The sequence below is a fragment of the Frieseomelitta varia genome, unplaced genomic scaffold (genome assembly GCF_011392965.1).
Source record: "Frieseomelitta varia isolate USP_RPSP 00005682 unplaced genomic scaffold, Fvar_1.2 scaffold_323, whole genome shotgun sequence".
Taxonomy (NCBI): domain Eukaryota; kingdom Metazoa; phylum Arthropoda; class Insecta; order Hymenoptera; family Apidae; genus Frieseomelitta; species Frieseomelitta varia.
The window spans coordinates 16,142-88,230 of NW_025110061.1; the positions used below are offsets into that span (position 1 = coordinate 16,142).

General features: G+C 37.8%; 3 protein-coding genes and 1 long non-coding RNA gene across 6 annotated transcripts in view; 2 read left to right on the plus strand and 2 right to left on the minus strand.

Annotated features, from left to right (window-relative positions):
- The first annotated feature begins 21,740 nt into the window (after positions 1-21,740).
- On the plus strand, positions 21,741-32,933 carry LOC122530043. The gene is made up of 4 exons (XM_043656673.1): positions 21,741-22,056; positions 23,006-23,217; positions 28,617-28,957; positions 31,806-32,933. Exons 1-4 carry the CDS (start codon positions 21,741-21,743, stop codon positions 31,933-31,935), a joined length of 999 nt encoding a protein of 332 aa, XP_043512608.1. The 3' UTR covers positions 31,936-32,933.
- An 11,638-nt stretch (positions 32,934-44,571) lies between these two features.
- Positions 44,572-45,899, minus strand: LOC122530047. Of its 2 annotated transcripts, XR_006306903.1 has the most exons (3): positions 45,515-45,899; positions 45,275-45,361; positions 44,572-44,632 (listed from the first exon to the last, which is right to left on the minus strand). It is a non-coding gene; the product is annotated as an uncharacterized LOC122530047 (long non-coding RNA). The 2 variants fall into 2 exon arrangements; XR_006306902.1 differs by lacking the exon at positions 44,572-44,632 and having other exon boundaries at positions 44,809-45,361.
- Positions 45,900-47,213: 1,314 nt separating this feature from the next.
- Positions 47,214-50,213, minus strand: LOC122530044 (cytochrome B5-like protein). Of its 2 annotated transcripts, none has more exons than XM_043656674.1 (2): positions 50,078-50,213; positions 47,214-49,129 (listed from the first exon to the last, which is right to left on the minus strand). In XM_043656674.1, exons 1-2 carry the CDS (start codon positions 50,104-50,106, stop codon positions 48,634-48,636), a joined length of 525 nt encoding a protein of 174 aa, XP_043512609.1. In that variant the 5' UTR covers positions 50,107-50,213; the 3' UTR covers positions 47,214-48,633. The 2 variants fall into 2 exon arrangements, with proteins under 2 accessions (XP_043512609.1, XP_043512610.1); XM_043656675.1 differs by lacking the exon at positions 50,078-50,213 and adding an exon at positions 49,998-50,067.
- Positions 50,214-61,527: 11,314 nt separating this feature from the next.
- LOC122530042 (junctophilin-1-like) overlaps positions 61,528-72,089 on the plus strand; it is a 55,810-nt gene continuing 45,248 nt past the window's right edge. Inside the window, exon 1 of the mRNA XM_043656672.1 lies at positions 61,528-63,256. Coding sequence (XP_043512607.1) covers positions 62,967-63,256 — 290 coding nt within the window. The 5' untranslated portion in view covers positions 61,528-62,966. The remainder of the gene's footprint in view (positions 63,257-72,089) is intronic.

A 72,089-nucleotide genomic window follows, 5' to 3' on the forward strand; every position in this document is an offset into this window, starting at 1 on the left:
ATGGTAATGGCCGATGTTGAAGGCGTGAAAATTAAAGTTGGGGGTGTGAAACATATTTTGTCAAATATCTCGGAAATTATTCAAGATACCGTTTCTGTGTGAATTGATGAAATTCGTATTTTTTAACGACAAATTCAATGGTATATACCGTTTTGCAAGAAAACCTTTTTTTTAAACAATATATTTAAAAAACCGTATTTTTGATAAGTTTTTCCAAGTGTATGTTCTTGAATATTTATTTATGAATACTATATATTCAAACACAAATTTTTGCATTATAAAAACAATTCATTATTATCAAGTATTTCTTACTGGTGTACTGCAGTTGCTCTCTGTTCGTAAATGCGTAATTTTAAAATGTTAAATGTCAATATTTGACTTTTTCAGACATCGACGAATTGTTAAAATTTCTAAATTAATTTACATTTATTTCAAACTTAAATTGGTTTAATTGCGTTGTTTCTACTTGCATCGTTGTTGGATTGAACCTCTTGCGCTGAAATGAAGTGCCACGCACGTCAAGAATTCTTTTTTTTTTTTTTTGAAAATTGCGAAAATATTTCTCAGTTTCATGTATATTTAAATATAATCCCAGGCAAAACAAATGATAAGTTGATTCAACTTCTTAATAGTTTCTATCCGGTGATATCATACCGATGAGTTCAAAAGGAAACGAAAGCGACTTTACAATTATTGTATTCGGTTCGGTCACTCGTTATGGTCCGCGAACCAGTTGCCAGCGCAAGGGGTTAAGTGTCTTGGCCTAGGCCAGACATACTCTTTCAACTTTCGACACACTCGCCAACAGCTTTCGGTTTTCAAATAGCCAGCAGGATACACTTTTCAATGCATTTTGTTAGTTCTTGTTCAATTGCAGCTTCCCTCGGTTAATAAACCGGCTTATGATCGTGTTACATTTTAATCGCATTAACCACGCGGTACGAGAGCAAACGGAGTTCCGAGCTGCTTTAAATAAATGGCCAACACCGGGTCAGAAAACAGCAGAGGACACAACAGGAACCTCGACGTCAAAGTGCAGTCTAATTTTGTGGGGCTTCTGCGGGGGAATTCGTAAGAACAGGTGAATCGATATCACGCGAACTAATTATGCTTCGCCCTTTGCCTCAACGATGAGAGAGAATCGAAACGAGTTGCCATTTCCATGCGAAGAAATGATGTTTCCCTCTGTGTTTTGTATTTCGCAGGCAGATGATTTCTGAACATGATATCCTGTCAGGAATGATACGTTTCCATTTCATTTTGAAACACGTGGTTGGTGCTTCTAGCGCTTTATGGGAGCACGCCGGGATTTATTGATTAATATGACTAGACAGCGGATGTTTGTGTATATTTATGGAAAATTTGATGGTGCAAAAGAGACTGTACGCGTCATTTGTTGCCGTTATTGCGCAGCGTTTCTCTTAGATTACGACGTTAGAGTACGAGCAAAATAAAAGATCACCTGGCAACAATTATGATCTGTAAGTCAATCAGTCGATCCTTCTATGGCCTTTGTGCGTGAAATCAATCGTGCAACGTCGGTGGTGACGTTCGAATGCACAAGAAAAAAAGAGAGCGTTAGCGACACATTAAGCGACGAGGCTTAATTGGCAGGTGCCGGACGAGAAATTAATTAATTGATAGCGACTTGATGATGCCTGTAGTTTGGCTAAGTTGCCGTGAAGTTGGGCGTGGCAGTTTCAACGAGCATCTGCTCGTTAGGAAATACAAATTGCAATCAAAAGAGGCTACCTTCGAAAATGGATACACGTGCTTCCTGAAGTTCGAGATATTCTTCCTAAAAAAAGAAACTTCTCCCCTTTTGTCACGTTGAAATGATTCGATTCAGAGTATTTCAAGCGGAGAAATTACTTTCAACAATTTAAAATTAAAGTCGTGCTTCAATCGCGATAACGCGAAAATGTTTGACAGCGATGCGATAATTTCTTAATTTTCACGAGCAACGAATTTTCGCGTAAAGTCAAAGTATATAGTCTTATTAAATATAATAGTCTATATATAGTCTTATTAAATATAATAAATAATAAATATTCAGTGCATTTAATGATCTTATCAATTGTATAATCCAATGTGTATATTTAAATGTATATTTAATAATCTTATTAATTTTAATAGGACATATCTTAATAAATAGAATAAATAGTAAATACTTACTTTTTTCCTAACTTCAAAACAGTTTTCTCGTTTCAAGAAATGATGATGTATTGAGACAAACGGATATAAATGTACTACGTGGTTCGTCGATCGATCTATTTTAAGAGGAAACTCTTGCCGATCTTATTCCTCTCGATTAATTCGAATCGTTAGCGTGTCAGTAATTATCGGCGGCTTGATCAAATAATCAGCATCCACAACTGCACCATCGCGGGCGCGTTCTGGCCCTGGTATAATTAATCCAGTCATGCGCTGCTGGATTGCTCGAAGAAAATCCTTGAACCGCGCCTTCGAATTTTCGAGAAATTAATCCTCCTTGGTAAAGTCGTTGCCCACCCCGCGATTCCGCTAGGTTGCCCTCGCTTCTTCAATTCATCCGCTGCGCGTTGCTTCACCAGCGTGGAAAATTTCCTTGCATTCGATGGCATTCGTTGCGAAACAGAAGAATTTTCAACGGAGAACTGTTCATAAAAGTGGTCGGATTGATGTTTTAAACGGAAAAATTGTTAAATAAAAAATTATAAGATATAAAATTAATTTTTTATTCGTCGAATTATTTACTGGGGAGAGCAGAGCCTTCCGATATTCAATACGTAGCGAAGAAAGAAGAGAGAGAGAGAGAAAAATAGAATTCGTTACGTCTCCGTAGCTGGTCTATTAATTTTGAAAAGGACGTATACATATTTTAGAAACTTGTGCTACTCTCAAGGAGTTCTAACGTTGCGACGGCGCGCGGGGATCTTCCGAGTCACACTGCGTTTTAAACTTTTAAAGATTTCCGAACAGATTCATTGGATTCATTGGAAGAAAAAAAAAGACGAAGTGTTGCGTTTGAAAATGAAAATACCTTATCTTTCAATGAATTTCAAACAACAGTTGTGCCTTAACTTTGAAGGAAACGCTTGATATTTTCATTACTTTTATTTAATACCATCGACGATTGGCAACTGTAAGTGGATTTAGCCGGCAGAGATGGATCTGCTGCTGATGAATCGAGCGAAATTTTCAGAGGAGCTTCATTGATGCTCGAGAGATGAAAAGGGAAATCGTCGTCGCTGGTTATGGAAGGGTGTGGTCCTCGCTTCTCTTTAGAATCCACTTAATTCGAGTTTCATCGCAAGGACGGCGGCTTTAAATCGCAAAGCGTAATACTCGGCGCTGTAATAACTTTTTACTCTGCCTGGCACAAACGCCAATATTGTTCCCCATCCACGAGACACGAGATTGAAGGAATATCACAATTGCGTTTCACTCTCTACGTCGTGTAACTTCGACGAACTTGTTCGGTCGTTGGTATTTGTTAATCGCCTATCGTTCGCAAACGATACGTGTTCTTTTCGCCGTGAAGTTAGAACAACCTCGGCCATATTTACGCTCGAACGCGTCGAAATACAAATTCTCCACAGCACGTACTACACGTATTATATTTCCTGTAATAACATCAGGCAGTTTACTCGCGGCATCCCCTATTACACGAGATAAAAGTCAGAAGTTCGCGATTTTATTAAATTCGCAGTTAGTAAATTGACTCGACGTGCTTCGCGCGTTGGTTTCCTCCAAAGATATTGCGAGACGTAATTGGAAATTATAGTACAACAGTAGTGATTTAATTATTAATTAAAACTTTCTGAAACTCTCATTTTCAAAAATTCCTTCTCTGCATTGTTATTATTATTTTTTTTTTTTTTGTGTGTCTTCGTTTTCTAAGATCATCTCGACTTGGAGATTTTTTACGCCAATTCGCGTGTACTTTGGATCCTGATTTAGTTTACTTCGAACGACATTCAGGCACGTTGATGTAGATTTAATTGTACAAGAGCAAAAAGGTACTAAATATTCTGCAAACTCAAGATTCAAGACTCTTCCCCTCGTCTCCCTGGACACTAACTTCTAGCTGCTAACTGCTAATCTCCGAATTCAATTAACTAATTCGTTTACCCAGTTATTTCAACCATTTATGTTTACGAGTACACATTCTGTTTCTATCAACTGCGTTCGTCCAAGACTTTGAATGGTCACGTAGTTTCCGTCCTGACCGTCGCAAACATTATACATAGTTGGTTTAAACACTTTTCTTTTACGTGCCTGTAACTTTCCAGTTGATCTACATCAGTTTAAGTTAAATTTTGAATATCCTCTGCTAACCAAAATTAGACGAGCTTAGTTTAAACCTGAGTAACTTAATTTAATTATTAATTAGTTATAGAGTTTAAATTATAGAGTAACTTAATATAATTATTATAAATATATAAATATAGAGTACTAAATATAATTATATAAAATATAAATTTTATAAATTATATAAATAATATTATATAAAATATTTTTATTATATAAATTAAATAACTTAATATAATTATATAAATATATAAATATAGAGTAACTTAATATAATTAATATAAATTATTAATTAACCTGAGTAACTTAATATAATTATCTGTACGATCCGGTAATACCAATTTCACAGTATTAAAATATCGCTTGTCTTGATAGTTCTATCTTCAGCTTGTCAACTTATGTCAAGTCTTCAAAAAAACTTACGTCTTTGATTTTCAATTACACACAGAATGTCTACTTTGTTAGTAGATTCTGTAGAAATAAAAGAAAAGTATCGTGTAAGCATGCATTCAACATTTTTTTGTAAGAAGGTGTGACGAAAATTCGGAATAAGAGTTGACGATGTTCAATTCGATTGAATTCAAAGTATCATCCATTTTTATGAGCACAGGCTTTACATCTGTCAAAAATTTCGAACTTCCAGTTGATTTCTTTTCGTTTCATTAAACGAGTTACACGTATTAACTTTCGCGCGGTGAACGTTTTAATACTCCCAGTAAGTAAAAATCCAATGGCGCGAAGTCTAGTGACCTTGAGGGCCAAGGAATTGGTCCTCCTCGACCTATCCATTTTTGTGAATAATGCTGATTTAACCGTGTCCAAGCGAAATCTTACTATTTACCTTAATTATTTCGTATCTTCGTTATAGTTGTTTAACGAAGAACTCCTATTTTTACTCGTGGAATTTACTGGCAAAGTTATACAAGAAAAAGTAGGGACACCCTACATCTAAACATTATACATTGCAAATATCGTTGTGGAATTTCGAAAAATTTCGATGACTTCTCGATGATTAAAACATAAATATTCTTTATTGTATCGTGAATTTTCTTTCTCGCTTCTTATACTTGAAATCTTCCATAACTTATAGTGATAGCTGTTGAAGTTAAACAAGATCAGAAAAATCGAGAAAAATCGTGTTCCATCTTCAAATACGTAGAAAACGACGGAGATGTTTAAAAATTGCAAGCAGAAGGGAGGTTAACGCGCAGTCGATGCACCCTTTCCCTCCCCTTCGAGGAATCATCGAGCCAGCGAACGTGGCTGCGCGTTATGCATGCTTCGCCAGCATCGTTATTAGTATATGGAAATCCACGTGGTAAAAGTGGGGCATCGCGTCGATGTGTTCGCGTTTCCCACGCTTTGTTACCTGCTTTTCATTATGGATCGGGTTTCCGGCCGGAGGAATAATGCGCGGCCTCGCTGCATCGCGATAGGACGTCGCCTTTGGCCGGATCACGTGTAATTGGTAAACCGCGATCGGTGCTGATCGAAAAATTGGGTCGGGCCAGTTCAGCACTCGGTGTCGGTAGTGTTTCTTTTCTTTTCTTTTTTTTTTTTTTTTATCAGCCGATACAACAGGCGCTGATCGATCGCGCTCAAGAATCGGAAGCCATTGTATGCACGGCCACTCTATCTCGAAAGTCTTGAAACAGTGTTGTTGAAGGATAAAGGAGAGTTTCCCGAGAACTCATATTTTCGAGAGAGTGTAATTAGAAAAGCAGAAGCTCAATTGAAAATTATTTTATGCATTAAATGTCGTAGAAAGTACCATACTTTTTTTTTTTGGATACCTTATGTACATATAAATCACGCAATTTTCTCCTAAACTATTCTCTATAGAGAAAAATATTTTGAATATGTAACTCACGTTGTTTCGAGGGGGATATCTATAGTGGCCACGAATCTCGTGTAGATGATTATGCTCCCGAGATTTCTAGGTGACTTTTTTTAACAAAACTGTATATTTTTGAGTTCATAATCTCGTAGCTTGTTTCGCTTTCGTGTAAAAAAAAACAGAAGTCATAGACAAGATATTCCTCCCGAAACAACACAAGTTTTATTCGATTAAACATTTTTCTCCATAGCGAGCAGTTTAAAAAGAAAATTGCGCGATTGTTTTCATACGGGACACCCTGCATTGTTTCTCACTTTAAAATTTCCAGTCAACGAAAGATCCGCGGTTCTAGTTATTATGTTTCGCCTCAGTTTAAACATAGAACATCGTCCAACTCGATATCTTACAGAATAAAATGATGGAGATCAACCGTCCTCTCTTGACATGAGAAGCGTCCAACTGCATTAGATACGGTTATTAGATTATGTTAGCGCAGCGACAGAAAATTATCCTCATGCAAATGAGCAGCGTCCTCGTTCCAGTTGGTATACGTTTGATTAATAGAGGGAATTTGTCTCGATCGAAGGAAAAATGAAGTGGATTATATCCGAAGGATAAAAAGCTGGAAGAGCGGGCGACCCAGATGGGAAAGAACGACCGACCTAGAAAATTCCATCGATCTAAGATCTTCATCTAGACAGTGCACGTAAGCGTAAACGTTGGAGCGCAACGGTTCCTGAAGAACCGTAGCGGTTGTAATTTGCTTTTCGAATTCTACGTTGTCCCGGAGCTATTTGTCCGACTATGCACAGTTACTTCTCCTAGCCAGCGCGATTGTATCCAGTCTATTTGACTTACCTAATCATCCTTTGCCGGCTTCTACCGAGAAGCCTGTACCAAGCAATTCTACCGTAGTGATTTCACAGCGTTTATCTAACTTTCCTAACTAATTTATCTATCTGCTGCAGCAGCGACAAATGGAAATATCCGCCGAGAGATAGAGAAAGGAACTCGAGATAGAGAGTCGTATACTTAATTTCAGAGGAAGACGCGTCTCTGCGATGGAGTCATTTTTATTATCGCGATATTTCCTCCGAATTTATACCGTTGTTGTTGTGAAAGAACAGCGATACCGACACCGGTGGAACAGCTATTTCTCGGCGAATAACGAAAACTAATTTCATTTCGCCGTACTTTTAATTGAACGGCAAGAAAAATGTTTCACGACCCGAGGAGCAAGAAATTGGCTTCATATCAGTGATGGGGAACGATAGTTTTCACTTGTTTTTTTTTTGAAAGAGTTATTAGACATAATCGATGTCTAAAAATATATTATACGAAAAGTATGTGTGTATATCTGAAAGTAGATACATATAAGTTTGCAGAAAATTGAAAAATAATCATAGATTTGTAAAATAGAAGAAATGACACTTTAGGACAATGATTTTGGAAAAATCTGTCCTAAAAATATTCTGTAAAATATAAGAAATGACACTTTAGGACAAAGATTAGGAAAATGACATTTTTTAAATGACCATGTAATTTAGTTTGACCCAGGTAAAAAATACATATTTTGAGCTCGATTTTTAGTTTATTATTATTATATTATGTTTATAGTTTATTATATTATTATAATAAATTTATTATAATAACTGTATTTTAGTTTATTATATTATTATAATATTATATTATATTATTCAACTGTGGGCCTGTTTCAATCACAGTAAATATATTTCTCCGTTTATGAGAGTTTCTCGTAAAGTTTGCTCCAACAGTTGAAAACATAAATTCCTACCTCGAGACAAAGAAATTTTCAAGAAATTTACTGGAGATCTGGATGGTGTTTTAAAAACATCCAGCTAATTCTTTTTCCTTATTAAATTTATGATTTATCTCCAAGTTTTCAACCAAATTAAATGCAATGGATCTTACTTGCTGTGAAATCGTACTTTGGAACTTTTTAATTATGAATTTGAAGTTTCTCCTCATTTTAGCAATAAAGATGGTCTTAAAGTTTTTTTTTTTTTTTTGAGTAATCATTATTTTTCATTCGTATCTTTAACATAGGAATTGGAATGCCAAAAATTCTTGATTCCCCATTTTGCCATTTTGAACTGTCTCTACAGTATTCTTCATTTATTCATAATCCACTATTGTTACATTGTTTCTAGATTCTCTAGAAAAATATTATAACTGTTACATACATAATTTCATAGTCAATTCTTTCCTTAAAAAAGCCATCTAAATCGATAGTTTGGAAACGATGACTCACTTGTTTTTAATTTTACAATGATAGGACAATATCTCATTATAAAAGTTATAACCATAACCTCTAAACACTGTACTAATATACTGTATTACGAAAAAAGTCGTCACTTTTCGGCAAAATGTTGGTAAATAATCGTTTAAAGGATAGAAGAGACAGAAAATTTTTTTTGGGACTGTTCAATTATTGTTCAAATGAAACGAACGAGAATCCATTTCACCAGAGCGTACAACTTGAACGTTAGTTTCGACGAAAAATTTTATTCCGTTGATATCGTCCAGTCACTGAGAGACGGTAACACATTTTTCACGCGATTTAATTTCATTTGCTAGATTCTATCACGAAGGTGAACGTGAAGTGCAAAATAAAGTGAGAACACCGTAAATTTTAACGATTTAACAGATCATCGGTTATTACAGCCACGTACAGCCTAACGATACGCCATTTGAAAATTAAAATCCCGTTTCCCCAATGTGACACGTAAATTTATTCGTTGAACTATTTCCATCAATAGCTCGTACGCATCGTTGCAATTAAATCTTCGTTGCGCAAATCGAAGTCCCTTTTGGGGAATAGAAGATCTGATAACTAATTCTTCGTTTAAATCTACATTCATCTTCCTCCTCCTCCTCCCGAAGCGGATCGGTGGGCGGAGGTGGGAGTGGGAGGGAGACTTTTACTCCAACTTAATTTACTTTCCCATCGTCGTCGTTCGTCCTCGTTCGTCGTTAATACCCTTAATACCCTCGTGAACTTCTCCTCTTTCCTTTTCGTGTATCCGATACCGCGGTTATAATCCCGCTGGCAATTAACTTATGCAAAATCTCAGCCGGCCGAATAACGACTCTGTCGATTTTCGGATCGAATGGTCCGCCGTGTGTTTAATAAAGCTCCGCCAGGGAGCGTTTCACGAATGCTAGTGAGCGACAGCGATCGACAGAGAGATAAAGAGAGAGAAAGAGAGAGATACGGAGAGAGAAAGAGAGACAAAGGATAAAAAAAGCACAACAGCTTCGAGCTTAGAGACAGCTCGTTGATTCATCGAGATGATAACGAACACGCCTCGAGCGCTTCCTAATTAAATTCGACTGTTAATTAGCCGTGTAATTATCTGGAGTTTCGAGATGCTCGGAGCCGGTCGATCCACCGGAAGCGTTTTCGTGTTCCTTCGGCGATGAGAAAAGAAGAGCCGGCTAACTTGTCGGAAAGGAATTTGTCCCGTTAACACGTTTGCTCCGTACCGATTTTTTTGGCTACCTTCTAAGTGTGTCTTAGAATTTTTATAATAGTGCAAAATCGAAAATTAACGAGAAAAGTGTCTAGGGTTTGACATTATTGTAACGTTACGGAGAACAAAGTAATAAATTTAATTGTAAGGTGTCATTTTAACAAACAAATTCTTAATGATGTCGAAATTAATTTAAGAATGAAACATTTTGTTCCAAATATTTTCAGTATTATTATTTGTAGTAAGAGTTTATTGTATAAATTGTGTGATACTACTGTACTTATTATATAGAGTATATAATACTACGCAATGATACTAAATACTAATAAATACTAACATTATTTCAACATTTTAACTTTGTTATTTTGATAACAAACTTTATAAACGTCTTCTTAACCGATCTTATGTAAATTATATAATACTACACTTAGAATACTTATTATATAGATTATATACTACGCAATGATACTAAATACTAAGAAACAATATTTACTTTAACGTTACTTTAACTTTTTAACTTTGTTATTTTCATAACAAATTTTACAACGCCCTCTTATCGAATTTATAATAGTTGATCTTAATCTCTCACGCTGGAATTGCAATGTTTTTTCTAAATAGTTTTAAATATATTTAAATGTATTATAATCCAGGCAAAACGAACGATAAGTTTGTTACCTCTTAATATAATTTCTATCCAGTGATATCATACCGACGAGTTCGAAAAGGAAAAGAAAGTAACTGGTTATTGTATACGGTTCGGTCACTCGTTATGGTCCGCGAATCAAATTGCCAGCGCAAAGGGTTAAACAGATAGTCGGAGAAAATAATCGTCACGCCGCGTGGGATGTGTATATAATAATAATAAATATAATACAATAATTATATTTTTAATTAATAATTAAATATAATTATTAGTAATAAAATATTATTTAATAATTAAATATAATAAAATATAAATAAAAACACTATTATAAAATAAAATATTATTATAATAATTAAATATAATAAAATATAAATAAAAATATTATTTAATAATTAAATATACGTGGCGCAGAACGTGTTAATAAATTGCACCTTGGTGATCTTGTCAGCGGCGTTGTTCGGAGAGAAGCACGATTATTTCACAAAGATGTTCGCGACAGATCTTCTCCATTAACCTCGACGATCGGTTGATCCTTTGCACGCAGCAGTTCGTCCAGCTATTCGTACTTGCGACACCGATAATCCGTTGTTGACAACTTTTGTGATTCCTCTGTGGTTTAACGGCGAGTGCGGTAGTTACAGTGACGTATACGACCACACTCGGCAATTAAATTACGATTAAAGTGGAAAATTTCGAAAGTGCACGTCCGTTGTAGTTAACAGAGAACGTCGCTGCTCGCTCTACGATATTAACCACTCGGACCAATATTTCCAACCAACCGGTTGCAAGTATTTAGAAATAATAAAGCGAGATGTTGGTTACGTTGGAATGTCGATGTGAGTCACTAATGTTTGCAACAATGAATAAAAACAAACACCGCGAAAGTTAACATAATATGACGAAAATTTTGGAGAAAAGAGATTGATAAAGTATAGAACCGTATTTAGTTGAGATACTTAAATCGCAGGGCGGCATTACGTTTGCGTAATACGAAACAAATTGCCGCGAAACTTGCTACGAAGCTACTAAATTCGCCCAAATTAATTATCATCCGGGCTTAATTAGCTCTCGCCGTACACAATAACTCAACGTACGAAGCTGCAATTTTACAAATTGAGCGGAAGCTACGATTTATTAAAATTACGGAACGCCGCGGCGATGATGCATGCTTCGAATTCATTGTAAAAAAAATCGTGGATCGCCGGTGTCGGCGTGAGAGGGATGTAATTTATAGCGGACCGCGTAACCACGTCTTAATCGTTAACCTTTTTTTGGTGAAAAGAAAGGCTCCGACTAAAAGGGGAAACTCGCGACTGTTAGATACCTCCCCTAAGAAACTTCCCGGGGGATTTCTTCAGTCGGGAAATCCCCGAAGGCTTAAAGCGACTCTCGAACAAAGCACCGCGGCGATTCGGCTTAATCTCTCGGGCACGTACAAGCGGCGATGTGTTTTCCTAGATATTGTGTATTTTTACCGAGTAACCGGAACAAATGATAAGCAGGGACGTGCGGATATTCGAGACGATATCGAGCCGATATTTCAGTAATATTATCAGAGATGTGTAAGAACTGAAGAGCACAAAGGTGGAAATTATCTTTTCGATTTTCGAATTTTATTGAAACTCAAAACACGTTTCAATACCGCTTAAAATTAGAAAAAAAAAAAAAAAAAAAAAACAACGACAGTTGTGCCATACTTCTCATAGTATCATTACTTCGTACCATTTCAAAAAATGTGAAACCAGTCTGGAGATTCTCAAGAATTCTGATATTTTCGAGTTTTTAGGACTTTCTTGAGAAAAAAAGAAAAACGTTCTCGACGACGAGCCAAAAAAATTCGACGATTTCCTCGTTCTCGCGTACTTTTAATAACACGCCGGCTGCCACGATATATATCCCCGAAAATTCGTTGGCTCGTTCAAAGTCGCTGAGGTGGCGGAAGGAATTTCGCGGCGACCGGAAGCTGGCTGTAAAGCCCTCCGGTAGAACGAGGATGAATAATAACGGAGCTTGTCGCGTTTGTAGTTTGTCGTTGGCACTAACTAAGGTCTCCCGCAGCTCATTTCGCAGCCTACCGCGTAATTTAATTTCCGCATAGCGATTTCTCCTCGTCCTGTGCACGTGTCCCGCGGCCGTGCACGCGCAACCGTGCAGGTATTTTCGCTTTGCTCGATATTATAATACGTCGTCGCCTCGCTCGTCGTATCCAGGTGGAAAATTAATTTCATCGATTCGTCTCGTGCAAACTGCTTCCGTTTGATCGCGCAAACGTTTCTCAAATTTTTGTACCTCGCAATGTGTATACGTGCACGGTTTTTTCTGACTTTTCATGGAAGAGAAATTGTTTAAAATTAAACAAATCGATTGTACATACGATACGAAGCTATTTTGTCATTTTATTTTCTGATGAAGCACGCGACTTCGTCATCGCGCTTTCACAAAATTAATTTATCAAGTAAATTTGAACTTGACTAATTCCAGTACCAGTACAATTAGATTAATTATTTCGTAATTGCAACGTCTTTTAGAGATTTGAACTATACAAAATATACATTTGTACAAAATACAAATTTATATATATATATACAAAATATATAGAGCATCTGGCGATTTTAAGCGAAAAGAAAGAAGAAAACTTCTTCATTAAAGCTTCTGTTTCGAGTTTTAAAATTCATCAAAGTATATTTGTACCTTTATACTGTATATTATGTTCCAAAGAAGAGAAATTTACTTCTTTCTTTTTTTTCATACGAAGCATTTTCGATTGCATAGTACAAATGTGTGACGAACAGATACGAGAAATAAGCAGAAAGAAAAAGACAAAATTTTGTTTATTAAAGTCTTCGTTTTCAACAAAATGGAGATTGAAAATTTGAATTCAGTTGATTTCGTACTGGACAGGAGCGATTTTAGTCTCTCTTTTCGGCTCATTTTTTTCACGTTGATTCATTCGATTGTTATCCTGTACATCATTGTATTCTTTTAAACTCTTTCTTGTACCTTGCATTTCGTTCTGATAGAAATTTTATAGTTTATTTTAGTCGTCAATAGAAAAATTACTAGAAAAGTTTCAATCAATGTTTCCCCTTTTTGTTTATGTAAAGTAATCGAGAAATTTACGAGAAGTAGCTACAATCCACTTAGCTTTCGATAGGCTCGTTTCTGTATGCACGTTAATAATCGAAGTTCGATGCCCAATAGTCGACGTATGTACATGAATTATCACGCTTTGAAACATCTCTAATTGGGTATAGAATTACGATCTATAGTCCACGTATTTGAATGCCCCATGCTTGAGATAATCTATAATTGGCTGTGGATCTATAATCTATAGCCGATACGTTTGAATTCCCACAATTCGTATAATCTGTAATTGGCTGTATATCAACCAGACGCAGTCGATCCTTTAGAATCTACCAAATGGCGATTGCTTTGGGTATCCATCAAACGCGCACTTTGCACAAACGTTAGCAAATATTCGCGGATATTTGTCATTATTCAAGATGAAATTGTTTTCATTTTCGAACGCAGAATGTGTGTCGGAGTCAAAGAGGTTATCGATTCCCCAATAATCGAGTTTAACCGCTTGTTCGGTTAAAGGTACGAGTGAAATTTAGAGACGAGAATTTCTTTTCCGCGAAATGACCACTGTCTCTTTCAGCTGGGACAAAATATCTATTATCGATAGTAAAATACAATTCTTACGATTACGTATTCGTCGAGAGAGTCAACGTCACGATACAAAAATTGAAATTATCGACGGCGGATCATCCGACTCTAAAATACAGTAAAAGATACAACAAATTAATATCCTTCCTCCATGATGATTCGAAAGATGAAATGATCTGTGAATTTTCGAAGGTTACAGAATTCTATTATAAATTACCAATCGCTGTCAAATTACTTTATAAATCAATATGAATTAATAAATATAAATATAAGTAAGTATAAATATATATTAATATAAATAATATAAATATAAATTATAAAAGTATTATAAAAGTAAATATGAATTAATATAAATATTATAAATTAATATTGTAGTAAATATAAATTAATATAAGTTAATAAATATAAATATAAGTAAGTATAGATATATATTAATATAAATAATAAATATAAATTATAAAAGTATTATAAAAGTAAATATAAATTAATATAAATATTATAAATTAATATTGTAGTAAATATAAATTAATATAAATATTATAAATTAATATTGTAGTAAATATAAATTAATATAAATATTATAAATTAATATTATAGTAAATATAAATTAATATAAATTAATATAGCGTTCATGTTTTGCATACGGTAATAATTTTGCAGTTGACGCGATATTGAATGCTAATTAAAAGGGAAAAGAATTCGTAAAAATTGATAGAGGATTAATCTGGTTAATACGTTTTTATTCTGTCTTATATTCGTCACTCTTTCGATGAATAATTTTACAAACGGAAGCACTTATGATGTAATTCAGTGTTGGATATATTGCACATTCGAGTTTGGGTTAGTTGTTGCTATTTTATCGTAGGGGGGGAGGGGTGTCGCTTTTAGAGAGGTTTGTTCGTATATAGTTGGCTAATGGCTATTGTTTCGGATAGCTCTCACAACCAGGGTAACCTAATGGTCCTCGCGTGATGTCGATTATATAATCCCAATTTTCCACTATTTCGCAGCTACGAAACGTATTGTGATCGACAATACGAAGTAATTGCGGTCAATCCCTGATTTCATCGATCGCGAAAGCTAAATTTCGATATGTTTAGAACGCTGTCAACGGTTGTTACAGAAAAATGATTCATCTAACTGAATATAAAAGCATTCTAATACGTGAGACATCAAGTAACGATTATTCAACGTTGTAAATTACATTTTTTCATATAAATGGAATTAAATTTAGATCTTTGAATCTAGGTCTTGACTATGTGTGTGTGTGTGTGTGTGTGTGTGTATATATATTGACGATAATCATTGCTAAACATAGTCAAGACCTAGATTCAAGGACCTAAATTTAATTCCATTTATATAAAAAAGTGTAATTTACAACGTTGAATAATCGTTTCCTAATATCTCACGTATTAGAATATACATATATGATAAAATACAAATTTTATGTAAAATTTGAGCGTCGAGGAAATTTCTCAGATCGAAAGATCTCGAACGAAGGAAAAAAAATCATTTGACTCTCAATTAATTAGCTGCTCGCGTATTGTTCAATTATCGTGGTTCCGTGACCTCGAGGAATTCAGTCCATTCGTCGTGCACGTGCCCTCGATAAAAATTATGAATCTTCGCCGAGCGACATAAAGAGGAGAGGGCGCGGACAAGAACAAAGCGTGTCGAATATTACAAAAGCTACAGTATAAAGCGATGAAAGACGAAGGTACTCGCCGGACGAGTTTGAAATCCAGTTTCCTGCGGAAATGGGCTAAGAAACGAGGGCTGAGAATGCCTGGGGGGCGTGTGGCCCGTGTAACTTCTTCCAAATCTCTCGGGAGAACAGTGAAAAAAAGGTATGTGATACAAGGTACGAGAAAGAAAGGTGTGTGTCCCTTTCGAATCGACGACGATACGAAAATTGGATTGTGCCATTGGCGAAGGATGCTGCTAGAGACCGAAACGTTCTCTCGCTGACGAGTAACGACCCCTATAAACCAGAGACGAAAAAGAAATGAAATTTACGCGAGAGAAAGCGAAACAGGGCAAATATTTCAGAGCCTTTTTTCAAAGGTTGTCTAAGATTGTTCACGACGATTAAAGGTCTCCGCTTCGTAGCGCACGATTTATCAACGTTGCACGTGCTCCGGGGATTAAGTGACACGTGGATTCTTCTGGTATACTTTATTTTATTTCTATTTCATTTCTATTTGTTTGGTATAATATTTTATAAAATTTGGATTCTTCTGGTATACTTTATTTTATTTATATTTTATTTCTGTTTCAAGTTTGTTCGGTATGATATTTTATAAAATTTGGATTCTTCTGGTATACTTTATTTTATTTCTATTTCAAGTTTGTTTGGTATAATACTTTATAAAATTTTCTTCGATACTTATTCTGTAAATCTAAAAACGTCAGTAAATCTAATAAACGTCAGTCTCTAGAGAATATGATGATACATTTTTATTGTTATTATATGTATACAGTTGCTCGTATTAACATTCAGACATTAAATATTTAAAATGTCGTAAACAAAAATCGTATGATGATAAACTTTGGTTCGTTTCGAAGCTTGAGGTCTCTACTTTTAAAATGCGTCGTTCAGTTTATTCTAAGATGTTTTTATGTCACGTAGAGGGTGGAAAAATGAAGACATTTTCCTCCTCGAAAATAAATTGACACTTTTCCTCTCGTTATAAATTTTCATAGTATATAAAAGCAGTGAAAAATCGTTTTCATGACTGAATCTACAATGGATTCGAAGATTGAAATCTCCCCTTTACCAAAACCTGGACGGACAATCTTTTTTCGCCATTTTATTGGATTTTGAATATCAGTGGAAAACGAGTGAAAATGTCACTGAATTTCAAAAGTTCAATAAAGTGAATATCAGTGTGAACAACTCTGCACTAAATATCTCTGTTTAATGTCTTAGAAAACTAATATTCTGTAAATATTAATTTCCACAACACATTCCTAGAGTTACACTTGTTACAAATTACAAAATTAATATTCCATCAACATTCTAATTAATATTTATTCCATAATATAAACATTCTACATGTAATATTAGATTTTCCAATGTACGAATTTACTGTCTAGCGTTCTTTCTCGTAAAAGTGGTAGATACTATGAAAAAATGAAAGAGGACAAAATTGAACACTATTTTTTTGTACATATATATATATATATATATATATATATATATATATATGGAATTTCATAGGTAAAATAAATATGAATGCAAATAGTCAAATTTCATATTAATAAAAGATATATACAGAATTTTATACGTGAATTAAACAGATATTAGTCAGATATCATAGTAATAAAAAATATGTACAAAATTTCTTAAATTAAATATGAATACAAGTAGTCAGACTATAATATCACTATACTATACTATATCTATAGAATATAATATCAGTATACTATACTATATTTATAGAATATACTATCCTATATCTGTAGAATATTATCATATTTATTTTACCTATGAAATTCCATATATATATATATATATATATACAGTTGCTTTGAAATGAATCAAAGTTTATCATCGATTTTGATTTGCGACATTTTAAATATCTATGTCTGAATATTTATACAACTGTATATGTATAATAATATAAAATACAATAAATATGTATTATACGTATACAATAAAAATGTATTATAATATAAAAATAAAAATGCATCATTATATTCTCTAAAGATTAACATTTATTGAACAATTTACAGAATAAGTATCGAACAAAATTTTATAAAATATTATACCAAACAAACTGTTTTGCAAAACATAAACTAAAAAGTGTAATATATATACATATATACACACACAAAAACATCATGGTACCAACAAAGCATGCATCCACATATGCATGGATACGTAGGACAGTGAACGTGCTAAGACAGTGGAGAGACGACAGAGAGAGAAAGAGAGAGACAAAGTTCTACACTTTCTGGCTGACTCGTTTCATCGGTTCGGCCGGCGAACACGGAAATATTTCCCGACGAGGGTCGCACAGAGGCCTGGAAAACGCGCGATAACGCTTCGACGCGGCGACGAATCCTTCGTTCAAAGACAAATTAACGAAAAAGGGAGGAGGGCCCGGAGCGTTGTAAAAGGATCGGGGCCATTGTTCCGGCGAGGCAGCGCGGACAAAGGCTGGAAGGAAGAAAGAAAGAAAGCGACTCCTTTTCGGAGTCCCCAGTAAATCACGCCTTTAAATCTCTGTGGATCAAAGCGCCCGATTTTCCAACGAACGTCGAGCCTCTCTCTCTCTCTCTCTCTCTCTCTCTTTCTCTCGGGTCCCTTTCGTACGTCACAGCCGAGAAACGGAGAACTCAGGCTTTCACGAGTATCGAATAATTAACTGAACAAGACAGACGTTCTCAACCCTCTCGGCGAGTACGATTATCGATTCATTATATCGCCGAGAACTACTACGAGCAACTCGAAAACGATTACCTCGGTGGACGTCGAATAGGATCGAGTTTATGGCTTACTGGACAGTCTGTCCCGTTTCACGAAGTTTCAATCGAAGTTAGGCTTAAATTTTCGTACGTCTGTATAGGCGATACCGTCTCCGATCTTTGGAAAAATTTCGTACCTCGATGTATGTTAGGATTTCGATGGATTTTATTATACAAGCAGTTTTCACAATGGCGCGATACGGATTGCGAAATTATTCGTTTCAAGTTGACGAACCTAAAGACAAGAAGCTTTTTAACGTTTCATCGCGAATAACTGTAATGATCACAGATGATGGAATCATTGTAGATACTCTCGTCTATCATCTTGCAACCGAATCACATCTGAATGTGAGTATTTGCAAGATGGTCAAGAGATTGTCAAGAGATTGATTTCTATCTTTGCCAGTTTCTCGCTTTTTCAAAGTGCTGTGAAAAGAACACAAGATTGCTTGCAAATATTTATTTCGATAAATTTATTCTCACGTCTCTAAACGAAAGTCTGGGTTTCGTCTCAGATCTGACAACGTGGCAAGGTATTTCCACGAATCAACCATCTCAAAGAGAGAATTTTCGCGAATTGCACAATCTTCCACGAATACCATTAGAAAAAGCTATTGGTTGGCTCGATACAACGCTCGAGGAAAATCATTCCAATGGCCCCTTGTCGTAAATTCTACTCGCAGTTTCTCTTTTTCCTTGTTCACAGATCCCCATCGAAAAACTATTTGGAAAAAGCCATTGATTGACGGTGAATTTAAAAAATCGTTGCAGATCACTTGTAAGTTCTACCGCGGCTTCCCTTTGTACAATTATCTCCCTTTTCCTTATTGTGCCGCGCACAATTCACGATGACCCAGCCACCGGCTGAGCAGCCTCGCGGCGATCTTTCCACGAGGGAATCGGTTTTTTCCACCGGCGAGTTCGCCTAATCGGGTTCACAGGCGTCAAGAGCGAACAGTCAAGAGCGCAGCAACTTCAATTAGGGTTTATTATCAGTCTGTTATTAATGGCGTCCGGAATAAGCGCGGTCCCGCCTAATAACGTGTGTCGTGTTATTCCGGCTGATTATTATACCCGAAACACGGACCTGACCGAAGCCGAGGTGAAGTATCGATGTCAAGCATTCGTTGAACGATATCGCTTCCGGTGAAATGCCGTTCAATTTGGCCAATTCGCGATCCGACTCCGCTGCCACTCGTGGTTCCGATTAATTCCGGCAGTAATCTCGAAAGAGGAGGGGCAAAGGGAGGGGGGATTTCGGATGCTTGGGTCATGCTATTTTCCGTGATTAACACTGGCAAATTGTTCCGATAAGTGGATCGGAGCCTCGCGAGTTGGCTTTTAAGCGAAGCTGCAGCCGATTGTACGATCGACTCAGACTTCTGACGTCGCCGGCTGATCAATTTAAGCCCTCGAAATATTTAAAAATACGTCGTTCATTTCGTAGCGTAAGTAAGTCGATTATATTTAACGATATAAATTATTGAATGAATATTTATCGAGGCAAGTCTTTAATGATAGTGAATATTTAATTAGACGAAAGCTGGTTGATTGTTAGGAAACTGTGTCAGAAAGAAACACGTTCTTTTATTTCATTATTTCACCTATATAATATAAAAAATACTAATTTTTATATTAGTATTTATTTACTGCTGTTTTTAATACTAATAAAAAATACTAATTTTACTTAAAAATACTATTTTTAACTCAATGTCATACTTTATTTATACTTTGCTGTTTCTATGATAAATATTATATACTTTCCATGGTAAATATTATATACTTTCTATGATAAATATTATATATTTTACTTATATTTTATTTCTATCGTTTATACTATTATTTACTGTTTATGCACACGATAAGATTCAGCTACGTAATGTGTATTACGTTTGCGAAATGCAACGAACGTATTACGTGGTCTATGTAGTTTACGTAGATAGGCCAGGAAATTTAATGGCACAAAATGGTCTCCAGAAAATACAGACGAAAGAGTTTCTCCTTTTTATGGGAGAATAAAAGTTTTCCAGTTCGACGTGAAATATTCTTGTTGCAAATTCTCGTGATACCATAATGGTAGCGACGAGAAATTTGAAATTTCGAGACTGCAGATTTTTTGCAGTCCGTTTCGTTTACGATCGAATTACGACGCTCTTTAACCTTTTCGTAGAAGATGAAAATAATTATCATTGGCAGAGTAATTATTATTGGAAGGTCTGTCGGTAATTAAAGCCGCGACGCGAAGACATATTTTCGTTTCAGATACGTGCCACTGTATACAGGGTGTTTATCCCGTAAAATGGAAATATTTGAGGCAAGGAATTGAATTGTTCCTGAAGAAATTGGTTAATATAAACACATTATGTATAGTATTAATGACGTTTTTCTTTGCATGGAGTGGTGAAACAGAAGATTCCTTCCTTTTTCGATGCGATAAGCTTTAAAAGATTAAAGTGAAAATATCTCCTAAGCCAACGATTCTTCAACATAAATAAATTAATATAGTCGAAATTATACGAGTCCATCTAAAAAAATCAACTTGACGTTGAAATATTCTCCATCAGTCGTGAAAATACCATTAGTATCGCATAATGTGCCGCTTTATAGAAACTTTTACAGGAATGTTTCTTTTTCTACAACGTTAATCCTTTACGAGATTTCCATTTGGCGAGATAAACAGAACACCCAGTACAGAGAAGAATCGAAAACGTAATGTTGAATTTTATTAAAAGTTAATTTGATGAAATATGTTCAGCGTGGGTGGTGAAAACCTTGCACCCATTGGCCTTATTTATAGCGGAAATGTAAGTTGATTTTATTGACGTTCGTAAATATATATTCTATTTATTGCGATTTACATTAAAATACTAAAGTATGTTCTTTTTTTTTCAAGCGAATTTACGATACAAGCACAAAGGGATAAGGGCATTTTTTTCACTGTTAATTCGCGTCAGATAAACGTGAAAATTTCATACTTCGTTGCAAATACACAATGACAGGTCTTTCGTTTTAAAATTCAATACATTATCAATTACCTTCGTATTCACACATTTTTAGAATGCTAATCGTCTCAACATTATTTCTAAAAGTTAGTATGCTATAATTTTCCTACTCCTTCAGTCAATAAGTGTTACAACTAAATTTTAGATATTTACGTTTATTTGACAGAAGATTAAAAGACACAAGAATACAAATAATATAAAGTGTATGGAAAGATAAATTCTTTTTTTCTGAACCAATTCGTTGGTTACAAACGTCCGCAATTTAGGTAAAATACCGTAGAGCGACGATCGGAAATATTCGATTCCGAATTTTTCGTTTCTCTTCTTACAGAATGCCTAACGAAAACGCGCCAGTGTGCGGGTGCGGAGTTGTGGTGGATCTGCCAAAATCACGGAATGGCGCCCTGTCCTCGAGGAAGCTCACGATCAGAATACCAAAGTCGAAGGGCGGCAAGTCGGACGGGCGGGCTGCCAAGAAACAACAAGACGACGCCCGTGGGAAGAGCAGAAGTTCCGAAACAGGAAGCTGCAGCTCGGTGACAGAACAAGCAAGACCGGTTACGAAAAGTAGCAAACACGAGAAGCGATTGAATCACTCGAGGAGGACCCGAAGCGCAGACAGAGCGGAGTCCCACTACACTTACATAGGTTGGTGCAAGCCAAAATTTCTAATTTCATCAATCAGTAATCTAATTTAATCAATTTATGGAACCACTCTCGAACTATGCGTCTCCTCGACACAGTTTTTTTGTATAATTCCTACACGATTTATTTGTTCACGTATGGATCCGTGACAGTCTCGCAATTTCAAGATCGTTTTTTTCGTTTGTATTTTCGAGGTTTTCTGGCCAAATCTTTACGTCTCGCTTTCAATTTTTATAACGTAAATTTTAATGAATGTTTTATGAAATTTAGATCGTAGAATTTGTTTCGACGGTTTAGAGCGTTCGTACGTGAATTTATGATTGTTTCAAAGTTTTCAAGATTCAACGTTGAAGAACGTTACCGTTGTTCTGAATGGAACAAGCCATTGTACCTACAATTTGACACTACAATGATCAAACTCACTGATGCGATGAATTTCAAATTTCACAATTGTTTCATAATTGTTGAAAAGATACAGATATTTTTTGTAAGAATCACGCTCCGCACAATTCCGCGCAATTTTCAGAACGTTCCGCGTATAAATTTGAATGAATATTTCGCGAAATTTAAATCGTAGAATCTAGAACGACTTTCGGGTTTCAAGCTTTTCAATACGAACGTATTAATCCGCGAGTTTTCGCGGAAAAGTGATTTCTCTCCCCGTTTCTCTCTCGCTTCTACCTGAAAATCTCGTTAGGAAAATTCGTCGGAAAAATATTTTCATTCTAATTGCGTGTTTCGCAGAGTGGAATATTTCTTTTCTTTTTGTCAAAATGGGAATCGTCTCTGAGTCACGCGATAGTGAGAAACATTTCTGACATTCGACACCAACGATCGACGATCGTCTGACACGATACTCTTTTCTTCTTTCAAACGTGAAATTCTTTTCTCTGTGTTCTTTTTTTTCTTCTTCTTCTTCTTTTCTTTTTAATCGTTTGACGTTTCGTTGCAGACTCTGGCTCGAGCATACTCGGCGGCGGGATTCGAGAGAACACTATACCAGAGGCGCTGTACGCCACCATTCCAGACACGCCGAACGCGAGCGCCAACGAAACCGGAAATAGTCAATTAAACGCGCAAAGTAGATCGCAACCCGTTTACGCCATTCCTTCTATGGTGTCGCCGCCGCCCACCTATGACGTGGCGATCTCGAAAACGTGGCAGGTAAGTGATTATTATCAGTCTCCCTCCCCGTAGGAAATGGATTTTCTCTAACAGGGGAAACACGACCAACGTGATTATGCTTTTTTTAAGAGGGCAGGATAGTGTGACGGGTCTAAAAATTACGTATACTTTGGAGTGAAAGAAACCTACATGTCTGATTGACATGAGCTTTTGTGGTGAACTATAAGAAGCAACATTAGAAGAGGAAACAATTATTTCAAATATTTATTTCGAACTACTATTTAAAACAAAACGAAAAGAATCGATTTTTTGAAAATTTCACACTGTCTTGACCCCTTAACGAAGTTCCTCGTGAATAACAACTGTTTCGTTCTCCGATAAATTTGCGTTCGTTTAAACGCAAAACACCGTGCCTCCTTTTTTTTTTTTTTTGCGTTTCACAGTTACGTTGCCACTGGTAAATTAATCTGTATCAGAAAACTCTGGACACGTTAGAGCTCATGTGTGGAACAGGTGAAATTAAACTCGGCTCGACCGTATACATTCCTTTTGTTCCTTGCGTTACTGAAAATAATTTTTCACCGAAATAAAATAACAGAGAGTGCATTTATAAGTCACGAAGTTGAATGATCGTAGTTCAATGAACGTTGTTCTATAATAATTCAACGTTTGAAAATTTGGATGAGAAGGTGGACAGAGAGACGGCCTTGAAGGAGAAAATTTGCAAATGAGCATTAGAAAAGGCGAGCACGCGGGTTAATCGAATTCGAAAATCAATCGAAGTGCAAAATTTGGAAGATTTGGTCGCAAAAGTTTTGGATAGAAGCGGAGTATTTAATATTTCGTCTGTAACTCTATAATAATATATTATATACACGATGATTGTTGAATTACTCGATTTATTCGCTACGATTTAATATTGATTATTAAATATTCATTCGTACGAAGTCGCCAGTAACGAATGTCACCGCCAAGTCCTTTGTCACTCGAGCCATTCGACATTACAGGGTATATTGTCGTCGAAGCTCCATTGTTAGGCAAATAAATCATGCATTTCTCAAATAAAATGCCGGATAAACGAAAGCCTTCGTTGTTAATCAAATTCCAAACAACGAAACAATGCTCGGTCCGTTTACTCGCGTGTTCATTGTCCCGAAATTCAGATCTTAACGATACTTCGTCGAAAGCACGTGTATATTTTAATTTTCATCAAAATGGTTGTCACCAGTTGTGTTCGATGACGCTGTCGCCGTGAAGGAACGCAACACGAAGGTTCGAAATTGCCAACCGAACGGATGTATCGACGACACGACGATGAAATTAGAAACCGCCTTGCATTCACCTGCAATTTAAGGAGGTATTCTAGTGTGAACTTTTGAAAAAATCGATTTCTTTTTGCATGTTCTTAAAGGACATAGTTTCAAAAATAAATTTCTATAACCTTACAAGTGAACTTCTAAAATTAACGAAGTTATGGTTGTTTGAAGGACCAGCGTCATTGTTACCGCAATACTAAACTTTGAAGATAATTTTCTGGAAACTACGTTTTTCAAAACGGTATCCATGATATCTCAAAATCTACTTGACCAATTGACTCAAAATTTTAAGTACGCGTTTAGTACATGTGTGACTATAGCCCCTATCAGACTCAACCAAAAAATTTTATTTTTTATATTTTTTTAGGCTTCCGAAGTTTAACAAAAACATGCAAAAATCGATAATCGAATAAACTTCAAAGTATCGCCACTTTTTTAATTACCGACTTTTTCTTTCGTTTTGGTACCTGCTATAGCCAAACTTGTACTAATTGAGGAACATTCACGTTTTTTTATTTCCGACAAGCAGAATGGTCGGAATCATGTACACCGTGGGACGACCTTTTTTAAAAGCGACCATGTTTGAGAGTATGCAGTGCCACTAATTTCAACTGTTTTTGTCCCAAAAAATTTTAAAACGTCGTCGAAATACGTACAAATAAACTTTGCCAATTTGACTGCAAAAGGTATAATAGTTTCTTTGCAGAAAAATTACTTAACAAAGTTAAAAGAACATGCACTTCACGCTAGAATATCCCCTTAACTGTTGAGTAGTAACGACGCGCTCTAGTCAGACAATGGGCACAGAATCGCCACAGTAGACCGCAAAGTAGTAAAACTCGCTGCTGGTCAGACACGTATCTGCAATCGACCGCTCGATTCCTCCCTTAAATCCCCGTTAACACTAGAACTACCATAGCGGCCAAAATGACCGATTTATAATTTTTTTAGAGTAATTTTGTGGATTTACAATGTTACATTTTTTTAGAAATTCGAGTGGCTTTTGTAAAATATACGAATAAAAGTTCGTGTTCATTATCGTATTATAAATCTTTTCCTACTCCTTGCATTCTAATTTCTTCGACTTAATTTTTATACTTTAGTTCTTGATAGTTCCAGTGTTAAATGCGCGTTCGAGTTGTCAATTAGACATCGGAGAGGAGAACCGAGCTGAGGAAATTTCATTTTCTTCACGGAAGGAAGGGAATGTCTTCTATTTCTTTTCTTTTCTCTTCTCTCTCAGCGTGTCGTTTAATCGACGATCAACGAAATTCAAGAAAACCAGGCCATCGTTCTCGACGGAGGCTCGGCGTACAGTTCGGGAATTAAAACAACCGCAGGTGCAATCCGTAAAATCGATGCTCCGGCTATCTCGAAGCCGCCCTAATTCCTCGATGATTGCAACCGAATATATATGTATACAAATGTTCATATATATATTTTAAATAATCTCTCGATTCGTCCGCCCTTCGCAATCATTCATCTGTTATTAAAAAAAGGAATTCGAGGCTGGAACGAGCCTGGTGATTTACGTTTCCGTCGGATTCGAGAACGAGCTTCGAATCGGAAAGGCACGAATTTGAATTTCGCTCGGAGATGGTGTGTGACTGGTCGGTGCGCGAGTAATCCAGCGGCGGGATGAAATTAATGCTTGAATATTCAAAACGCCCGATCCACTCTGCTGGCTCGAGTCTTGTTTACTGAATATTCGATTATTCGAATAATCAGCCGTCTCGGCTCGTTTTCAACGAGAGCGAAGCTGGACTCCACGAACGGTCGGAGGGGAAGATGGTCGCTCGAATTCTCGGTAGATCGCTCACTCCGTTACGTTCTTTAAAATACTAGGACTACCAAAAATGATCAATATTTTAATCTCTGATGGCGTGACAGTGTGTTTTTGAAGATTTAAATAATTTTTTCTAAAATAACGGGGATCATATCGTTTCATTCAGATTCAATAAACATTGCCATCTAGTGACGATAATTTTGTACAGTATCAACAAAACGACATTTATAAATTTACTTTATTTTTTGAAATTCGATGTCTCCGATGGGAATCTTGTGCTTTGATCAATAATTTTAGTGTTAAAGTAGCAGGAAGAGAGAAAGGGGGAGAGGGAGGGAAGGAGGGGGGAGGGGGTGGAAGGAACAAAAGAGGCAAAGGCAAATTCTTCGAGCTGCTCCTCGACTGGAGGACCGTTCAGCTTTCTGGCCAGCCATTTCGACCGCATAGTTCCGCGGCGCCGGGCGATACATAAATTTTCGTGCCACGTCGCGGCCACCCACCGCGAAAAAACACCGCCACCCTCGATGGCGACCCACTTGAAAGTCTCGGTAACGACGCCAGGACACTTGGAGTCCTCCCGAGCCCGTTGCCACACTGTCCTTAGTTGCCATTTTATCGATTCGACTTCCTTCCCCCCCCCCCCTCTCTCTCTTCCTTTGTTTTGCATCCACCGAATTAATCGGATAACTCGGAAATCGAATTCGTGGATTTGCAATTTTTGTGATTTGGAGCAAGGAAGTATTTCCGAGTAGAAGAAGGTCGTAGGAATGGCACGTGTATTTTTTGGGAAATGAAGTAGAATTAACTTTGTTGAATCTGTGTAACCATCAATGTTATCAATATTATTAAATACATGGGATATTATTAATCAACAGTTCTGTCTGTGATTTTTAATAATTCGTTCTATGATTGGTGAGAAGTGAAACAGTATTCACTTCGTCGAAGTTGATCTATGTAACCTTACATCATCAATGTTAATATTTTAAATACATGCAATATTGCTGTATACACAATATCGTTCATCAATAATTCTATCAATAATTCTGTTTATGATTTTTAAAAAGTAAAGTAGAATAATTTTACTTTATGTAACTTTATGTCACCATGTGTTATCAATGTTATTGAATACATGCAACATTGCTATATATATAATATTATCAATCAATAATTCTGTCAATAATATCGTTCTATGATTCTTGATAAATGAAGTAGAATTAACTACGTTGGAGTTGATCTGCGTAACCTTACGTCGTCAACGTTATCAACATAACCAAATACATACAATAATGTTGTCCAATATTATCAAATATATACAATATTATTGTCGCATCGTATAAATGTAAAACTGAGATTATCAGACTTTTCTTACGAATCGAGGAATTATTTGTTTTAGTATGTTTATATGGAGTAGCGTCGTGGTTGGTGAGAACGAGAATCAAATTCACGAAGGAAGCAACCTGGCTGAGTTGCAACCTTGGCAGAATAAATACGTCAATGAGCAACAGTCTTACATCTCGAGCAACTGCACCCGTGTTCGTTGAACAACAAATTGACGAGGGAATTAACATTCGCAAAATGAATTGCAAATTAATCCCGTACTTTCGAGCGTAAAATTCTAGGGTGCCAACTCGGCTGCACGAGTTTCTTGTTAACTCTTTGAAGTTTCTTCTGTAAAGTTAAATACTAGAATTCTCGGAACACGTTTCTTGCTACGAAGCAAAATAATAACAACATCCACATCGACCTCCTTCAATGATCCTTACCACCGCCTTATTCTTACTCATTACTCGTTTCAAATAACGAAACTGTGTGAATAACGTATCACCATTGTCGGTGGTTGTAATTACAGCTCGACTATGTTTCAGTGGAATCTGCCATCTTCCCTCGCCTTTTAATTCCTCGCGACAGAGATTTAGCTAATTACACGGAAACAATACGAATAATTAACGACAAACTGTCTCTCGTCACTGCATCATTAACGAATATAATCGCCGCTGGATTACAACGGAACAGAAGTCTGAAATCGAAATCACGATGAATTCGAAGGGTTTAAGCTTCCTGTTTTATTTGGCAACTGAATTCGAAACTCGCGACGATTGTTTATAAATTTATGGAGACAGGGGACAGTGTTCGACAACAGGAAGGAGTGGACGACCAAATTAGACAAATAGAAAAAAACTTAAATACATACGTCTCATTTTCTAATAACTTCCACTTGTCTGTCTTTCCCGGGCAAATTTGCCTTTGTAATAAATTTTTAACACTGTAAAGAGACTTTGTACGGACACCCTGTATTACAGGTAAAAAGAAACCAATGTGGCTTTGATCGGTTTCAGACCGGTTTGCCACCCACTTACGAGGAGTACCTGTGCCACAAATACGCCATGATATCGCGATCGCACACGCCACCCCCGCCGTGGTCGGACTCATCGACGACGACGACGACGACGACGCCCACAGCGCAGAACGTTCACGTGCGTCGCGAGCTGCTGGCCAGCCAGCCGGAGCTCAGAGAGTATCTGGCGCAGTTGTCGCTTTCTCAGAACAACGAGAGGTCGATCGGTCATCACCACCATCATCAAGGGACCGTTCTCAGAGACAGTAGCTACCTATCGAACCAGCAAATCTCGAGGGAGCAAGTGAGGACGCAACAACGCGCGCGAGCTATGCCTCCCAGGTGAGTTTCCCGGATGTGTGCCTCGTGCACGACGGCCGGGAAGGAAGTCGGGACAAATAATTCAGACGCTCGTTTCCGTGGACGACCACGTGTCTCGACGACACCCTTGGGCATCGTACCGGGTGAATTTGATTCGAGTAGAAATCGCCGGACGCGGCGCTTTCTCCCTCGGTTAACGCGAATCGAATTCACCTTTCGGCTCGCGGCGAGGTTGATTTACGTTCACGCGTGATTCCGCGACCTCTTTGTCTGTAACGTTTTCGCGCGTTACAGAAAATTCGAGGACGTCGCTGTGGTTTTACACGACTTTTCTTCCGTTTAATGGAAATAGTGATTTTTGTATGAATTCAAATCTTTGCGACGGAACTGAATTATTTGCTCGCGAATAAACGTTTATAAAGGAAATAAATAGAACTTTGACATAGAAATTGAAATGTATAGAAATTTGTTTCTTTGACAAGTATAAACATTTCACGTTTCCAAGTTTCGTAAAATTACAATTTTAATGTTATTCATAATTTTATCAATTATTTATATATTATTTGGTTATTATTACTTGTAACATTGTATATAATGTTGTTTATAATTTTAATGTTATTTCGTTAACTTTGCAAGCAGTTGCAAATGCAAATACGACATTATTTGCATGCGGATCGTTGGAAGATAAAGTGTTAATTGCTCATCAAATTCTTTTCCCATTTAAAAGCAACTTAAAAGGAGTTTGAAAGGAGGGTGCTAGTTTAATCTCGAATTAATCTCGCAACGCGGGGTGCAAGTTATAACGTTGTTCCTCGAACTTCGTCTTTCCGAAGTTATTCAATTACCTCTTCGATCCAGTGCTTTACAAAAAAAAAAAAAAGGAAAAAAAGAAAAAAGAATCAACCAAATCTTGAATTCCCTCTTGCTCGTTGTCCTAAATAGACCCGTCGAGCACGTTACCAGAGTGAACATGATACACGTGTGCAATGAAATCCCAAAGCAATGAGGAGAACACGTAAGATCCTCGTTAACGGAGCTTGCAACACGCGAAGACACAATTGCGAACGAGAGGATATTTTAGAGAGCACGAATCTAAAATACGATCGTCAGTTTCTCTGGACTGTTTAATTTCTTTTCTCGATACGAAAGAATTCAGTAAATTTACTGTAGAGAAACACGTAATTAATCGGTAATTTCCGATTTTATGACTGATTATCTGATCATTCGGTTTGAATTGCTGAATTATTACAGGATTAAAATTATTGAGGGATTCGATTAACTCGAATTAAGGAATTAACGAAAGGTGAATTTGGAAAAGGTCAATTTAGATTCAGGACTCGTCCCGAAATTCTGTCAATCCACTTCGAACTAAAGTATTTTTTTTTTTTCTTCTCTCGAAACAGATAACACTCTTTTGCAATACTTTTTACGCAGATTCTACAATATTCTGATACAATACTTTAACAATATAGTATACGATTGTATATAATTGCATTATTAGAATATTGTAATAATTATATAATATATTAATTGTATTATACAGTATACAGGGTGATTCACTTGCATGCTTTTATGCGTTTAATGAAAAATTGTTTAATACAAAAGTTGTATGATATTTTTCCTTAAACGCGTAACTTAAAAATTATTTCAGTATATACCTGTATATACAATATATTGTACAATAATAATTATAATAATTAGTTAGAATACTCTAATAATACAATATATTGTATATTGTTCTCAAATTATTGTACATGAGACAATTACAATAATTTCCATAATATTATTTAATTTTCTAATTATTATATATAATACAATATTTAGATATATAATACAAAAATAATAGTAAACTCTAACAGATATATAATACAAAAATAATAGAATATTCTAATAATACAATATATATTGTATATTGTTCTCGAATTATTGTATATGAGACAATTACAATAATTTCCATAATATTATCTTATTTTTCTAATTATTATATATAATACAATATTTAGATATATAATACAAAAATAATAGTAAACTCTAACAGATATATAATACAAAAATAATAGAATATTCTAATAATACAATATATTGTATATTGTTCTCAAATTATTGTATATGATACAATTACAATAATTTCCATAATATTATCTTATTTTTCTAATTATTATATATAATACAATATTTAGATATATAATAGAAAAATAATAGTAAACTCTAATAGATATATAATACAAAAATAATAGAGTACTCTAATAATACAATATATTGTATATTGTTCTCTAATTATTGTATATGATACAATTACAATGATTTCCATAATATTATCTTATTTTTCTAATTATTATATATAATACAATATTTAGATATATAATAGAAAAATAATAGAGTACTCTAATAATACAATATATTGTATATTGTTCTCTAATTATTGTATATGATACAATTACAATAATTTCCATAATATTATCTTACATTTCTATTTTTTCCATACTATTATTTTATTTCTTTATTTTTTCTATATTCATCAGCACCGAATGGATCAACACTAGAATTATCAAAATGGTCAAAATATACACGACCAATTTATAACTTCTCAAAGTACAATTCTGCAGATTTACCACATTATATATATTTCCCAGTGATTTGAATAATTTTTATAAAATACACGAATAGAGGTTTGTGCTCTTCGTTTTATTATAAACTTTGCTCCCTATGTTTTCTTCCATAAAGTCTTTATGCTTCAATCGTCAGTAGTACCAGTTAAGTTGCGAAATATCTCTCGTAAGATTTACTCGTTCGTGAATCTCATCTTCAGACGACACTTTTCCTCGACTCTATTTCGAAAGTAACTGACGCCTCACGCCTCACATTTCAGATCGCAGAGCGAGAGCCGCGTGCAGCAGCAGAGAATCGCGACGATGTACGAGGACGGGGCGTTCTGCATGGAGACGACCGCGCTGCAGTCGGCGTTCGAGAACGGGATAGCATTGTGCAGTTTGATGTAAGCCCGGCCGATAGAGCGATGACGGTCGAGAAAGCGATGACGCGGGACGGGGTCGAGCACAATTCCCAAAAATCGCTCGTATCCCGAAGAAAAGAAAGAAAACAAAAAACCGAAGACAACACTGTCTCTCTGTTCGCGACCGTTCGAAGAGAAGAATTGCAACGAAAGCCCGTCAAAGTTCCGGGCGACAAAAATCTCTCGATCGACTTCGGTACGATCGTGTCCACCGATCTTCCTCCTCTTTCTTTCTTTCTTTGTTCTCTCCCTCTTTCTGCTTCCACCTTCCTTCGATCGCGTCCGGACGGAATTAGAAACGTGAACAGTTCCGAACTGGCCGCCGTGAAACGGCCGATAATTAAGCGTATCTTCGAAGAGGAGACGAAACGTCTTCGATGGAGCACGAGCACGTCGATGGGGACGAGAGGGGTTTCGAAAGTTCGCACGGGCGTTCGGAATTTTTTTCAAGTCTGGCCGGCAACTTCGCAGACACAAGCCGGAAGTCGCCCTGGGGATCCAGCAAGTACTTTCCTTCCAACTCTCTATCTCTCTCTCTCTCTCTCTCTCTCTCTCTCGAGTTCTCGAGCTCTCGCGGTGGGAAAACTTTCCGAGAAACCGCGGCCATTGCGACGCGAGCACTGTCATCTCCGCGTGAGGAACGCTCTGGAAATGATCGAGTCTAATCTCTGTCGGGAATGTTTGAACGTCTCCACGTTCGAACAGACGCCGGTGTCTGCAAGAGACGCGGAGGACGCTGAGCGACTCCGCGTCCATTCGTGCAAATAGCCAGGTGTATATATTAGGTTTTAAAAGGCTCGTAAGTTCTGTCGTTCCTTTTACGGCTCGAGATTATGATTTCTGAAACGGTTTTCGTTTAGAATTCCAGTGAAAATCGTCCGTCTCTCGTTTCCGCTGCTTGGTGTCATGTCGATCTCACGCAATGATAAAGAGAATTAATATCTAAAGAAGAATTAATGAAAGACCTAATACTAAAAAAACTACTAAACTACTATTAATAAAAGAATTAATAGTATGTATGTATATATTTATTTTAGCCTCTTTGGCCTTGAAATTGACTTTGGTTTTTACATTGCTTTCTCTTAACACTGCACGTTGTACATTTTCATATAAATTAACTTTGATTTTTACATACATCTCTTAACACTGCACATTTTCACATTGTATTTATCATAAATTTCTACATGTAATACATTTGTTAACTTACTTTGCTTTACTCTATACCTATATTTATCTTAACTATGCTTAACTATTCTTTTATCTATTTAAATATCTTAATCTGATTCATTTTATTTCATGTTCTTTTGTTTATTTTGTTGCTCTCTAAAGAACTAGTACTAAAAAAAATTACTAAAATATTAAAAGAACTAATACCAAACAAGAATTAAGAATTAAAAAAGAATTAAAGAGAGAACTAATATTAAAAAGGAATTTGCAAACTCTTACTCTACTAAAGATAAGTGAAATATCTGCTTTCTAAATTTGAGTTTAAAACCCATATAAATCCTACTCTCATGTGTAGGTGTTCATTTTTTTATTTTCTTTAGTTTTGTTATGTATCATTTGTTTTGGATATGTGATATTCGTTTGTTACAATTTACGTTCAAAATTGTAAGTATCCATACACAAGTATCTTTAAAACAAGCATGACGCTGAATAATGACGCTCTATAGATAAATTTTTAATTTTCCTGCTATTTTTTTGGAGTCTGATGACTTGATCTAAGCGAATATCTTACAGACATATCTTTTTGGTTGAACATATTCAAAATTATAAGGCAAAATTACAGCCTGTCAAGTGCTTATAAAACGAATATTACAATAACACGATCGAATAACTCAATACGTGGGAAACAACAAATGTTTATCTTTTACTACAAAATAATATAACATTTCATAAGAAAAATGTGTCAAATTGACGCAAGAGACGGACAATGTTAATCAATGAATTCATTTCATTTCTGGAATTTTACCAATATTTTCATTGAGAATATCGACGATAAAAAAAGAACGACAGAACTTATGACACTCGTAAACTATACTCTGTCGTGGATCGTTCTATCGTTCACATGTTAGTTACGTGCCAAAGGATGGCGCGAGTCGAAGAATTCCAGGGCTCAGTACACGTACGAATGACAATTCCATTCGTTACTCACGGATCGTAAGTACGATGAGACGTTTAAGCTCTCTACTCGTATAATCTGACCGATTGTTTTGATTGTAAACGAGATATTTCGTCATTGCCTTTGTCTTTCCTGGCTGGTCCAGGCACTGCACGCGCCTAACCAAAACCTGGGAAAAAGAAAGAATACGTTTCGCTCTCTGTGTCTTCTCAACAGCAGCCAGACTTGTGGACTTTTTTGCACGATCGAGCTAATATTAGTGCAATTACAAGCTACCGACGTTGAGGCAATATCCAATAGTTAATAATAGAATATTATTTGTAATACAATCATACAATAATGTAATATTATTAACGTCAGAATTTCAAAAAATTTTACAAGGATACACGGATCGGAATTGGGGTGAATTTTTCGTGAAATATGTGGACGAAAGTTTAATCGATTCGATTATACACCTGTCAGAGTAATGAAAGCTGAAACAATTATATCAGAATGATGAAAATAATTTTTTATAATAATTCGACTCGTTTGAAATATTTTAACGATGTCGTGCAACAGAAACGTGTCGATGGAAGCTCGCCTTTCTTACTGGACTATACATTTTTTTCACATACGTCATTTTAAATTTCGCGTATGTTTGATAACGTTTGTAACGATTGATTTTATTAACCTCTTGCGCTGGAATAACATGCCACGCACGTCGAGAAAATTTTTTGTCCGAAAATTGCAATGTTCTCTCAGTTTTAAGTATATTTAAATATAATCCAGGCAAAACAAATAATAAATTTATAATAATAAATATTTATTATATATAATATATGATAATAATAAATAATATTTATCATATATAAAGTTATAATAATTTAAAATTTATAATAATAATATTACTTATTAATAATTTCTATCCAGTGATATCATACCAGCGAGTTCAAAAGGAATTATTGTATACGGTTTGGTCACTCGTTATGGTCCGCAATCAGTCCGCCAGCGCAACTGGTTAAACTAGCGAAATTTTCACTCAGTCGCATCTCGTCTAAGCACTCATTAAACTGCGAAACTACGAAAATTCTCTCTTCCGGCAACTTGTAACTTATCAGTTCACTAACAGTACCGATCTACTAAAATTATCGTGCAAGAAAGCCTCCGGTCTTGCCAACCTTCTCGTTCTTTTCTATCGTCTCTCGTAAGTGTGTAGAAATCGTTGCTAGGAACGAACGTACGTAACGTAGGTATATTCGATTAGAAGCGAACGACTTGGGCGTGATGATCCTCTGATAGGCCTAAATCACACAGGCAGGTAGAGATCGTTTGTTCTTTCGTTTCGACACGGCCGATATCTCGAATAGAAAGTTCTATTTTTTCTACAGCTTTTGCGCGTGCACGATGTATTCTGATTTCTAGGGCGAGTACGGGTACGTATACACCTAGATTTGTACAAACGTTGCATGTAATTCGAACGGTACTAGCCATTCAGCTGTTGGATTACCTAATGTTTGCATTTACCTGCGCGACGTGGTATCGCCGACGCGCGAATGCACACGGCTTGCGTCTAATCGTTTATGTAAATGGGCTTATAATTTCGCGTTTAGGTATTTATAGACATAGCTGTAAATGGACGATGTGGACTTTTGCACAGAGGGCAAGGATTCATCGTGGCAGTTACGTCGTTTATCATCGTGATAATTTCAATCAGCTCACGTTAACCCCAGTTTGAAAACCAATTTTCTTTTTTCTCCTCTTTGTTTTTTTGAAATCGTAAAACTTAAAATTTAAAACTTTGAAGTATTTTATTCCGGTTCAATATTAATATCTTATATCTAATTAATGACACTGCGTTTACGCGACTTTCACGCGCGCAATATCGATCTTTTCCGATGGGTTGAAACTGGGATTCTAAATTTAATGTTGTAATTCAACATTCTCTGCGAGGACGGAATTATTTTCGAAAAAGTACAAAGTTTTCAAGCCTCTTGTCGGTCTACGAGGAAATCCGCGATCGTCGAGGCTCAACAGGTCTTCGACGATCGCTTCGAAACGGAATTCAAGTTCGTGCTCGTTTTATCAATGAACGAATCACCGAGGCAAACAAATTGTGTTCGCTGCACGCTAAAATTCGTTCCTCTCGTTTCTGCTCTTATAAAGATAATTGAGAGCTACGAGCGTGCGGAGGTCGATGACCTTCGATCGAGTAATGTTAAACATTAAGTTGTGTAATAAGTTTGATGAAAATTACATAATAACTGCGTAATTCGTTCTTTTTTACATTATCGCGCAATCACGAGCACGAACGAAACTGTAGTGATTTCTGCTGTATCACAGCATAAACAATTCATGACGCATCGAACTTTTGCCATCAAACGCAATTGCATTGATAATACTTGTCACATCGTTGTTCGTTGTTTCTAGACGTTTCGCGAAACATAATGTGCCACTAAATTGCACAAGGCCTGAGTGTAAATTTGTTTCTTTTTTTTTCTTTTTAATAAACGTTATAATAGGTCGTCGTAGCTGTCGCATCGATTCAAACTATGAGTGTTTAACGAGCGAAAAAAAAAACCGGAAGAAACCAGAGAATATTACAAATTTCCATAGAAAATGGAGAAACGTGTTGGTCTTTTCTGTTCTGTTGTACAGCTCTTATAAACATGTATTCGTAAAACATAGAAGGTTAATAATTATCTAACTGTTAATAATTATTCTGTTGTACAGCTCTCATAAACATGTATTCGTAAAACATAGAAGGTTAATAATTATCTAACGCGTCTCTGTTCGAACCTCGTCAGTAGTTACGCAATCGCCGCTGTAAGCTAAAGTTCTTTCTACGATCTTAGTTTCGCGTTTTGTTGTCACGATCCTGCAACAATATTCGAGCGTTTCATCAGATGTGAATTGTACACATGTAAGAGTCAGATTCAAAAGCGCGCGTCGACTGAATTTTTCACGGAACGACGAAATTGTCTGTTCGTGGAGGGTAACGTGTAATTTGATACTAGAATTGCCGACAAACAAATTGAGACAAGAAATTTCTATCAAAGACATCGAAGCGAAAGGAGTAGTAAAACTTTGTGATGTGACGGTGTGAAACAAATTTTTTATTTAGTAGATTTTACGAAAGATCGTTCAAATTTTTCATAATAATTTCGTTGTTTTACATTTTTGAAATTACAGATTGGTCGTTTTAACCATCTTGGTAGTTCTAGTGTTAATTACATGCAACACGTGTAATGGCAGACTGGCAACTTCATCATCGTAACGGGATGCCGACTTAATCAATCATTCGTATGCATTTACGTCACACGAAAAGAGACGTTATGTGTCACGGTGCTTTCTGGCGCTCTGTACCGTGTCACGTTGCTCCTTTCCACGAGACAACTGCACTCTGCGTTACACGAATTTTCACGCTGAAGCTCGAAATCCCACTCATAATCTCTGTGCCGTTTCGTAGCTTACGAACAACTCTTGATTTGATTCTTCGTTTCAGTCTGCATTAATGTTTAATTTTGCTCATTAATCGTTGAATATTAACAACGATTCGCATACAATGACTCGTGAGTGAGTGACGGCACTTTGATTTGATTAATGATGAATTAATACAGTTAGAAACATTGTATGTAAATTCAGCGAATTACGAATTTAATTTATGTATCGATGAGTAATGTATTTATCGGTTGAAAGTTACAAGTTTAATTGTGTCACGATAACTCCGTCGTACGACGTGACAATTACAAAGGGTAAAAGAATACATTTCTGAGCGACGGTGTGGGTGGCGTGAAAATGAAAGAATTTTCTTTTTCATTTAAAGTTGAAGCACGTCTGAAGAATAGTTGGAAAACTCACTTACGCGGCGTAAAGGTCAAAGGTTACGAGAGTGGTCGATACTTTCTGGAGTTTTCTCACGTCCCAACTTCAACTATTACACACACACACACACACACACACACACACACACACACTTTTTTCGTAAATTTTCCGAAACAACTCGTAACCCATCCATCGATCGAGAACGCGTAATATCAATTAAACGACTCGTATTTGCTTTATTTTTCCAAACAGCCAGTGAATGACTCGTTTCTTTGTGTACTCGCAGCGTCCATCAATCGAACGTACACTCGATACAGATAGTGTCACGGTATCAATTAAACGACTCAATTAAAGACTCTCTCGAGAGGGATTTTTTCTACGCGAGTCACACCCTCGTTGAAAGCAGGAAACGAGGGGCTGCACCTCGACTAATCACCCTCGCCGACGGTAATCTTGACACACTCACCGCGTGAATAGTTGTAACAAATAAAATCGTGTAAAGTTCTTGGGCGAGCCGAACGTCGACTCACCGTATATTAGACGATAGGGAGAGATCTCTCTGCAATTAAGCATCAACGACGTCGCTAGAAACTTAGACGGGGGATCTCGGGATCTACGAACCTAGATCTAACGCTTGTCCTAAACGGCACACAAAGCAGAAAGTAGCGTGTAAAAATTAAAAGTCGGTGTGCTGCGGCGCGAACGAAACGAGAGAGAAGGGAGCGTATGCGTTGCGATGTGAACATGTGTATGTTAGACGTTGATTCGCGTCGACACGTCTACTTTTACCGTAGTTAACAACATCGTTCCGACATACTCGGTGTAATTAAAATAGAGTTCTAAGAGTCCCCCTCCCCCCCACCCCTTCGAGTGCGTGCACACTCTGTTATTCGTAACGAAAAACGTCCCGCTTCGGGTCGTGTAATTGTAAGTGTAATTGTAAATATGTATTTCGTGAGAATAGCACGCCCGGATCCTCCGGAGACGTCGTCCTTGAACTTGCGACAGTCCTCCTTTGCTTAACTCACGTTTCGTTCGAGGATCCATGGTACGATTGATTATCGGGACCTTGTTGCACAACTCGAACGATATTATAGACGGCGAATGTTTACGCAGCACTCGCAATTTAGTATTGAAACGAAGCAAAATTCTGCCATTAAGAGAATTACGAATTCGCGCAAACGTCCGGTGAAGTGAAATTGTCGCGCAAAGAGGGGATGAAAAGTTCGACGACAGCGTTCCGTGGATCTCGTGGCAAGCATAATTGAACTGGACGATCACGTTAAGAACACGTAAAATGTTACTCGTTACTGTATATAATTATTATACCATAGCCCCGTGAGTATTTAGCGTGTGTACACTTGCGAGTTGCAAAGCGACTTCGAACGACCTTTCAAAAATCTGTATTTTACTGTATCGAGACTCAAAGCGAGTGGCTAAAATGCGCTTACCTTCGCGGTTTATCTCTGTGGACGATGACACAAGTTTAGAGGTGATCACTGATCGTGATTCTTTTCTCGCGGCGAATCTGTTTCTGTCTAGTTATACTTAAATGATTGTCAATCGCTTAACGCGTGTGTTCTTGATACGAGTAGATATGCGAACATGGTTGATAGGTACGTCTATCGTTTGGTAGTCATCATTTGATTCTTTACTCGCTTTTATCGTATTGATATAAATAGACGTGTGGACATGCTTGATAGATACGTCTATTTTTTGGTAGTCATCATTTCGTTCTTTATTCGCTTTTATCGTGTTAACGTTATAATTAGACTGCTTGAGTGTTTATGCAAGAATATATATACAAAATATATTTGCAAAGTACATAATATTTATAATATGATAAATATTATATTGGTGTTTATGTACATAATATTTATAATATGATAAATATTATATTGCTGTTTGACAGATTTCCACTTTTAATTTCCTGTGTTCCTTTAGGTCAAAATATACAAACACCCGCAGTCTAATTACAATTTAAATACCCAGAGAAAGATTCGCGCGTTGTTTCCATTTCTTATCAGCCACGTGTACTTTGTACAAGACTTTCATAATTATTTTAGCTCGACCACCACCAAACCAATAACTTCTCATTGGAAAGAAATTTAATAAAATTGGAAAGCCACCTGCAAAGGGAAGGACCTGCGCGTTAAGCGGATTGAACACACACCTGTTAATCCTTTTTCTACTCAAACGACGAATTACTCGCAAACGATGTTCAACAGCTTCCTCGCTCGGGATCGATAACACATCATCAATTCGTTTTAGGAGAAGAATATCTCAGTTGATAAACGATTCGTATTCGTACACGTACACGTGTAGTCGATGTTATGACACTCCTACGGGCGCATGATGAACTCTGACTTTTCGAGACGGATCGATGTGTGCCGCGCGATCGCTGCGAATTATACCACGAAATCTCTCCAGTGATCCACGCTGTGTATCCAATCGATCGTAGTTATTTCAGAAATAACGAGGCGTCGCCGGCACTCGGGCAATTAATTATTCATCCCCCTAATCGGGACAAGTTCCGAAAATCGTGAACCGTTTCGTATTTCGGTGGAATCGATATATACGACGAAAACGAGATTCAACGTCGTTTCGTCAAATCACCGATGCCGTTAACCTCTTGCGCTGTTGTCCTAAATTTTTTGTCCCAAATTGCAACATTTTCTCGGTTTTTAAGTACATTTAGGTAAAACAAACGACAAGTTCATTGCTTCTTGATCATTTCTATCCAGTGATATCGTACCGACGAGTTCAAAAGAGAAAGAGAGCAACGAATGATTGTATACGGGTTCGGTCACTCGTTATGGTCCGCGCAACCAGTTGCCAGCGCAATGTGTTAAACGGACGCGGATGAACGTTTGGATTTATCGCGTCCGTACAGGTCGCTCGAGGAATCGACGAGTTTGCGTTCGATTTTCCAGAGAGTCGGAGGAATTCTCTCTCTCTCTCTCTCTTTTCCAGCGAATCAAACGAATTCTCTTTGGATTTTCTAGCAAATCGAACTCCTCTTCGATTTCCTAGCGAATCGAAGGAACACGCGTTCGCGTCCTTAGTGCGACGAAGGGAGAGAAAAGAAAAAAAAAAAAAAGAAAATAATGCAGTCAGCGTAGACTTAGTAATTCGTGGTGCTTCTCCTGTTCAAACGATCTAATGTTAGCTGAACATTAACCTCGTCGAATTTCACGCGCGTGACTCTCCTGCGCGCTGCCGAGAGCGTTCCGCAGCGACCGTGAAAACAGTATCATCCACTTTCGAGTTGCCTCCTCCGATAAAAACACGGAAGAGCCCTGACTTCCGGCACTCGCCTAAGACTAAACAGAGGCGCGCAGCTGGCGAGGCACTCGATAACAAGCGTACCGAGAACAATCGCTTCGAATGGTATAATTAATTCTGCTACGTTCTTTGGATCGTTCTCTGGCAAATCTGTAGTTGAAATCCAGTTGTCGAGAGGCTTTTTAATCGTTAATTGCTGACGTCTGTATTCTTTCGTTCACTGTCGTATCTCGATTAATTGTTTATCTTGGAAGAATTATAAATTAATTTGTTTGATAATATGTCACTTAAAATTCTTGAAAATGAAACTCTACAACGATATAAATAATAATAGAGAAAGTGAATTTAAATTAAAGACCGAGGAGTTATTTTTCATTTAAAAATCACTGTTTTTAAAAATATAGGTGAAATTAATTACGTTTAGATTAAAAATTAAGTCTGAAATTTATTGATAAAATTAATTACGCAAGATTAAGGATTGAGTTTGAAAGAATCCTTGAAATTCGCACGAAAGCTATCGTGGAAAATACCTTAGTTACAATTACTTTATATTTCAGTAATCAGCGAAACGAACAAAATTGAAATTTCGCACGTGATAGTTAAAGTCCAAATCTTTCATACTTTTGAGATCGAGAACCTTTGCCACACTTGGAAAGAAACGAAGAAATTCGAAGATCGTAGCAGAGTTAATGTCGACAGCGAAGGAGACTCACCACTTCCGATGATACATGTACGTCTAAGCGCACACAGTCTATCGTTCACGCGATAAGAAGATAATAAATGTAAAGGAAGGAATAATAAATGTAACAATGATGCGTCGAACGGGATTTATTTCTCGGGGCATCGTCGCTTCCGGTATAGTTATTAACCGCCGGGAGTGAGAGGGGGGAAATGGAACCCAGGACTGCCAAAGAGCGCGAAACTTCTAAAATGCATAGGTTCTCTAGCACGAGATTCATTCGTGTCAATTTTGCGTGATTCAACCATCGTTCGAACGAGAAAGCTCGCGTCATATCGTGTGTGTGCATGTGTGTATGGAATCGTTTTGTCAATTTGCCGAGAGGGGATGATACGTGAAGCTTCGCTTGTCGGTGAATAACGTGTAATAAATTAATTATCTTGTTTATTCGTCTCGAAGGTGAATGTTGCACGAACAGATGAAAAGTTGTTTACGATTCTTTTAAAGTAGAGCTAAAACAATTGGCGAAACAATTTTTAATCTTGAATTTGGTTGGTGTACGTGATACGTATGTCGTTTCTCCGAAGTTTTAAATTTACAATCGACGTTGATTACAATTGTTGATTATATTAAGAAGGGGAAACACATTTGTGTAGGTTTGTTATTATAACAAAGAAGTCAAAACCTTAGTATCGACAGGATATGAACTTGGTACCTGAAGAAAACCGAAGGCTTTATTCTTTTACTCTATTTTACTATATTTATGATATATAAAATCGCAAAAGTCAATATTAATTTTGTCAGTTACGAATGTAATTATATTGCAAAGACAAAAAATTTGAACTTAGTGATATTGAAACGTTTGGGAATGAGAGAAAAAAGAAATTGCACCGTTTCAAGAAACATCAAGTTCCAAAACTGGCAATTTTTACAATGGTAAAAAATGGTAAAAAATTATTTTCGTCGAACGTGCAATGCTTCGAGGAAACAAAACGCAGATAAAATTTTACTTGTAGAAACCGCGGTAGCTCGCACACACCAACCTCGTAAAATGGCGCACGGTTCTAGACGTGCCGTTCCGTTGTAACAGTGTTTCCAATTTAATCAATAAACCGCAAGCGAAGACGAAGCGAGAGAGATGGTTCGACGGGAATACGAGCCAAAAAAAGCGAAAAAAATGGACAGCTGTTTCGATGGACAGGTGTTTCCATACAGAGAGCGCGAGATGAAAGACGTAGCGTTGTAAATTAGAAGTAAGCGACGAAACGAAGAAGAAGAGAAAAAAAAAAAAAAAAGGAAAGAAAAGAGAGAACAGAATCTACGATGGTATCTAGTAGACGCATTATATTCCGATATAGAAATATTTTTCTCATCGTGGTGTGTATATCTCCTACTAATTTTCGTGAATGTTGATCTATCTCCTGCCGTCGTGCACGAAATGACACATGATCGATACTCGATGGTGGAAAAATGCTGGCGGAGGGGAAAGAAAGCGCAACGTTCGTGAGTAACGAGAAACTTGATATCATAACATTCTGTCGGTACCGCGACTTTAGTTCGAACGAGGAACTAAAAAAAAAAAAAAAAAGGAAAAAAAAATGAAAAAAAAAAAACAAAAGCTGAACCGCTATGTCGTATTGTATGTTGTGTATATTAATGAATGTTTAGAGGACCAAGAAATATAATGTACCGATGTAACGCGTATCGTTTATTTCCCTGTTGTCCCTGTTTCATGCACCCCGCGTTTAGCGGAAATAAATTAGCCGCTCGTATAAATTTGCAGCTAATTGGCACGCACGGCGGCCAAGAAGAAGAATGTTTGAAAATCAGAGGCCGAGAGTAGTCCTTTATTTTTATATTTACACTGTTTTTGTTCCTCGTGTCGATTGGCGAATCGGTGAAACAGAGAGAAGTTTGAAGGACAAATGGCACGAGATAATCAATGATTCTATAAAATTAGATTATAAAGAAGAGTCTATTATACGTACAATAATATCACATAGAGGAATAGTTGCTATTGTAACTAAATAAATCAGTGAAAATATAAATAAAAGTCTAAAAATTCATTCGTTTGTTACTGGTTGAACCCTTCAGCGTGTACACGTTGACGAGAGAAACCGGAATTTTGATAAAATTTCTATTTCTTTGTGCATTGTCTAGTATTACTATTAATACTTTATTTGCAACAATTAAATTAACTTAATATCCAAATGTTATTTGGAATTTTTAATGATTTATTTGTAAGAATTAAACTCCATAGCTCGTTATTTAACAATTTTAACTATTTGTAATTATATGCGGGATTATTTCAAGAACAAATGAAATTAATATGAAGGGCTTGAAAGTTGCTATGGTATTTATATATTTACATTCTATTTACAATTGGTACGAGGATGGAGAGAAGATGTAAGGATTGGTAAAAGGAAATTGGTGAGGAAAGGTTGTGCGTTTTGTCTCAGAATCGCTGCCTAGGCTCATCAGTGGGGGCTGATGGCCCCTTATACCCCAAACCTAACCCAAACGCTTGTTATAATTACTAGTTAGGCTGGGCGGTCACCCATCCTAGCGGTGTTCCGCACTCTTGTTTGCTTAACATCGAAAATTGCTAGACTTCGACGTTCGAGGGACTATAGGTCGTTACAAATACAACAATGTAAATATAACTGAAGAATAAATAAGTATTATTCACAAAATATATTTATGTTAAACTACAGACAATATATTATTTATATATTCGTCGAAGCACACTGAAGAAACACGTGGAGCATCCGTCCATGTTACACATACGTTATTCATCTGTTAAAAAAACAAAAGATCATCGTCCGCCGATCATCGATCACGATATCCACAAACGCTTATTCCGCTGCATATTAATAGATGGCAACGCTCACATTAATATACAAACGAATTTCTCAACAATAACGTTTCAATAAACTATTTCATGAAAATATATCACGACCTCGTCTATTTTGATATTTTCTACTACTGTTGAGCGACATTCTCTTTGTAGATGTTCTGTTTTACCACAATTATAACAAATGACTGGTTGCCTATTACCTTCAGTTGAAGATCCTACTATTACAAACGCATTTGAATTAGCTTGTATTTCATCTCTCTTTTCTTCTTCCTTTTTTGCTTCTACAGATTCTATTGTTCTTTCTCATTCAGGAAGAGCATCAACTAGATCGCCAATATAACTGTACGAGGGCCTGATAGGGCTTTTAGCATATAATTTAGTTTTTCATTTTCAGTCAATTTTGCTCGTGCAGCTTTTAGATCATTCGCTGCTTCTTCAAACTCGTCAAAAGAGATCGTCACGTCTGTGTAATTTTTTAACTTGACTGCTTCAACATTATTTCTACATACTATCTGCTGTCGACTCCTCTAAGTACATTCTATCAAACTTCTTTATTATTTCATATGCAGTATCCAACTCACCTATGTATTCCAACTGCTTATTATTGATGGCACTATACAGGGTATTTCGTAACCTTGTGGGACTCACTTCGGGAGCTGATTGTACACCTAAAAATAGTGCAAAAAAAATTATATAAATATATGTCCTATCGGTCTTCGTTTATAAGATATAATGAATTTTATAAACAGTGCAAACTCTCTTCCCATAGACCGCAATAGTTCGTAATTAAAAAATCGCACTGTTTTACAAATAATACTTACTTGATATCTTTCATGTGGCTATTTGAAGATTCAGCAAATTTCGCAATAGTCTCTAAATCAGTTCAGTTCTTACTAATAATCGTAATACATGTCGTATAAGATCGTGTTTGAAGTGATAATGGAGCGTTATTCTAATTTAGAAATGACAGATATCCATCTGATGCTCGTGTAATGTGTAATGCAAGTAAAGCAAGATGTTTTTATACTCGGAATATTTTCCCAATCGGCGTAGGCCAAATAAGAAAACATTTCAAAGAATACACGAACGTCTACGAGAGACTGGTTGCTTCCAGAGAAGAAGTTATACACTGGTAGACCGATTAATAGAACCACTTTTCTGCTACCATGAAGAATAAATAAATATTATTCACAATATATATTTATGTTAAACTACAGACAATATATCAGCAATTATATTATTTATATATTCGTCAAAGCACACTGGAGAAACGTGGAGCGTCCGTCCATGTTACACATAACGCTTATTCCGCTGCATATTAATGGATGATGACGCTCGCATCACTATACAAATGAATTTCTCAACAATAACGTTTCAATAAACTATTTCATGAAATATGAAAACGTTTGATACTTCAAACTACGAGAGTTCGTTACGTTTAATCAGATGCCATCTGAAATTTCATTCGAATAAACGTAATATTCGCATAACTGCATGAATATTACGACACGAACGTTACTCGCGTGTATTTCTTGCATGGAAACGGCACGATCGCGATAAGTGTAACGCCTTTGGCTCGTGCGAAAGGAAAAGGCTCGGAGAAGCAAAACGCGGTGAAACGGATACGAAGAAGTCGAGCGTCTGGATGGAACGATGTAAAATGATCACGAAGGCGTGACTTAAATGCCTAGGTCCCGCGGCCGCAGACACACCGTACGTATCTAATTTCACGCTGTCTAATTAAAGAATGAAACACCTCTTACAATAACCCGGACACGGCTTCCGTGAGTACACGGCCGGCTCCAATTGGGAACGGTATGCTCTGAAAACTTGATTTATCGATCTCGCACGCGTACCTTTGCGTGCCGCCGCGATAAATGACACTCGATAACACTCGTGAACTGTGTCTCAATGTATAAAAAAAGATAAACGTTAAATAACATTGATAATTAACCCTTCGGCCTCGTTTGATGCCAACGATCTAAAGTCGGTTTACATAATTTTGGAATTTTCAGTTCGTTTATCTCGGAGTCTCCCAAATTCGAAACAATATTTAACACTCTTAATTTCATTTCATACTTCAGACAGTCTCGCGTGAAGTGCAAAATTAAAATATAGTACATTTTATATATTCTGTAATATATAAAATGTGCTTTATTATATTTTGTAATATATAAAATGTACTTTATTATATTTCGAAAAATATAAAATAAATGAAATATTGTTAAACAGAATTAAATTGTCGAACAAGTTGCAATTAATTTTTAGTAATTTAAGTAAGTCGTTAGAGTGATCCGTAACTTAATGAGAACTGTGTAAGTTGCATTTGAGCTTAATAAATCTTCCTTCAAGGGAGTTGGGATTGTTCCACACGTAACTCGCATCTAGGGATTTCATTATTTCTCTGCACGTGGAATAGTAACGAGAGATTTATTTATTGCATGAGAAAGAAATTTTTCAGAAGAACATATTTCTGTGAAAATTGCAAGAAAAAGGAGTTTGAGAAGAAGATATTTTCATGAAAATTATACAGGGAAATTGTTGCCAATTAATTATTGAAGTTACTCTTCTAGTTAATTTCGAGGCTACGTACTTTCCACTCTCTTCGAGATTTAAAAAAATATTGAAAGACATTAAAAAATATTCCTCGTTAATTAATGTTTTTGATTATAGCAAAACTTGGTCAATTCGCATCTAACAGGTTTCCCCTTTTGCTTTCGTATTTTCATAGAACTTCCTCTCGAGAAAATTCATGTTCGTGTATTTTTATGTTAACGAGTCGTTATATTATGTTTATATATTTTCACATTATCAGATCGCACTCGACGACACGTTGAATATTTCTCTGACTCGTGTAGTAGTTATCGTTCAATTTCTACGATAGCAATATTTTTGTTTTGTTTTAAAAAGATGAAAAAGAAAAGAAAGCAAACAGAGAGAAGAAAATCGATATTTGTCTGATTGGTGCGCACCGTTTCTACTTGATCCTATTCGAATAAATAATACACGTACACAAATCAATTCGAAATTATTTGGTCGACAGGGGGAAAATATAAAATCAAGAAAGAGCACTGGGCGAATTTCTATTTTATTTTATTACTGGCACGTGTTTGAAGACAGTTTAACTCTCCGCATATTATATTCTATACGATAGTAAAAAAGTCCTCCAAAGTTGATATTGAAAACAAATTAATATTAAACGAAGAATATGAGAGAAATATTTGGAAGAAACGTTTCTTGAAGTAGTTTCTCTAGTAGTTTAGTCATTATACTAGTTTAACTTAATTAAATAATTTAGTTAATAGTTTAGTTAATTAAATAATTTAGTTAATAGCTTAATACTAATAACTTGGTCTAACAATGTTAATATCTACGATGTTTCAAATTATAAGAAGTGTAATTTTTAAATCTTACAATATGAAAAATAAATTCGCTATATTTGACAAGTTTTCTGGATTGTTCGATGAGATATTAATTTGAGATATTAATTTCGAATAATAAACAGCTACTTTTGACTGCACAAAAATGGTAATCTGTGTCAAGCAAACGCGTTACGTTCTCTCATCAATCTAGGAAAAACAAATTCCATAAACATTCAACGTTCTATCGCCGTGTGATAAAGAGCTGAACACACTCACGCGCAACATACACATTTACTCGCGCGATGCATAAAAGGGTAAATAGTAAACACGGACAAAACGAAAAACATCTCGAGCTGTCTGATCGTACAATAGTTGAAAATTCCAAAAAAAAACTCTCACAATCCGTAAGACAAAATTCACATCTAGTCGGGTTTCGTTTTTTTCCAAAACCACCGTCTGTCATGTTGGCGAACCAAGATGTGAAAGATTCGTTCCTCGATCGTTTCGAAATTCGAAGATCGAAGATTCTTCAGCAACATCCGCGAGATCCTGGTCGAACGTTTGCGAATAATTCGGAGCTACGATCCAACCAGTTTGATGCCGTTTGGGACGCGGAAGATTCTTTCCTCGAAGGGAAGCTCGCCGATCAGGTACTTCTCCAAGCTCTCCCTCGCCGAGGAAGAGTGTCCAGTGCCAATGAAGGCCAAAGTCGCGTCTCTGCCAGCGTACTCGAGGATCACGTCGTACCCTCCAGGATGATTCTTCAACAATTCCGTGCAATCGTAGACGAAATCGTGGATCACGACCCAACAACTGTCGATGGTGTCGTGCCACGCCACTTCGTCCAAGTTGATCACCCTCAGCCGTTTTATTTCGTCCCTGGATTTGTTGGACGATCTCGCGTCTTCCCTCGACGCTTGTTTCGCGTTTCTTCTCGACTGTTTGGAAGGCTCGTCGCTGTCTCGGTTCTCCAAGTCGAGGAAATCGTCCGGTCGTGGCTCGCTGTCGCCGATGGCCAGCGATCGGAAGGTCAAGCCGAGCAGGCTCATCGTTTTGATCGCAGTCTCGCTGTTTCTGCAAGGAAACACGATCGACGGGTTACGCTGCATCGTGTTCGAGATGACTGGCGTATTGTAACGTTCGTCGGTCGATGCGATTTATTTTTTGTAACCTCGCGACGGAACTGAGCATTGATATACACAATCATCGCGATTTGTGCAGACGTAGTTCGTAGCTTGTGATGAAAGACGGGGGAATTTCGTCTCGTGACAGATTCGACAGACTGGATTTCACAATTTCTTTTTTCCGCGATTGCGACAGATACTTCGCAACTTGAAGAATTTCTCGTCCGAATAATTTGAAGGTCGAGAGGAAAGATTTCTGTGAAAACGCGAGATTTTGCTACGATCAACGCTTGGCAGAATCCAACGGTGGAGGAAAAAAAAAATTTGTAAAATCCACGAAAAATCCATTTAAAAAATATCAATAAAGTTAGAGGTTATCAAGTTTGCTTTCTCATGAATTCGCAGAAAAAGAAGATAGTACGGTTGCAGATGGAGATGGTGTGGAAGAAAAATAAAGAAGATGATATGACGATTAATTTGTAACGTGCAAAAATTTTACTTCGATTTTCGAAAAAAAAAAAGAAAAATATCCTTTGAGAAAGAAGAGAGATGCCTTACAATAGATAGAAATAAAGGAAAGACTTCTTCCAACAATCACGTTAATCGATTCAAATGCTGCGAAATTAAAACAAAATCTTGTCGTTTAAAAAAAAAAAAAAACATAAAATTCACCCTTCGTTTTCTCTGCTTCTGTGCAATTTTCATTTAGTATTTTGTATCGCACGTACAGTGAAAAACACTATCGTACTTTCGATTTAATTTGTCGAATGAGCGAAACTCTTTCCATGGCGAAAACTAAACGAAACACTTGGATTCACTGTTTGGCGGTGAGATCTACTAAGAAAACTCGATCGTTGATTAATTTACTGTCAATCGAATAATCGATAACGATGATTACTTTCGTTCAATCCGCTGATCGTCCTCCATTTTCTTCGAGTATCTGCACGAGTTCTCACCGATTGGACATTGCACGCAATACTGAACAGCGTCTAGAAATCAATTCCCGAGGGCAAGGGAAAATAATTCTATTACCGGTTGAAACCCGATGCATACGAGCCGGTTGTTCCCTGACTGAACATTACGTTACCTATCCAGTGGCGTCGCGCGTCCATGTTCCCGATAAATGATTGATTAAACACTGTTTCAACGCTGTTTCTGATCCGTTTTTCTTCCAATTTTTGTCGGTATTTCGAAAGTTTCGAATCACCGGATGAAATCGACAACCTCGAGAGACAGCGTTCCGTTTCGGAAAATTATTTCGTCAAAATTCTACGGAAACAGAACGATTTCTAGGAATTAGTAGATTGCGCAGAAACTGAAGAAGAATTTAAAACGAAGCCAAGAGTTTGGTTGCTTTAAGAAGAGAATTTGAAAAAGGTTGCAGTTCGGTGTGTCATCTTTGAAAATTATTTCGTCAGAAATTTATCAGGAGAAGGCGAATTATTTTAAAAATTTGGCCGATAACTTACTTATTAAAATAATAATACGTTTAATATTTCATCATTGTGGAAAGATATCTCGTCAGTATAATCGACATGAAGAACACTGCTATTGCCAATTGTAACATTAACGACGATAAGATAAAATGCAACATAAATACTTATAAAAATTTATAATATTGATATTTTAAATATCAAAACACTCTGTGCTTTTATATAAGAATGAATTTATTTTGATATTATCACTTCTTGTTAGTATGAAGAAATTGTACTCTATTATATAAGGGCACACATGAAATTTCGCAATTCTCAGAAGATTCATATATTATATGATGAATTGTTATTTATTTATTTATTTTGTAGTGAGGAAAATCTGATTTATATTTAGTTACGTCAATGATTATGTGTAATCTGACAAGTTATCTGTTATACGATAGCAGAAGGAGGAAGTTGCTAAGGTGTAAAATATATTGATAAATGAAGGCCATCTGATGAATGTCTCCTTCTTAACTATTTTATGATTAAATTATATGCTTGTAATAAAATTTTTTAGTCTTTCATACGTAAATTATGATATTCGTTACTATAATAAATCAATAGCTGTATATGTAAATTTACGAGAAATAAAATATAAGAATTGTTAAATTATTAATCCTTATAATGGAAAAATCATTTTTTCAAGTTGATTTCGAGAGATGCCGAGACCAGAATTCATTGTCAATCGAATCCTCGTCGCATAAACATCGATGAAATTCGTAAATTGAATTTTTACAAATAATTTCTGAATATTCTATTTCTCCAAATGTTATCGAATGTTTCTAATTATTTATTTCTGAGAATTAAGTCAATAATATAGCCAAGTAGTCAATAAATTATTTATAACAATGAAATCGTTAATACATTCCCATAATATTATTAAACGTTATTGGGCAACGATGAATGATTTATTTGTAATTTAATTAGTTTCCATATTAATTCCAAACGTTGGTTAATAATTTCAATTCGTTCATATCAGTTACATTATTAATTGAATTCTCTGGTATGCCAGAATATTATTAATTAGTTTTAATGATTCGTACATAACAATATGTTAACACAAGGTAAAGCAAGAAACTAATGTAAGTTTGCTGTAAAAGAAATAATATTTATCATTGTAATAAATCGGTAACAGTATAAATTTGCAGTAAAAAATCTAAAATTATTAAATTATTGATCGTTATAATAAAAAAAAAGTCATTTTTCGAAGTATTGAGGAAGACGCAGGATCGAAAAATCCAGGTTGACCTTGAACGACACAAGACTCAGTATAAATTGAACCTCTGTGAGGATATATCGATTGAACTTACAAATTGAATTTTTATATAATATTTCTGACTGTTTAAACATTATCTAACAATTTCTAATAATTTCTTCGTTATTAAATTATTAATTGTTGTAATGGAAGAACCGTTTTTCGAATTATGAACAAGGACTATCATCTGTTTCGAATCACTGACGGATACTTGAAGGACGGAATGACTCTGAATAGTATTGAGGCCAAGACCTCAACCGAGATAATGAATTCAACCTTCGTCGAGTACACGTCGATTAAACTTACAAATTGAATTTTTAAATAATATTTCTGAACATTCTCATCTTTTACATTATCCAATATTTCAAATATTTATTTATAACAATTCATTCTTCCCTATAACGTTTCTAAATATCATTTAAAATTTCTAATTAATTAATTGTAGCAATCGAGTCACCAATACATTTCTATGAAATTTTAATTAACTGTTCCGCCTCATTAACGACCGAAAGATTGGATTAATCTCGACCGATACGGAGACAAGAGTTCATTACCAGTTAAACCTTCGTCGCGTACATCGACCAAACTTTCGGAGTGAATTTTTAAATAATATTTCTGAAACATTCTAATTGTTTAAAACGTTATCTAACATTTCTAATAATTTATTTACAACAATTGAACGATTAATTCTCTTCTGTGATGTTTACAAGTTTAATTAAAATTTATTAAACAAAAATAGCTATTGTCAATGTTTTTAAATTAATTAATTTAATTGTTCGAACATTATTATTCAGTGATCAAGCGCTTCATGGGACATGTGCGTTTTGGTTTTTATTTCGGATCTTATGGATTAAGTTAATTTTAAACTTTATCGACGAACGAAGCAGGGTGTGAGTTGGTTTTAATTTTAAATTTTAATATCAAGTTGTAAACTTTAGTTTTAAATATAATTTTATGTCTTAGCGTCTATAGTTGTGTCCTAATGTTTAAGTCTTAGTTTTAAATCGCGTCTCCAGTTGCGAGACTTAATTTTAAGTGTTAGCCTCGTGTCGCGTCTTTAGTTGCAAGTCTTACAATCAATCTTACCGTGAATTTTTAATTTTCAATTTTTAAGTTTCAGTTTTCAGTTTCAACATTGATTTTGGCAAAGATTGCAAATATATTACACGCAAGTGCAGCAACTTGAACATGATGACCTGGACAATCGTTGTTATTTAATATATAATTACTAATTGCACCACTATTTGATACAATTACGAATTATGCAGGAAATAATACGAGCTAATTGGCTGCGATCGCGAGTTTGGCCAATTGTAAGATTTATTAAATCATTATTTAAATCAATTTCAAGCATAGAATTCTATATTTTGTTTACGATTATAAGATATAGATAGACGCTTTGTAATAACTTGTTTAGAATTTGTTTAAAGACTACAGATACCATCTTCTCTGCCAACTTTACACAATTTCAGCAGAGGGCACGATAAAATCTCAAATTTCCTCGCGCGATCGATATTGTAGAACACGCGGCTTGAAATTCCAAAGAGTTTCCCACAGGTCTACATGGTCGATGCCTGTACATCATCTGCAATTACACTTGTACTCAACGTCGATATTTAACTGTCCGTCGATACAGAGGATGTTACCAGTCGTTTCGTGCTGACATCTTGCCAGCAGACGGCAAGATTTACATTCAACAACGAATATTTAACAACGACACCACTTTCGAACCTCTTAATTAAAAAACGACAGTCACAATTCATTCGTAAAAAAAAAAATGCTTGTTCAAAGATCGAAATCACCAGCGTCGTTACCCAAATTTAAGCTTGTAACTTAAGCGAAAATTTTCCCGAATTGTTCGCGATGAAAGAATTGTTATCGTAAAATAAAAGGGATAAGGTAGACGAGTCGTCCACGTGACCGAGATTTCAAGAGTATTTATGTAATATTTAAATTGCCCGATCACGTGGAAGAAATATTCGGACACATTTGTCTGGCTGTATTATTACACGAGAGGGTACGGCCGAGTCACGGATGACCCGTTTCCCTTGTCGCACAGTAGAATCTATTGAATTTTACGAAGCGTATTACAGAAGTAGCCGCCTTCGATTTTCCAGCAAACGCTGCCACACCTCGATTTTCCATCCAGTGCGCACATATTCTACACTACATACGAAATACGTACTACATACGCTGGCTCGACGTGCATGCAAATGTGTTCCACCGTCTCTCTCTCTCTCTCATTCCATATTCCTGTTTATATATACACGCGTACACATTCGAGCGCGAGATCTAAGAGAAGTTTCGAGCCTGAAATTTCGATTCGATCACGTTCGCATCTATATATAATATACACACGTGTATATATCACTCTTCGCGGAAGTCTGCAACGTCCTGGAAAGCTCGTCGCGTGTTTAATTTAAAACGCCTTCGAAATAATTTACATTTCGCAACGCGACAAGTTCAATTGCAAAAGTTCGGAACGGCCTCAATTTCGAGAATGGTGTTTGAACTCGGATGAAATCATGCTTTCTACGTTGTGATATTTCGTGGGGTACGTCTGGATAAACGGCAGGAATTTAGATTAGTAAAGGTTAGGTTGCAAGACTGTGTGACCAGCTTCATTTAAGTAATAAACTTGCGGAACGATTTTAATTTAAAATTTAATCACAATGAAACCATCGCGCGTATCTAGTTTATTTAGATATTTCATTTCGGTTATTTTAGTTTATTTAGGCATTCGAACGGAAGATTTTGGTCATTTCAAAGTGTACATCGCAGACGAATTGACGAAATAAATGTCGGGAATTTTATTTGAAAGTACTGGTATTTATATTTAACACTGGAACTGTCCAACGATTAACGCGTAAAATTAAATTAAAGAAAAGAAGAAGGAAAACTTTGTGACACAGTGAAATTGAAATCTCTAAAAGTATATTGTTTTACGTCTACAAAATTTCGAAGGAAAATTATAAATTGACCATTTTGACCGTTTTCGTGGTTCTAATGTTAAGAATTATGAGACAATTATACACAGTGATTTGCAAACTACAAATTATAAATTGCAAAATCATATAATATGAATCAAAAATACAGTTTGTTATAAAACTATAAACTATAAACTATAAACTATAAACTATAAACTATAAACTATAAACTATAAACTATAAACTATAAACTGTAAACTGTAAACTATAAACTGTAAACTGTAAACTGTAAACTGTAAACTGTAAACTGTAAACTGTAAACTATAAACTATAAAACTACAAACTATGAAATAAAACGACACAATATTACACGACAATAAAATATCAGGTATAAAATTACAAAATTACAGACACTGTGGGCCACAAGAACATGGAATATAAATTTTGGAATATGACAAAATCTACAGTTTAAAGACAGTAAAAGAAATCCCTCGTTTCTGCTCGTTCGTGTCCACAGACATCGACGAATCAAAGAAAGTCGAAGAAACACCGATGCGACCGCAGTTCGATCGACTAGAAACAATAAGAGAAGGTGAGAGAATTCGAGAGAAAATGACGCGAGAGAAATTCGGGAGAGAAACTGCTGGAGGAAAATCGCGCTCGAGGGAAAGACGGCGCGTGAAGCGACGAATCGCGGCCATCGGTATCGAGCAGCGCATGTGTGCCACGGCGAACGGCCGAGTCGAGGCGCCACGACGCCGGCGTCGCACGGCGTCGAGGGCAGCGCCGACGGCGACGCACGACGAGGTGGATAGTCGCAATCATGCCACCACCCTGACGCACGTCTCCGTATCCAAGGTGCGTGTACGTCGACGACGCAAAGGGGGAGGAAAAAAGAAAAGAAAAAGCACCGGAGCAAAACCGGAGCCTCTCGTCGAGCGTGGAACGAGCCTCTGTATCGCGGGACGGCACGCGGCGAAAACCGGAAGCGGAGGACGCGTGAAAGAGTAATCGGCAAGGGGGGAAATAGAGGGCAGTTTCACGTCGCGACGAACGAACGAGTCGGTGGAACGCGGACTCTGTCGTACGGCGAACGGGACGAGAACGGACGAGGAGGTATTTCGAACGATCGAAAAGGAGGAAGGAGGCCGTGGTGAACGAGTGGAGTTGGAGACCGGTGTGAAACGGTGGTGAGCAACAACGATCGAGGAGGAAGCGTCCTTCGAGGTGGCCCACCGATGCCGGAGCGTCGAGACGCCACATCACGGCACGGTACATCCGTTCCCGTTTGCGATATTCCCTTTGCCCCGTCAATTTGTGTCAATCGATTGTGTTAAATTGAGAAAATCGTGCGATCGTGCGTCAACTACACATATACATATATGTGTGTATAGGTAGTATCGACGAAACTACGTGCGTCTGATCGAATGCGTGTGCCCGTGCTGCTGCAGGACGTGGGGTTGCATGCGTGAATGCGGTGTGGCGCAGCTGCGGGAATTGTGTGCGTGTGCGTGCGTGTGCGTGTGTGTGTGTTTGACAAGTGCCGTGTGTGCGCGCACGTGTGCGGAAAAACGCACAACGTGTTTTTCCGCGGAGGCAGTGCGTAGTGCGCGACAGACGACCGCGGAAAGCCTGCACGTGTCGCTGGCGCGGATCGATCGACCGGAAGTGCGGACCCGAGAGAGCTCTAAAACGGCTCGCCGGTGGTATGCTCGAGGTGGGTGGGTGGAGGGGGTGGAGCGTGTGCAACGGTGCAGGATCACGCTTTGGGAAAGGATTCGTCCCGGAGGCTTCCAGGCTAGCTGCTGCCTTCTTCCTTCTTCTCCCGAAACGAGTCGCGCGACGTGACACGAGCGCGCCAGCCAGCCAGCCACGCGCGATTGCTCTAGCCGTGTCCCGCTCTATTTCCGTGTGTTTTCCTTGGTGATGCTCGCAGCTGCGCTTCGAAGCACGACCGATCGGCCCGTGATTTTTACCCGTGTATTTTTGGGGCCGCGAGTTTAGTGCCGACGCATTGTGTGTTTCCTCTTTGACAGATCAATTTCGACCCGTCCGCTCGCATGCTTCTGCCGGACTAGCTCGGCTCGTACCACCGGTCATCGGTGACGCGATACACTTCGAGGAACGCCGATTCTACGTCGCGCGATTCATCTTTACTCCGAAATATCTGTGACGTAGGCTCGTGACGATTAGGTTGTTCGTCACAGGTTCGGTGATTTTTAGTGTACTTCTTACGCGACCTTTCTTTTTTATTCTACTCATCCGTGGCACGTAGCAAGCACGGTGAAAATCGAATCCATCGACGACGAAGGACTCGTAAAAAATTCTAAAGAGTCGCTCGTTCCTCGTGGAGTGGCTCAGTTCCCACGTAACGGCCGCGTGATAGCTGCAACGTGTATAGAACATCGGCATAACCATCGGCGGATGACACGAGACAATGTGATCACGGATCGGCGACGATGCGATTCGCAGGGACGGTGGAGCCTGACGCGTCCGCAGGTGCAAGAGGCATGCGTGGAACGAGGGCGTCGCACGTCCGCTTCTAGGTCTGGCCTCTGATATTTTTCTACCGACGCGTGAACGAACGTCAATCGAAGCCGGTAGGTCGTACACTCGAAACCGGAAGGAGAGGCTGTTAGTAGCTGCTGTGTGCCACGAGCGTGGATATTCGGCTCGAAGGATATTCGGGCGAGAACTAGCCGGCGGATCGTCGCAAGAACTCGAAGTTGGCACTCGAACGAACGCGTTTCGAGAGGGAAAACGATCCTCTACGAGGAGTTATTTTAATAATGAGGGTATACCGAGGCGCTTTGTAGCCTCTTTTCTTTTTCTCGTGACCGCGCATCGGCGAGCGTGTGAGCATCATCGGGGAACGCGCGTAATTTATTTCTCCTTGCTGCGTACAACAATATGCACGCCAACGTCGTGAGGAGGGGGCCGGGTTGGAGTTAGAGGGGGGATCGATTAATTGATTTCTGTTATATAAAAAAGCGGGAGGACGCGAGCGAGGATTGGACGAGGTTCGCGTTCTACATAGACTTCTCCTCGCCGAGCTTTCGATCCGGCTCTCTCCTCGAACGCGCGGAACGAGAGGAAGAAGAAAAATAGACGACGTTATAGTTGCTGTCGTATCTCGTAGGATCGTTGACACGGGCGAATATGTATTCTAATAAATTCAAGAAAGCCTAGTTTCCGTGAAAAAGAAAGAAGGAGGAGGAAAGAGAGAGAGGGTGGAAAGCGACTGACCGACATCGACGACGAGTCGCATGTGCAGCATCAAAAATGCAGCTTTATGCACCGGGTATAGACGAGCTCGTGCTTTTTCACCCGATCGATCGAAATCTTCGTTCACCCAGTCCGCGGTTGGATCCCACTGCACGTCCGCGTTGCGAAGTAAAGCACCCTCGATTTCGTAACTTTTGCCCCGACGTCGTCCAAGTTGTTGCCGATTCGCTCGATATCGAAATTACTTTCAGAGCATCGGTCGAGGGTGGTTCAAGTCGTTGGAGAGGTTCTCTCTCTCGTTCTTTCTCTCGTAGTTTCGCCGAAGCGAAATGAACTTCATTTTGCAGAAGAACGCGTGCTAAATACGATTGATCGTTCCTCGTGTTTTCACCGACGTGATTCACTTTGGTAGAATCAAAGGACGAATCAAAGAACGGAGAGTTTACCGAGCTCCTCGAATTTTCCTAAAGGAGACAAGTTTCGGATTTCCTCTGAATTTCATTCCATCGAAAGATATTCGAAGGATATGTACACCAAACGTGATCATCTTCCTACTGTAAATTAAAGGACAAATCGTCCAGAAATTTACCAAGTCTCTTCTAATTTTCCCCAAGTTTCATTGAGAACAGTAGCAAGGAAGAATGTCCTAAATTTTAACGTAAATTTTCTCCACGAGCTTCATTCTACGCAAGAATGTTCTGCGAACAGGAAACACGTGTGCTAGGTATAATTGTTGATATTTCTCCTTACGCATTCATTCAATGTTGAATCATCCAAATGTACGTGCGTAACACGTAGGCTCACCCACGTACAAATTAGTAATCGTACAAATCTGAATGAACACTCATTGCCATGGCAACGTTTTATTACCATTTATAGCGCCTGTCAACACGGATCTTGGGAAATTTCTTCTCGAATCACTGTAATCACGAACGTGGCGTATTTTCCTCGTACGCGGTCGCACGAAACTCACACGATTCAAAGGCTGTACGTGCTCGTTGATTCTATTTCTAAATATCGACAATTTTTATCTGCGCCACGCTCCGATACACGTGTCCGACAAGACTACGTACTGGTTAATTGAGAACACGGACAGCTCGATGAATTAAACCAGCCAAACGTTCGGCATGTAGATCCTTTGAAACCGAATCTATCGTAAATTCCTTTCAATCGACGAGTATTGCAAGTATTTTTCTGGGACAATCCTTTAATAAATATTGATACCGTGTATATATTCCACGTTACGATGTTAGACTTTAAAAAGTTACATTGATTAATTTGAGGATGAAACAATAATTTGTCTCGATGTTTCGCAGTTTTCTTACATTTCTTACGTTTCTTACAGGGTATTGCAATTATTTCTTGGGACAATCCTTTAATAAATATTGATACCGTGTATATATTCCACGTTACGATGTTAGACTTTAAAAAGTTACATTGATTAATTTGAGGATGAAACAATAATTTGTCTCGATGTTTCGTAGTTTTCTTACATTTCAGGATATTGCAATTATTTCTTGGGACAATCCTTTAATAAATATTGATACCGTGTATATATTCCACGTTACGATGTCAGACTTTAAAAAGTTACATTGATTAATTTGAGGATGAAACAATAATTTCTCTCGATGTTTCGTAATTTTCTTACATTTCAGGATATTGCAATTATTTCTTGGGACAATCCTTTAATAAATATTGATACCGTGTATATATTCCACGTTACGATGCTAGACTGTAAAAAGTTACATTGATTAATTTGAGGATGAAACAATAATTTGTCTCGATGTTTCGTAATTTTAGGGTATTGCAACTATTTCTTGGGACAATCCTTTAATAAATATTGATACCGTGTGTGTGTGTGTGTGTGTGTGTGTATTTCACGTTACGATGTTAGAATTTAAAAAGTTACTGATTAATTTGAGGATGAAACAATAATTTATCCCGATGTTTCATAATTTTCTTACGTTTCAGAAAATTGTGGAACGATCGAACGATGAAAAAGTATCGAATTATTCAGACACGGTGTTAGAAAAACGAAATCTAAATTGATCTAACAAACGAGGTGCTGCATCTACCCAGTGCTGTTGGTTCTCATCATTAATCGTACGTCCTTGTCGATTAATGTATCAGTCGATGGAAACTGGTTCCAAATTTTAACGAGACTAGGAGGGAAATTCGATAGAGAGGTTCGGTGTCGAAAGGGTCAAGGGATAACCTTGATCGGCTCGATCGGTTAACGGGTTAATCGCTCTCAAGGGAACCGTTCTCACGGTTCGAGAGCATCGAGCGGAATCAGACCCGAATCCGTAGTCCGGCGTGATCGTCGCCGATTTTCCGCGAGACGCGAGAAGCGCGGCGCGAGAAACTCCTACTATTTATAAATGGTTTGAACCCGGTCTTATTGGCGAACCTCTGGTCCGCTCGAGCTGCCGCCTCGTGGGCCGCAGCCGCCGCCGCCGGTGTGGGGAACAATTCGCCACCCCATGGTAAAAATAGAAGCTCCTAGCCAGCTAGCCGAGAAGCTCGAGACTAGAGCTCGAGCACGAGCACCGCTCTAGCGCGTTGCTAGAGCGGACGGAGCGGTTGGGCGGGTGCGGTGAATCCTACGTGTCTAGCCAGCGATCGCGAACGGTTGAAACGGTTTGACGTCTCGTCGACGACACCGGGTGTTCTAACCCCCCTCGGAGACGATCATGACGACGACGACGACGACGACGACGACGACGTTGGCCACCGATCGACGCGACCATGAGTATCGTTACCAACGATAGGCTAGACGACGCGCGGATGTTGCCGACGATCGTCTCGGTTCTCCTCTCGGCGAGGAAAGGTGTGTGTGTGTGCGTGTGTGTTGTACGCTCCGTTTATCGGCTGAATTTCCTGTGAATTTCTCCGTTTCTCAGTGAACCAGAGTTTAGCGGTCCGGGAGTTTGAAAAGGAGGGCCCAAGTGATAATCGTCGGAGTCGGAAGGATTAGACGAGAGTCGAGAGGAGTGGAACTAGATACGAACAGCAGCGTGGCTCTGCTCGCGAAACGTCGCGAAGTCTAGTGAATATTTTAAGACCGACAAGAGGCGGCGCGGGCTGATTCACTGGCTGCCGTGTTCGCGGCACGTAGAAGGAGGGTGATCGTAGGATAGCGGGCGATCACAGAATGCGCTTTTTCTTCTTCTTCTTCTTCTTCTTCTTCTTCTTCTTCTTGTTCTCTTCTTTCGCTACGTAAATCGATCGACGGGGATCGGGACCAACTCGCTCGATCGGACGGTGCTTCCGCGCCTTCGTTTCGACGACTGGCCGACGAAACGACGAACGAACGAACGAAGCTGACGGACGCGGAGAGGTGAGAGGAAGACAGAGACAGTGGGAAGGAGAGCAACAGGAGAGAAAGAGCGGAACAGAGATAGACTGCCTGGCGGTAGGAGAGCGAACGAGCGAAAGAGAGAGAGAGAGAGAGAGAGAGAGAGAGAGAGAGAGAGAGAGAGAGAGCGAGTCACATTCCGAGCGGATCACGGATGCTTATAGAAGCGTTGCGTAACGGCGTCGGACGGACGGCGAAACCTCGGCGGCTGCTGCTGCTGCTGCTGCTTGGGTCGTCGAGTCTCGTCAAGTTCGACGAAAACCCCGCTGCATCCTCTCCCGGTGTCGAGCACCCGGTTCCGATATCCAACGCCATCCCGGAGACGGCCACCACTCGTCCACTCGTTTCGAGAGAACTCGAGAGCAAGTGTGTCGTCGCGCAGTGCCGATTGACCCCGACAGGTGACTCGAATTTAGATCTCGAACAGCGTCGACTCGAATCGCGTCGTCGATTCTCGGGACGGAGAGAAGAGGCTCGTGTCTCGTGGCGCGAAACCCCAGCTGCCCCTCGCTCGATTCGGGAAGATCGGTGACGTGTTTTCGAGCTGGCGGATGGACGTGTGTGGATCGAGAGAGAGAGAGAGAGAGAGAGAGAGATCGCATGATCGATAGATCGAGTGGTGAGAAAGATAGGGAACGAGGTGAAGGAGGAAGAAGTGTCGAAGAACAAGTAATCGTGTTCATTAGGGTGAATTATTCGTCTGAAGTGTGTTTCAAGGCCGGGGGGGGGTAGTCACGGGATCGTCGATATGTAAACCGTGAGCGATCGTCAGCTCGCACGGAATCGGGATATGTTTCTCTCGGGTCCGTTGCTGTCCGACCAACGGCGACTAAAATTAACCCGTGTCGAATCCTAGAACGTCTAGCCTCGCTTCGGGCTGAATTTCGTATTTATAGATCGTACACAAAGAGAGGAGAAAAAAAAAAAACCGTATCCTTGACATCCAAATAACCGATCGGTAATCGATCGGTAATCGATAAGCTCGAGCGCTGAAATACTGGAGAAATTCGCTAGACGCTCGCTGGTTAACGATAAACGGGGAATCGTAGACGTAAAACGAGCGTGAGCACGGGAGCGGTTTTCGAGCGTGATTTAACGTTCAAGGAGTTGATCGCGGCTAATTGTCAGTGTCCGCTGGTCGACGTTTTGGAGTGATCAACAAAGGGTTGTTGGGTGATCTTGCAGAGGTCCGTCGGTGCTACGCGTGAGACGAGAAGGTGGAAGGTGGAAGTGACGGTGGAGGGAAGGAAGGATGACGGAACGGCGTTCAGCAGGGGGACGGCACGCGTGCGGTTTTTGGTAACGGGTCAGCGGGACGACGATAACGAAGACGACGAAGACGACGAAGACGACGGCAGGGAGGACGAGAACCACGACGACTACAACGACGACCACGACCACGACCACAACCACGACGAGAAAGAAGAAGAAAAAGGACGAAGATTACGACGTGGGTGGTGGGGAAAGAAGTTGTTGGTGGAGGAGGAGGAGGAGGAGGAGGTGGAAGACTAGAGGGAGAGAGAAAGAGAGAAGTGGTGTGTTGAGAGATGCAGCAACAGTCAGCGCCGAACGGGGTGGCAGGTGGTGCCGAATTGCCTCAAACAGGTGGCATAAGCTCGGCCCAACCTGGAGCGACAGGTACCGCCACGGCGGCGTCTAATCGTGCCCAGGTTAACGGTGGCAGATTCGATTTCGACGATGGCGGCACCTACTGCGGCGGTTGGGAAGATGGAAAAGCTCACGGGCACGGCGTCTGCACGGGACCCAAGGGCCAAGGTGCATATTCCGGCAGCTGGCACTATGGTTTCGAGGTCTCCGGTGTCTACACCTGGCCTAGGTGAGATCAGACAAATTTGCTTTCTTATGAATTTTCTGGCATGCTTTCAATACCCGTTTGCTCCGCCACTTCTAATCCTTGCCTCCGTTTCAATTCACCGTTTCATTCGTCGCGTTCTTCCGGTGAATTTTCGGGTTTCTTGCTGCTTCGTGGAAAATGAAGTCTCTGATTCTAGCCGCCTTTGTCAATTTCGCTATGCCCACCTCTCTTTTCCGTTCGTTTCTTTTTCTCTACACTTGATCTTAATAACAAACACGGAGCATTATAAGCCGAAATCGGGGAAAGGGAATTTAGCTAAGATAGAAATTTACCGAAATGAATTACGTCGGTTTATTATTATACAGGGTATCTTAATTTGTTTCTCTTTTTGTCAATACTTTTGTGGGTCAATACGTGTCAAAGATGTAAATGTTATGAAAATATGGGTCGTTTAAAAATTAATTAGAAGAATGACAATTGATAATTTGTAAGATGCAAGATTTTCTAAAATCCCGACGGCCAAAGTAAGAACGAAACGAAATTTTTCGAAAATTTCTAAACAGAGATGAATATTCAATTCGAAAAAGAAGAATTCTTTCTCGGATACAGTCGATACTGTAAGTACTGTTGATTAAATTATAATTCCTCGTCTGAAACGCCACAAAGCCATTAGAACTGTCAGAATTCCGTTTATGCTTTAAACGATTTAAACAAAAGCCGCAGTTGCTCTCTCTCTTACTCGTTACGGATTAACCAAGCCAATCTCCACACGTATTATTAGTTTCGCGAGCGAGTAAAACGTCCTTAATTAGCAATACGACGGCAAATCAAAGAGACCTTGAGTTTCATTGATAAAGTTTTATCGATTATATTCGTATATAATTTTTAAAATGAAAGAAAGGGAGAAAGTTTCAGAATGTAGAATTTATTGAGGTTCAGGCTAGAAACTATCGACGATTAAGGTATAAAGTTTCCATCGGAGACATCAGAATAAAAAAAAAAAAAAAAGAGAAAAACTTTGTAACAGTGGAGAGTATACAAGCTTTTATTTTTAAAAACACACTGAACGCCTATAAAATGTCTAACAAAAATTATAAATTGGTCATTTTGACCATGGTACCACCAGTGTTTTAGTATACACGATAAAAATTGCAAGAATTTTCCAAATGATCTAGTACGAGAATAAACTAGTCTCGTATTGTCGTTCGTCTTTTACATCGAAAATTCTCGGCGTATAAAGAAATGGAAACGGACGTGGCATCGATGCAAATGAAACTGGTTCAGGCTCGTTAGTTCTCGCTGGAGCGTGCACGCACGAGTAGGATACACCGAGCATACCATCGATGACTCGATCGCGTTCGGAAGCTTTCGAACTCGGCCTCCCTATCTGAAGAGCTGAATCTCCACTCGCAAGAGGATTAAAAAAAATCACAACTTACTCGACGGTCTGACTCGAAAAAAATTCTATATCGATCGAACTAAATTTTGTTCTAATTTCTTTTGCCATTGTAACAACATTCTCTCGATGTATGTACATATGTATGTAGGTAACGCTTTATATAGAGTTAGATCGGGCAAAGATTCTGTCAAAAGCGAAACGAGAGTTTTTATAGATTATGTACCTTTCTGGAAGTAGAAGGAATAGAAGTAAATCTCATCTCTCTCTCTTTCTCTCTCTCTCTTTTTCTCTGAATCCCAAAGATGACATAGATCGAGATAAAAACTTAAAGAAAAAACGCAGGATGCGTTTAGAGAACATTCTAAAATGTTATAGTTGAGATGATCAGGATCAATGTGAGGTGAGCAATTAACCTAGATCATCAAAACGATTAATCAAAAAGAATATTGTACTAGTAGGAAATTTAACCATGCATAATCATACTATGGGAAAGGCTCGTTGAGTTTATTTACAAGATTTTCTCGAACGATAATTTGCCAATTAATAATAAATTTGCCAAGATTTACGAGAATAATTACAGACTTGGTTGTAAAATCGCAATATAATATAATTTCTCATAGAATCGGATGTCAGTTTATAATCTGTGAAGTTTATTCGTGAAATTTATTATCAAACTTGTTACTGTTAAGGTGTTTATAAATATCGATATCGTGCTAATACTAATAATGTTAGTTTAATGCAAGAGGACCAAAATATTACAATATGTAGTTGTGGATCCCCAATGTCTCCTAACTGAAATAAACCTAAATCTCATAGATATAATTGGAGGACATCGAGAAGACTTGAATCTAAATTGCAAAATCCTTTGTATCGTGCATGGAATTGAATGCACCGGATAAAAACAATTATTATGTGAATATTAAAATTCATCAAAGTGGAGATATAGATAAAAGAAAGGATTAATTTATATTATTGCAAACTGTGAGATTATCGCTACGATATTGATCACACTGACGTCTTTCACAATCTGTGATTTTATTTGAAATAATTTTTAGAGTTTTCTAATACATCTATTCACAATACTTATCAATTGTACTTTTTTCCGATTTGTAGACGCAGACGATTGATTTATCGATAGAAAATTTCAACCGATAGCGAAAATGTGCCAGAGTAGATGTTACTACGCTATAAACCACTCAGATCTGTATTCACCGATAGTACACGATATTATTTTACGCCCGTTTTAGGTTCGAACGTGTTGCAATTGATTTGAAACTCATTTAGACACATCTAAAAACCGTGTTTTATAAATTTCGACTAAATTATATCTTATTCCCTAATAATTTTTGATATTAAATACGTCAAATATCAGATATGATACAATTACATTAATACAATATAATTATTTTTTTCAATAAAACGGTGCAGATAAGTTTAGATAGTTCGAGAAGTAGCCAGTTGCTGCACTGGCGTTACCCTTGCTCAAGATTTCTGATAACGTGTTTTTATGCTGTTTGAATTCTTCTCGCTACTCGACTTCGATATGATTCATACGATTCAATTTGTAAACGTCGCTTTCATCCATTAGCGAGAATTCGTGTGCTTTATCTTCATGGCTACGTGAAAGAAGGTCGATCCATTTAATGGAATTTCACTGTATATAAGTAATATGATAGCGTGTATTTACGTATATTTGTCATAGAAAATTAATGCAGTCTCTCGAACTATGTGAAAGCATAATATCGAAAAGAAGAAAAGAAAAAAATTAATTATTGGCAAATACTATACGAAACTATGCTTTCACAGAGTCTCGTCTGTTAAAATTTTGGACTATAATATTTTATAACACAGCCGCTTCGTGTCTCTAAGCAATAATGTTGTCACACTTCTTCGCAAATATTACAGTTTTTTTTTTTTTTTTTTGAAAACATCACACTTTGCTGCAATTTAGCACGAAATGCGCAAGAGCGTTCATAAATATTCATATTCAAAGCTCTGAAAAGCTCGTTTTAATACACGCTCTCGGCCAGAATTTTAGAACAAGCGTTTGCTTCCTCGGGCGAATAAAAATATTCTAAATAAAATCGACCTCAGGTTCGCACGATTTTAAAATAGTCACACAAATCAACCAGCGTGCCACCGTTTCTTTCGAAATTCTAATTACTCTTTCAATGAAGCGCACGAACTCGCATAGCCGTCCATTAGATTAGCCTATAATATTCAGTGCGACCTATTTACGATACCTATCGCGATACCCGATACTAACCGCAAACGTCGCAATCGCGATGCCTCTGTCCATCAATCACACGCCGTGCCGATGCCGCCGATCGATTCAAATTCATTCAAAAAAGAAAACATGGGCCAACATCGAACGACTCTCGAATGATCGTGCATCAACTCTGACCGCCCTAACTTTAGCTGATTTTATTCTATCGCCGGGGGCTGTTTCTAACGGCGTCAATTCGAGATGAACGGGAGACCTTGACACGTATCTCGGTATATACCTGGGAGGGAATCTCTCCCGATCCTGAAAGTGGGTCACCGAGTGCAAGGACAACGAGTCCCGGTCACTGGGATAGTTCAGCGGTTAGGACCTAGTTCACGGACGCGTCCGACAATCGTTTTCCCCGAATTTCCAGGACTTTCAGCCAGCGGATCTGACAGTGGAGGAGGGGCGGGGAAGGAGGATAATCCCCCGGCTCATTGTGGAATCCCGTTTTCTTTCGTTCTCTTCAACCGGGAGACGCCTCGAAAGAAATTACACAATCATTGCGTTTCGGGATTGTTCCCAACTAGCTATCTGTTCTCAAAGTCGGATCAATGCAGAGGGTAGCGTTGTGTGTGACGTTTGCATTTATTTGGTGGATTTCGTACTTGTGGGCAGGAATACAAAGAATGCACAGGTGATACGATATTTGGTCTAGCGCTTGGTAAATCTTTGGTCACAATTTTTTTGAATTTTATCTTCAGGAGGATACGAATTTTCGTGAGCGTCCATCATTGTTTCTACCAACTTTTTTCAAGCGATTACAGTGATCACGTGTGTGTGTGTACGTTTTATTTTTCAGAAGAGAAATAATAATTATTTCCTTTATTTCCTCGTGTGACGCAACAGATTTCGATTTCAAAAATTTGCCAATTTCAACAGTGCAAAACGTACGAAATTTATTTCCTTTGATGATCTATGAAGCTCCTTCTCGAATAAAAAGTTCCTTCTTTATCTCCTTTGATGTATAAAGATCTTTATGTATAATTTCTTCGAATTAGAAATATTATTCCTCGTGCAACGCAACAGATTTCTATTTCAAAAATCTGCCAATTCCAGCAGTGAAAAACGTACGAAATTATTTTCTTTGATGATCTATGAAGCTTCTTCTCGAATAAAACGTTTCTTCTCTATCTCCTTTGATGTATAAAGATAAAGAAGAATAATTTTTTCGAATTAGAAATATTATTCCTCGTGTAAGGCAACAGATTTCGATTTCAAAAATCTGTCAATTCCGCCAGTGCAAAACGTTCAAGATATAATCGTTGAAAATGTTTCGTTTCTCCCTACGCTCGAGAGGAAACTACGTTCTGCTTCTCGCCGAAATCAAAAAGATGGTGCGTCGAAAATCCCGGAGGTGCTTTTCCATCGCGCCGAGAACCGCGGTAACGTAACTGACATTGCGCGACTATATTTGAGCCGCCGATCGTTCCGGAAGAAAATTCTGTCACGCGGCTTTAAATAGTCCCGGTGCAACGAGAGCTCGTAAATACAAGTGTTATTAACATCGGCTGGCGCGCGCGCGCGTCGTTTCAACGTATAGGGGAATTGACCCACATTTTTCTGTATTTTTAGTGCGACGGTGGTTCCTATCAATGGGAACGCTCGGGATTAGGCCGAAATGAAAAAAAAAGAAAGAAAGAGCGCGTGGCCGCGAACTCGGGGCGTCACTGCATTTAGAGCGTGCGGTGAAATTCAACCAAGAGAGAGAGAGAGAGAATTCAGTCATTCGGTCGGAAATCATAAATAATTCGCTGATCCCTGTAGCGTTCGGTAACCGACGTTCGACTACTCGGATAATAGGTCACGTTGATGCATCGACGCCTCTTGGATTGTCCAAGAATATACCAATATTATCGGACGTCAGTTATTGGGACAGCCGAATTATCCCAAACATCCAGATACCGAAAATTGTCTGCCCGTTTCTCTGTACTTGTTACAGAAAGCCTATTGCAAATTTCCCCTCGCTCGCCCGGCGGGAGCAGCGAAGGTTTCTCGCTGAATTGGGTCAATGTCACTGAAGGTCTACTTCCTCTGAAAGTAAAGGTGTAAAAAGTTTCCTAACAAACGTGTGCATTTACTGCGAACTCATATTTTTTTCGGATAGAGGGAAAGAAAAATTTCGTTTACTAGATATTGCACCGCAATTTTAATCTTTTTCTTCTTTGTTATAATTTGGTTAATTATTTTTTATATTTTTTACAATTTAGTTAATTACTTTTTATATTTATTACAATTTAGTTAATTATTTTTTATATTTATTACAATTTAGTTAATTATTTTTTATATTTATTACAATTTAGCTAATTATTTTTTATATTTTTTACAATTTAATTAATTATTTTTTATATTTAGTTAATTATACACGTAACGTTATAAAAATATAAAATTTTAGTTTACGCTTTTTTGAAAGTTGCACGTTCATTTCTGAAGAGTCTCTTGAATTTCCTCGTTTCAGTGTTAATACGAGTCGGAGTGATAAAAAGTTCGTGTTAACCTGCTTAGGTTGTCGTGCATCCTGTGCGTATCGATTAACCGACATTAACCAGCCGTGTAACAATTACGAGAACGTGTACGTCGTAGATTCCGTGGCGGCAAACGTGACAGAGAAATGTCGTTGGAGAGATCGGGGCTCGATCGTATCGCGAGCCTAAGTCACGCACAGGTCGAACGTGTTTCTAATTGAGACGTAATAACACCTTTGCTCGATTTCGTTTTCAGTCTATTCGCTTATTTCGTGGGCACGAATTAAGATTTGATAACGGAGGTGACAAATCGGGGGAACGTGATTCTCTCACGTGAGGAAATTAAGATTTTAAAAAATACTAATTCCTTATTTTAGAAATTGTCGTGTAATTTCCTCGATTCTCCTTTGAAATTGAAACACCCTCAAATTGCAAAATTAATCTCGCAATTGTAAAATAGGAAATTATTATAATTGCAAAATGGGAAATTATTAAATTACAATTTTTTAGATTCGCTACTTTCTCTTAAACATCTGCACAGACCGCTGGAAAACCAAATTACAATTAACACTCCCCTTTCGGAGTCTTCTTATTTAATATTGTTGGTACATAAAGTAGATAAATTCTTATTTTTATAAAAGAAAAGAAAAACAATATTTCGCGCGTAACGTTGAAACGAAAGTCACAAATTAGTCCAATTGGTATTAATAAATACCAACAATACAACTCTAGTCATTCATCTGATATTTTAACAACTGAAAGAAATCTTATATTTTAATAATTTAAAGAAATCTCTGTATCTGCAATTTGCAATCTCTTACTGTGTGTATTATTGAATAATCTTCGATGTGACAATAACACAACTTTCCCGAATTTTCCATTACCTACAATCGTTAAACTATAACTATAAACCAAAGAATTCTCTGCATCTAATTGATATATAATCATTGCACGGAAATCTCCGAAAGCAATGAAGCGGCGAATTTCAAAATTTCAATTCGCTAGAACAGGGATCGCGAGATAATTAAAATGGAAAATGCTCGTTTCATCGCGGATGGAATCTGTTAATTACGCTGACCAACCCTTGTCGGCTAGCTATCGCGCGTGTATATGCTCAACAATTCAACGGCCGGCTCGTTCGATAATCACAATGCGCAATTAGCGAATATTAAAGATCCTGGAGCGCGCTTCTTTCATCGTTCTCGCCTTTGCAACGGTTGCCTCCGCGCGATCGTCAAAGTGCGTGGCGAGCGACGCTGAAAAGGGTGGAAATACCGCGGGAAGAAAATAGAAGGAGCGGCGACGGGGAGAGAGAAAAAAGGGGGGAGGAAAAAAGAAAAAAAAAAAAAAAGAAAGAAAGAAGAAAGGAGGAACGAAGAGACGGGGAGGGAGCTTGTGTTTCTCGCTACCACGTATCTGGGCCGAGAGACTCCGTCGTTTCGTTTCCGTCTAAACTGGAGCAAGGTCTTCGTCAAGTCACGTTTTCCTAGGGATGTCCGATAAATTACGATCCTGCCTCCGCTGATGACAAAACCCGCGACCGTGAACGACCGTGGTACCGTTTTTTCGGTTGCAATTATCACTGTCGTTGGTCATAATAAACCGGTGGAATTTATTCGTTCGTATTTACGGCAGCTTCGCGAGTCACACTTTGGACAACGCTTTAGAGATTAAAGAGGAAATATTTCGTCGACGAGGTGTTGAGTTTACGTTGCTTTCGGGATCTCTGCACTTGAAACGTCCAGAAATGGTGAATGGAATAATTTACGTTACGAGGGAGTTTCAGTCCCGGTTCACTTTGGAAACGGAAAAATCAGATTAAAGTAACGTGGCGAGAAATTGTTACTGATGGTGGAATTAGGCTCGCGTTGGATTCGTACATTTTTTCTCGATCGAACAGCTGATTTACTAAAAATTTGTTGAAAATGAAGCTGAGAATTATCGTAATTATCGACTAAAACTTGTCGTTGATCAGTGCTTTGTTTTAACAGTTCTTTTCTCAAACAGCGTGACGATATTTATTAAAGCGTAATTATTATTTGAAACGTGCAAGGAGTTGTGTAAATCGGAACATTTCGAAATTATTCCATTATTTCTGGAAAGAATAAATTTCGCGTTAATGCGATACGTGTGTCGGTAACAACTGTTGCATATAAATTATGGAAACTAATAAACAAATTCCACTGAAGCGAGTTCGTGCACTTTATGCAGATTTTTATTATCGATAGCTGACATTCGTGGAAATTTCATCCATGCTGGTCTTCAGAATTTACTTCTCATTTAGATAATAAAACCAATTATATGTATAATCAAACATTTATTTTCTCCTAAATTTAAATTTCTAAATATCTTTCACTAAATATACAGATTTATAATAAATTTTCCGTAACATTGTCATAGATATTCCATTTTATTTGATTTTACTGCACGTAATGTAATCATAGCGTTCCTTATTTCGTTAAAATATCAATGAAATTTTTTATAAAAAAATATATTCGTAGACATTCTCTGCGTCAAACAACTCGTTCAAACGGTCTCGTCAATTACTCTAAATGTTGCAGCATCGGTACGAATACCAACCGATTTGTCAATTTTCCGTATTTTTTTCCAGTGCAGTCTTCGATGCTCGATTTTCAATCATTCTCTCTTGTTAATTAAAACGAGCTCCGAAGCTGTTTACGAGCACGAATATCATAGAGATTCGTCGAACTGGTAATTCCCAGC

What these genes read in the sequence shown, in the direction of transcription:
- LOC122530043 (XM_043656673.1), top strand. Translation starts at nt 21,741, where the DNA reads ATGCCTAACGAAAACGCGCCAGTGTGCGGGTGCGGAGTTGTGGTGGAT. An exon ending in GTCCCACTACACTTACATAG is followed by an intron (nt 22,057 to 23,005) that starts GTTGGTGCAAGC and finishes GTTTCGTTGCAG; the next exon opens with ACTCTGGCTCGAGCATACTC. An exon ending in GCGCGAGCTATGCCTCCCAG is followed by an intron (nt 28,958 to 31,805) that starts GTGAGTTTCCCG and finishes CTCACATTTCAG; the next exon opens with ATCGCAGAGCGAGAGCCGCG.
- LOC122530044 (XM_043656674.1), bottom strand. Translation starts at nt 50,106, where the DNA reads ATGGAGGACGATCAGCGGATTGAACGAAA. An exon ending in GATCAGCGGATTGAACGAAA is followed by an intron (nt 49,130 to 50,077) that starts GTAATCATCGTT and finishes GTTTCCTTGCAG; the next exon opens with AAACAGCGAGACTGCGATCA.